This window comes from Oncorhynchus mykiss, chromosome 11 (assembly GCF_057628025.1).
Source record: "Oncorhynchus mykiss isolate SJ-2025 chromosome 11, ASM5762802v1, whole genome shotgun sequence".
NCBI lineage: Eukaryota > Metazoa > Chordata > Actinopteri > Salmoniformes > Salmonidae > Oncorhynchus > Oncorhynchus mykiss.
The window spans coordinates 9,162,373-9,233,243 of record NC_143032.1 but is presented as its reverse complement, the minus strand read 5'-3'; the positions used below and the strand labels follow the sequence as shown (position 1 = coordinate 9,233,243).

The 70,871-nt window shown below is 40.4% G+C and overlaps 6 protein-coding genes, 1 long non-coding RNA gene and 1 pseudogene across 8 annotated transcripts in view; 3 read left to right on the top strand and 5 right to left on the bottom strand.

The window, feature by feature from the left end:
• The window catches only part of LOC118937301 (myelin-associated glycoprotein), a 4,832-nt gene extending 2,943 nt beyond the window's left edge, over positions 1 to 1,889 (top strand). The window contains exons 4-6 of the mRNA XM_036934779.2: positions 484 to 595; positions 709 to 766; positions 1,111 to 1,889. Coding sequence (XP_036790674.2) covers positions 484 to 595; positions 709 to 766; positions 1,111 to 1,383 — 443 coding nt within the window. The 3' untranslated portion in view covers positions 1,384 to 1,889. The remainder of the gene's footprint in view (positions 1 to 483; positions 596 to 708; positions 767 to 1,110) is intronic.
• A 6,773-nt stretch (positions 1,890 to 8,662) lies between these two features.
• LOC149979478 (sialic acid-binding Ig-like lectin 13) lies at positions 8,663 to 13,217 on the top strand (annotated as a pseudogene). The gene is made up of 6 exons (XR_016484344.1): positions 8,663 to 9,111; positions 9,239 to 9,525; positions 9,662 to 9,925; positions 10,627 to 10,720; positions 10,833 to 10,890; positions 11,234 to 13,217. The product of XR_016484344.1 is annotated as a sialic acid-binding Ig-like lectin 13 (transcript).
• An 18,799-nt stretch (positions 13,218 to 32,016) lies between these two features.
• Positions 32,017 to 35,360, top strand: LOC149979477 (myelin-associated glycoprotein-like). The gene is made up of 6 exons (XM_090189321.1): positions 32,017 to 32,413; positions 32,542 to 32,847; positions 32,983 to 33,249; positions 33,976 to 34,087; positions 34,201 to 34,258; positions 34,579 to 35,360. Exons 1-6 carry the CDS (start codon positions 32,071 to 32,073, stop codon positions 34,849 to 34,851), a joined length of 1,359 nt encoding a protein of 452 aa, XP_090045447.1. The 5' UTR covers positions 32,017 to 32,070; the 3' UTR covers positions 34,852 to 35,360.
• Positions 35,361 to 43,441: 8,081 nt separating this feature from the next.
• Positions 43,442 to 43,790, bottom strand: LOC149979476 (uncharacterized). Its single transcript, XR_016484343.1, has 2 exons — positions 43,713 to 43,790; positions 43,442 to 43,561 (listed from the first exon to the last, which is right to left on the bottom strand). It is a non-coding gene; the product is annotated as an uncharacterized LOC149979476 (long non-coding RNA).
• A 96-nt stretch (positions 43,791 to 43,886) lies between these two features.
• LOC118937300 (myelin-associated glycoprotein-like) lies at positions 43,887 to 46,081 on the bottom strand. Its single transcript, XM_090189186.1, has 4 exons — positions 45,698 to 46,081; positions 45,264 to 45,536; positions 44,859 to 45,125; positions 43,887 to 43,984 (listed from the first exon to the last, which is right to left on the bottom strand). The coding sequence occupies exons 1-4, from the start codon at positions 46,041 to 46,043 to the stop codon at positions 43,887 to 43,889; spliced, it is 984 nt and encodes a 327-aa protein (XP_090045312.1). The 5' UTR covers positions 46,044 to 46,081.
• Positions 46,082 to 51,051: 4,970 nt separating this feature from the next.
• LOC149979475 (B-cell receptor CD22-like) lies at positions 51,052 to 53,534 on the bottom strand. The gene is made up of 4 exons (XM_090189185.1): positions 53,252 to 53,534; positions 52,413 to 52,524; positions 52,242 to 52,299; positions 51,052 to 51,921 (listed from the first exon to the last, which is right to left on the bottom strand). The coding sequence occupies exons 1-4, from the start codon at positions 53,532 to 53,534 to the stop codon at positions 51,691 to 51,693; spliced, it is 684 nt and encodes a 227-aa protein (XP_090045311.1). The 3' UTR covers positions 51,052 to 51,690.
• A 105-nt stretch (positions 53,535 to 53,639) lies between these two features.
• On the bottom strand, positions 53,640 to 54,485 carry LOC149979474 (myelin-associated glycoprotein-like). Its single transcript, XM_090189308.1, has 2 exons — positions 54,085 to 54,485; positions 53,640 to 53,956 (listed from the first exon to the last, which is right to left on the bottom strand). Exons 1-2 carry the CDS (start codon positions 54,425 to 54,427, stop codon positions 53,640 to 53,642), a joined length of 660 nt encoding a protein of 219 aa, XP_090045434.1. The 5' UTR covers positions 54,428 to 54,485.
• Positions 54,486 to 64,165: 9,680 nt separating this feature from the next.
• LOC149979473 (sialic acid-binding Ig-like lectin 13) lies at positions 64,166 to 67,950 on the bottom strand. The gene is made up of 6 exons (XM_090189303.1): positions 67,019 to 67,950; positions 66,589 to 66,894; positions 66,190 to 66,456; positions 65,213 to 65,306; positions 65,035 to 65,104; positions 64,166 to 64,883 (listed from the first exon to the last, which is right to left on the bottom strand). Exons 1-6 carry the CDS (start codon positions 67,521 to 67,523, stop codon positions 64,824 to 64,826), a joined length of 1,302 nt encoding a protein of 433 aa, XP_090045429.1. The 5' UTR covers positions 67,524 to 67,950; the 3' UTR covers positions 64,166 to 64,823.
• Between the last annotated feature and the right edge of the window lie 2,921 nt (positions 67,951 to 70,871).

The window sequence follows — 70,871 nt, the reverse complement described above, 5'->3', positions numbered from 1 at the left end:
GGGCTTCATGAAATGGGTTTCCATGGCAGAACAGCCGCACACAAGCCTAAGATCACTATGTGCAGTGCCAAGAATCAGCTGCAGTGGTGTAAAGCTCACTGCCATTGGACTCTGGAGAAGTGGAAATCCGTTCTCTGGCGTGTTGAATGTACGATTCAACATCTGGCAGTCCGGCGGACGAATCTGGGTTTTGACGGATTCCAGGTGAACACTACCTGCCCCAAAGCATAGTGCCAACTGTAAAGTTTGGTGGATAAGGAATAATGGTCTGGGGCTGTTTTTCATGGTTTGGGCTGGGACCCTTAGTTCCAGTGAATGGAATTCTTAACGCTACAGCATACAATGACATTCTATATTCCATATTAATGCCCATGATTTTGGAATGAGATGTTCGACGAGCAGGTGTCCACATACTTTTGGTCATGTAGTGTACTTGAGAGATCTTTTTTTGAGAATTGACCATAATATGTGCTGTATTTTCAGGGCAAGAAGAGTCAAAAACATCAGGGGTTGGTTTCTGGTTTCTGGTTTCTGGGGTTGCAGCAGGAACTCTGGGGGCCATTTTGCTTATCAGCCTGATCAGTCTTTTTGTATGGTAAGAACTATTCCTGGCATCAACGCAAAGCAATTTTATTTCTGCTGTGTTTGTGTTTTTGCATATGGAAACCCTCTCAGTGCATTCAGAATACCTTTCTAAATGTCTTCCAGGAGGAGAAACTCGAGGCTCCACGATGGACTTGAAAGGACAGACAGTCCACAGGGACAGGTGGGAATAAGGCTCAACTTTAAAAACCATCTACAAAGTGAATCTAAGGAAGTAATGAATTAATGCTGAAACTATTTAAAGCCATGAGGTTAACATCATTTCAGTGCAAGTTTAGGGGGAGATGACCACATCGAAAGCAATGCCACATCCTGTAATGACATGGAATGATAACAGAATGGCTGTTGGACTTTGACAGTGTTCACTGTCTTTACACCTGTCAGTTGAATTGACATTTTCATTGACATCCCCTCAGTATGTGTTGTGTAACCTGCTGACCTTAGAGTTTTACACATTACTGAGCTTAGAGCTTTACACCTGTTCCTCTCTCTGTGTTCTCTCCACAGAACTCCCCGGTTGGGACAGTGTGTACTAACCAGGCCACAGCCGGAGAGGAACCAGAGGAACCTGCAGAAGACCAGCCTGAAGAGATCCAATACGGTGACATAGACTTCTCCAAACTACAGACCAAAGAGACCCCAGCTGCAGCCCAGGACAGGGTCCAGGGACAGGAGAGTGAGTACGCTGAAGTCAATGTGACTGGGAGAGGGGCTCAGGAACCACCTCTTAACAACCTAGATGGGCTATATGCACAAGTGAATAAAATAAGTGCTTGTTAATTATTTTTCCAATGGGTATTAAGTGTTTTTATGTACACTATTGTCATTGTGTATTAGTTTCTATTGGTACTTTTGTTACATTTATAATTGTGTGCTCTTTGATTATCTGCATATTTGTAGAATTTGCTGGGATGAAAAGTGTTTAACTGTTACTAGATTGTTGATACGATGATGCAGGCTACTCTTTATTTTAGACCATTTATTTTGAGTGTTGAGTTCACAGAGCATCTGTTTAATTGGTTACAGTATAGAGGAACTGCTGAGTTCAACTAGCTCACTGAAGGCTGTTTAAGACCATAATGGTGCACAATGGTGTTAACATCTACTAGTCACTGTTTATCTTCATCTTTTGTGCAGTTGCCAGAATAACAATTTTATCTATTTTCAGTTTATATCTATTTAGAATTTATAGTTTCAGTTTTTATGTTGAGTGTTAAACAACAGAATCAATTGAGGCTGAATTTCAGGTTGTTGATTAATTGCACTGCAATAAAAACCTTTACATTTAATTTCCATGACATCTTTTGGTGTTATTGGTTCCTCTGCAACTGGATCCTGGACTTCTTGATGGGCCGCACCCCAGGTGTTAAGGGTAGGAAACAACACATCTGCCTCTCTGATACTCAACACGGGGGTCCTTCAAGGGTGTGTGCTTAGTCCGCAGGCCCAAACCATGATGCTGCCACCACCATGTTTGACAGTGGGGATGGTGTGTTCAGGGTGTTGCTTTTACGCCAAACATAACGTTTTGCATTGTTGCCAAAAAGTTCAATTTTGGTTTCATCTGACCAGAGCACCTTCTTCCACATGTTTGGTGTGTCTCCCAGGTGGCTTGTGGCAAACTTTAAACAACACTTTTTATGGATATCTTTAAGAAATGGCTTTCTTCTTGCCACTCTTCCATAAAGGCCAGATTTGTGCAATATACGACTGATTGTTGTCCTATGGACAGAGTCTCCCACCACCCAGTTCATCCAGAGTGATCATGGGCCCCTTGGCTGCATCTCTGATCAGTCTTCTCCTTGTATGAGCTGAAAGTTCAGAGGGACGGCCAGGTCTTGGTAGATTTACAGTGGTCTGATACTCCTTCCATTTCAATATTATCGCTTGCACAGTGCTCCTTGGGATGTTTAAAGCTTGGGAAATCTTTTTGTATCCAAATCCGGCTTTAAACTTCTTCAAAACAGTATCTCGGACCTGCCTGGTGTGTTCCTTGTTCTTCATGAAGCTCTGTGCGCTTTTAACGGACCTCTGAGACTATCACAGTGCAGGTGCATTTATATGGAGACTTGATTACACACAGGTGGATTGTATTTATCATCATTAGTCATTTGGGTCAACATTGGATCATTCAGAGATCCTCACTGAACTTCTGGAGAGAGTTTGCTGCACTGAAAGTAAAGGGGCTGAATAATTTTGCACGCCCAATTTTTCAGTTTTTGATTTGTTAAAAAAGTTTGAAATATCCAATAAATGTCGTTCCACTTCATGATTGTGTCCCACTTGTTGTTGATTCTTCACAAAAAAATACAGTTTTATATCTTTATGTTTGAAGCCTGAAATGTGGCAAATGGTCGCATAGTTCAAGGGGGCAGAATACTTTCGCAAGGCACTGTATTGTCTCAAGGCTTAAACATCCATGTTTAACCTGTCTCCTCCCCTTCATCTACAAAGATTGAAGTGGATATAACAAGTGAGCTCTGAGAGGCTTTCCCAAAAAGACTCAAAGCTATAATCACTGCCAAAGGTGATTCTAACATGTATTGATTCAGGGGTTTGACTACTTATATGAATCAGATATTTTTGTATTTAATTTTCCATAAATCTGTGAAAATTTCTAAAAACATATTTTCACTTTGTTATAATGGAGTATGAATACCTTCTGATGGCAATGTATACTTGTATACAAGATGTTGTTAAGATACCGCTAGACATTGGTTCTGCTCTATTGGGGTGGCAGGTAGCCTAGTGGTTAGAGCGTTGGGCCAGTAATCGTAAAGGTTGCTAGATCAAATTCCCAAGTTGTCAAGGTAAAAATCTATAGTTCCTCCTCCGAACAAGGCAGGTAACCCACTGTTCCTAGGCCGTCATTAAAAATAAGAATTTGTTCATAACTGACTTGCCGAGTTAAATAAAAAAAATATGGCCTAATACCAACTCACATATCCATTGATACTGAGTGTCAGCCTAAACTGCATCATTCCATTGTAATTTCATACATTTTATCCACATATAGGCAAAGCAGTTTCCACATAACTGAAAAGAGCTTGTTCGTCCCTTTTTTGTCAGTCCCCCCATATCCCCATTCCCACCATATAGCAGCATCAGCGTAGTATAATGTCCAATAGTCAATACTTTCTCTCTTCTCTCTCTGAACCATCTGGTCCCTCCACCTCTCAATTCCTGACCTTGTCCTCTAGAGCCTTCAGCTCTCCCTCCACCTGTTGGGGGAGGTTGGCTCCCACCTGCTCGGTAAAGTACGCCCTCAGCTCCTGGGTCTCCTTCTCCCAGAAGACCTTGGGAAGGTCGAAGAGTGATTTGTCCAAATTTAGTTTTCTCGCAAGATTAGGAGTATTAGGCTGCAGGTTAGGAGAATTACATTAAGGAACGGAAAAGTGTTAGGATTAGCTCAAATGCTAAAAGAATTTGACGTCAACTTTACAAAAGCTTTATCCCAAATAGACTTGACCGTTGTAGAGTGAGCCCATGTCCAACTTGCCTCCCAGTACCTGTTGGTCGTGGTCTCGGGTCATTATTTTCACGCCACTTCAATAAGAAGTGATTTTGGTAGCAGGTTAGGGGCAGGGCTGGATTACCGAACGGTCCCAGATAGCATATGATAGCAAAATATGTTGAATAGTGGGAAATTAGCTCGAAAACAAAAAAAAAAAATGAAATATGTAAATATGCATCTCTGCACCATGGGTTGAAATGCTCTCCACATCATGGCAAAATGGGTTGAAATGCTCTCTGCACCATGGCAAAATGGGTTGAAATGATCTCCACACCATGGCAAAATGGGTTGAAATGCTCTCTGCACCATGGCAAAATGGGTTGAAATGCTCTCCACACCATGGCAAAATGGGTTGAAATGCTCTCCACACCATGGCAAAATGGGTTGAAATGCTCTCTGCACCATGGCAAAATGGGTTGAAATGCTCTCTGCACCATGGCAAAATTGGTTGAAATGCTCTCTGCACCATGGCAAAATTGGTTGAAATGCTCTCCACACCATGGCAAAATTGGTTGAAATGATCTCCACACCATGGCAAAATGGGTTGAAATGCTCTCTGCACCATGGCAAAATGGGTTGAAATGCTCTCCACACCATGGCAAAATTGGTTGAAATGATCTCCACACCATGGCAAAATGGGTTGAAATGCTCTCCACACCATGGCAAAATGGGTTGGAATTCTCTCCACACCATGGCAAAATGGGTTGAAATTCTCTCCACACCATGGCAAAATGGGTTGAAATGCTCTCTGCACCATGGCAAAATGGGTTGAAATGCTCTCTGCACCATGGCAAAATTGGTTGAAATGCTCTCCACACCATGGCAAAATTGGTTGAAATGATCTCCACACCATGGCAAAATGGGTTGAAATGCTCTCTGCACCATGGCAAAATGGGTTGAAATGCTCTCCACACCATGGCAAAATTGGTTGAAATGATCTCCACACCATGGCAAAATGGGTTGAAATGCTCTCTGCACCATGGCAAAATGGGTTGAAATGCTCTCCACACCATGGCAAAATTGGTTGAAATGATCTCCACACCATGGCAAAATGGGTTGAAATGCTCTCCACACCATGGCAAAATGGGTTGGAATTCTCTCCACACCATGGCAAAATGGGTTGAAATTCTCTCCACACCATGGCAAAATGGGTTGAAATGCTCTCTGCACCATGGCAAAATGGGTTGAAATGCTCTCTGCACCATGGCGGAACGTGTTGAAATGAAGGAAAGTAAGCTCAGGGTCCCAAATGCCCTCATCCAACCCTGGTTAGGAGAGCATTTTCCCTAAACCTAACTATTTTACCTGACCTTAACCTCAGGCTCTTAACATGCTAAGATAATTCTCCTAACCTGCTACATAAATTCTCATAAACTGCTATGAAAAAGCCGATTCCGTATCAAAGTGGAGTGAAAAGAGTGTCTCTGTGGCATCCAGCCCACCAGGCTCCTCTTTGCAAATAGACTTCAAAGAGGAAGTTGGTGTCGGAGAAGTTGAGTGGTGTGTGAGAATCACTCAGATACAATTACAGTTACTCTGTTTCATACCAAGTCTGTTTTTCATGTTGAAACATAATGTGACAACCATATGTTTTGTATCAAACTCAAATTTAACACATTGAACTCTTGAATAAATGAATAGTGGATTTTGGTTCATGATTAAACTATATGTTTAAATCCCACACACATTCCCATTCAGGCCTGGGAGATAGAGGATAGGAGATGGTTATAATGATGAAAGTTTAATTTGTTCTATTTAACAATGTGTCGGGGGCGGACTTAGTGATTTGGGGGCCAGTTTCAAAATACTGCTGACCTGTCCTACCCCGAGAAAGGGACAATAAATACTAAAGAATTGTTTGAAAATAATTTCTCATACACATATTAGGAAGTACGTCACAGTTGAGATGAGAGATATGCCACATGAATTTCAGCACTTTCGTTAGGCAGACCTCACTATGTGTGTGACAGTTTCTGCTGTAGACAGTTTACGTTACCGTCTAAGGCAAGTATCAACTTCTTCACTATATTTTCTGTTCATTTTAATGTTCAAAATAAATGAAAGGAGATTAATTCTGAGTAATGAGATTCAATATGTTCTAATGTACTGCTGTTTGTTCATGTATTAGCTTTACAACTGAAGGACATCGTGTATTTGATATGGGGATGGTTTAATGTGTTGTGTGAGTTAAGTTACTCCACCAGTAAGTGTATGTTTGTACTGTTTCAGGTAATCAGTGGTGTGTGAGTTTTCACATGGCTTGTCCTGAGAACATGTTTTTTCTCATTGGTCTCTTTATATCAGGTGAGTCTTCCACACAACAACAACTAGTTATGAATCCGACATAAAGGAATAACCAGAAATCATGATATGTTATGGGATGCGCTATATTCCAGCTTTTTAATTGTGTAGAAAAGTGTAAAGTTAATTCCTGATTAGTATATTTTAATAGTCTGGATTTAAACTGCTGTGTATCTCATGTATACTTGATTGTGTGTTTTGAAATGGTGGCACAACCAGTCATTGAAATTACTTTTTCACACAGAGGAATTGGGTGATGTATAATTTTGTTAATGAAATACATTAATAACTATAACAAAATGTGTTATTTGGTAACTCAAGTTCCCTTTATCTAATATTAGGTTTTTGGTTGAAGATCAGATAACATTCAGTGTTAAAAAAAGAGCAAAAATAGAGAACCAGAAAGGGGGTAAATTCTGTTTAGTTTCACTGTATGTTCATGTGAAACCGAGGTCAGTATTCGGCTAACAGAATAGCTTCCACCACTGTCCCTGTCACCATACCGGGCTAAAACCAGATTAGCATCAACATACATTATTCTTTCATTTAATTTCACATATATTTAATTGTTTCCAATTTCATTAAATGTTATAAAATTGTAATATGTTGGTTCATCCATAATGCATAATAAGCATCATCAACAGGGGGAACATATTGGTTTTACCATGATAAGATGTAGAAAGAATAGATTCATTTATAAGACTTCTTAATAAAAATAATTGTTCATAAGAAGGGCCTGAGATGAAAGTCAATATTCTGACCACTAGGGGTCAATGTTTTAAATAGGAACTCCAGTAGGCCTCCCTCTGTAGTAGTAGGATCTCCATGTTACCTCCTCTCCTTGGTAGAGCAACATGCTCAATACCTGTGTATTTGAGGGAGGAGATGGGATGGTTAGCTTCAACAAAGTGAGCTGCTACTAGATAATCAGTGTTCTTACAGCTATGCATTGTTTTAAATGTTTTTTTGTTTGTAATGAGTTGGCTTCCACATGAACATGTGATGAGATAGATTACTCCCTTTATCTTGCAAGAGATGATACCCCTAACAGGGATGTTTCCACCTGTATGTGTGTGTCTGAAGAAGGATGTTTTTGTAGTGCTATTGCACTGTGAGCATGAGCCACATTTGTAGATCCCATTTGGAATGGGTGTCAAGACTGTCTGAGTGGGCTCAGGGGGCAGGTCAGATCTCACTAAGCTATCCACAATATTGCGACCACGCTTATAGACCACCAGTGAGGGTTCCTTGAAGATGTGTACAATTTTCTTGTCTGATTGCAAAATATGCCAGTGCTTTTCAGGATTGCTTTCATTTTCTCTGAACACTTGGTTTACTTATTGCAAAAGACTATTGCGTTGTTTTCCTTCTTTGGTTTACTTTTTAGCAATTCCTCTCGTGTTTTTTGAGATATTTTCAGCATCGCAGGATCAAGAATTTCTTCCTTCTAGCCTCTGATTTTGAAATGATTTGTCATTTTCTTGGCTTTGCTGTCAAAATCTGACTGTTGGCAACAGATTAATTTAACCCTGCTTAACTGGCTATATGGTAGACCATTCCTGAGGGGAAGGGGATGCATAATATCCCCACGTAGCAGGTTATTGAGGTTTGTTGGCCTTGTGTACAAGTCTATATGTAATGCATCATTCTCTTTGATGATCCATAAGTCCAGGTAGTTAATTTTTCTCTCAACAGTGAACAGTGAATTTGAGATATTCAGAGCTCTCGTTTAGCAGAGTTTGGAATTAATTTAGTTCCTGCTGACTTCCTTCCCAGAGCACAAAGACAGCATCTATGTATCTCTTCCATGAGATGATTTTAGAAAGTAGGGGGTGTGTTTCTATGTTTTGTAAATGAGTGCCTCCTCAAATTGTACCACACACAGGTTTGCATAGTTGGGGGAAAAGGGGGAGCCCATGGCTACACCCCGAATTTGAATGATAAAGTCTGACTCAAAGATGAATTAGTTATTGGATAATACCAGTTCAGTGAGATACAAGATGCAATCATTAGCTGGAACAAGGGTAGGGTCTCTCTACTGAAGGAAGTGTTGCAGGTCACAAAATATAATTTAAAATTCTGCATTAAGGTGTCTGTAATAGAATATACTTATCAAAAACGAATATAGACATTAATAAATGCATTTCTATAGCTTCCAACATCTGTTTTACACTGGAGGAGGAGTAACAAGATGGCTGTGCAGTTGCCTCCAAACAGAGGCCCCTGTCAGTCATCTAGGGTTAATACACATCATTGGACTGAACTGAAAATACATCAGAACCTCCCTGATGTTGTCCTTTATGTTGCAGGTGTTCTAGCCTGTTTTGGTCAACGAAATTTGATCGTCACAATGCCAGATGGACTGGATGTACTGACTGGCTCCTGTGTGCAAATCCAATGTTCATTTCATATTCATGACCCAAAGAATACATTTAACAGCACAATACTACCCTCTGGAGTGTGGATGAAAGAAAACTCAAACTTTGGTAATCATCCGGACAGGGTGATATTTAACAGTAGTAAGACAGTCAACAGATATCAAGGGAAGATAACTGGAAACATGTCCCAGAAGAACTGCACCACAGTCTTCTTCAATGTAACCACCAGTTACTCTGATATATACTTCTTCAGGATTGAGAGTCGACCATTCCTTGCAACAGATCCTGATAAGTCTGTTAAAATAGTTGTCAGTGGTAAGAGACAATTTATCTTTAAAACCATTTTTTTCCCAGTTTAGATTCCTTGCATCAAAGATAAGAGTAGAACAAGTGGACAGTTTAACTGTTAGTGTGAAATATATTTATCTACAATGTATTACAGATTTGCCTTCCAGTCCCATCATTACTGTCTCAGGTCTGTCATTTTGAACTGCTCTGCTGTCGCTCCCTGTCCAGAACACCCCCCCGAGCTGACATGGACTCTCCCAACACAGTTTACATCTGACAACCAACTGCAGGAGAATCCAGACCAAACCAAATCAGTTCTCTCCACGGTGACCTTCACTCCATCATATCTTCATCATGAGAAGAACATCACTTGTACTGCAGTCTACCCAGTAGGGACACGCAACAAGACAGCTGAACATAACATGATGCTTAACGTTTCATGTAAGATTTAGTCACCGGTTCCTGAAGAATATATCATTCTATCATGTTTTCACTGATGATTGTAATAGAGTGGGTTTGATTAGACTATTCAATATACCATATCCATATCCATTGTAAATGAACCCCTCTCCCTCAGTCTCTCCTAAGGACACCTCGGCCTCCATCAGTCCGGCTGATCCAGTATCTGTGGGCAGCTGTGTTAATCTGACCTGCAGCAGTACAGCCAACCCTCCTGTGACAAACTTCACCTGGTTCCAGATCAGTGGAGATAAACCAACACAGGTAGCATCTGGACAGAGTTACACCCTCAATGTGACTGTAGATGGAGGACTGTACTTCTGTGAAGCAAGAAATAGTCACGGCTGTGGGAAGTCAAAGGAAGTGCAGCTGGCTATTAAAGGTAAAACGGGCATGTGGTACACAATCTTAGGTTAGATATATAATATATACACAAATGTCTGTGGACACCACTTTAAATTAATAGATTCAGCTATTTAAGCCTCACCCATTGCTGACAGGTGTATAAAATCGAGGACAAAGCCGTGCAATCTCCATAGACAAAAACAGGCAGTATGGCAGTAGATTGGCAACATTCACTACAGAGTTCTAAACAGCCTCTGGAAGCAACGGCAGCACAATAAGTTGTCATAAGTCATTGGGAGCATCATGAAATGGGTTTCTATGGCTGTGCATCCGCACACAAGCCTAAAATCACCATGCACAATAGCAAGAATCGTACTCTGGAGATGTGGAAACCCGTTCTCTGGAGTGATGAATCACGCTTCACCATCTGGCAGTCCAACGGATGATTCTGGGTTTGGCGGTTGCCAATAGAACGCTACCTGCCCCAATGCATATTGCCAACTGTAAAGTTTGGTGGATGAGGAATGGTCTGGAGCTGTTTTTCATGGTTCGGCCTAGGCACCTTTTGTTCCAGTGAAGGGAATGCTACAACATACAATGACATTCTGTATTCCATATTAATACACACGATTTTAGAATGAGATGTTCGACGAGCAGGTGTCCACATACTTTTGGTCAAGTAGTGTTCTTCAGAGATATTTATGTGAGAAATGACCATAATATGTTCTGTGTTTTCAGGGTCAGGAGAGCATGTTAACCCAACGGTTTTTGGGGTTGCAGCAGGAACTCTGGGGGCATTTTTGCTTATCAGCCTGATCAGTCTTTTTGTATGGTAAAAACTTTTCCTGGCATCAATGTAAAAACAAAAATGTATGTTGTGTTTGTGCTGTTGCATATGAAAACCCTCTCCGTGCATTCAGAATACCTTTCTAAATGTCTTCCAGGAGGAGAAACTCGAGGCTCCACGATGGACTTGAAAGGACAGACAGTCCACAGGGACAGGTGGGAATAAGGCTCAACTTTAAAAACCATCTACAAAGTGTATCTTAGGAAGTACTGAATTAATGCTGAAACTATTCAAAACCATGAGGTTAACATCACTTTAGAGGAAGTTTAGGGGAGATGACCACATCGAAAGCAATGCCACATCCTGTAAGAACATGGAATGATAACAGAATAGCTGTTGGACTTTGACAGTGTTTACTGTCTTTACACCTGTCAGTTGAATTGACATTTTCATTGACATCCCCTCAGTATGTGTTGTGTAACCTGCTGACCTTAGAGTTTTACACATTACTGAGCTTAGAGCTTTACACCAGTTCCTCTCTCTGTGTTCTCTCCACAGAACTCCCCGGTTGGGACAGTGTGTACTAACCAGGCCACAGCCGGGGAGGAACCAGAGGAACCTGCAGAAGACCAGCCTGAAGAGATCCACTACGGTGACATAGACTTCTCCAAACTACAGACCAAAGAGACCCCAGCTGCAGCCCAGGACAGGGTCCAGGGACAGGAGAGTGAGTACGCTGAAGTCAATGTGACCGGGAGAGGGGCTCAGGAACCACCACTTAACAACCTAGATGGGCTTTATGCACAAGTCAATAAAAGAGGTGCTTGTTAATTATTTTTCCAATGTGCATTAAGTGTTTTTATGTAGAGTATTGTCATTGTGTATTAGTTTCTAATGGTACTTTTGTTACATTTATAATTGTGTGCTCTTTGATTATCTGCATATTTGTAGAATTTGCTGGGATGAAAAGTGTTTAACTGTTACTATAGTGTTGATATGATGATGCAGGCTACTGTTTATTTTGGACCATTTATTTTGAGTGTTGAGTTCACAGAGCATCTGTTTAATGGGTTCCAGTATAGAGGAACTGCTGAGTTCAACTAGCTCACTGAAGGCAGTTTAAGACCATATAAAGTCAATGATGACTGAGGAGAGAAGACAGTTAGTTGGAGAGACAGTGTTCTGATACAAGACAGGAAGTTGGTGCAGTAAGTCGACAAGATGGCAGAATGGTGTTAACATCTACTAGTCACTGTTTATCTTCATCTTTTGTGCAGTTACCAGAATAATAATATGATCTATTTTCAGTGTATATCTATTTAGAATTTATAGTTTCAGTTTTTATGTTGAGTGTTAAACAACATAATCAATTGAGGCTGAATTTAAGGTTGTTTATTTATTAGAGATGATCGTGGGCTACAGGAAATGGAGGGCCGAGCACGCCCCCATTCTCATTGATGAGGCTGTAGTGGAGCAGGTTGAGAGCTTCAACCTCCTTGGTGTCCACATCACCAGCAAACTATCATTGTCCAAACACACCAAGACAGTCGTGAAGAGGGCACAACAACACCTATACCCCCTTAGGAGACTGAAAAGATTTGGACTGGGTCCTCAGATCCTCAAAAGGTTATACAGATGTATTGTGTCATTTTATTGTAATTAAGAATATAATATGTTTCTAAACACATTCATGTGGATGCTACCATGATTACGTATAGTCCTGGATGAATAGTGAATAATTATGAGTGAGAAACATTATACCCCCCAACCCCCCCAAATTGCTAACCTCCCCGTCATTGCAGAGGTGAGAGGTTAGCATGTCTTGGGGGTATGATATTTGTGCGTCTGTGAACAAAAGAGAAGAGATATCATTGATAAAGTCAATCATGAATCAATCAGGTTTAATACAAATTGCAACAGGTAGTCAACATCCATCATAGAAGCAGAGACAATGTCTTACTGGCCTCTTGGAGACAGTCCCTTTATTTCCTAACCAGACCAAAAAATGGTCTGTAAACACCAGCCTCTTGGAGACAGTCCCTTTATTTCCTAATCAGACCAACAAATGTTCTGTAAACACCAGCCTCTTGGAGACAGTCCCTTTATTTCCTAACCAGACCAACACATGTTCTGTAAACACCAGCCTCTTGGAGACAGTCCCTTTATTTCCTAATCAGACCAACAAATGTTCTGTAAACACCAGCCTCTTGGAGACAGTCCCTTTATTTCCTAATCAGACCAACACATGTTCTGTAAACACCAGCCTCTTGGAGACAGTCCCTTTATTTCCTAATCAGACCAACAAATGTTCTGTAAACACCAGCCTCTTGGAGACAGTCCCTTTATTTCCTAATCAGACCAACAAATGTTCTGTAAACACCAGCCTCTTGGAGACAGTCCCTTTATTTCCAAATCAGACCAACACATGTTCTGTAAACACCATCCTGAGAGGCTTGTAGGAAGTCAAAACAAAAGGCAGGGGCTTTGTTAACTATTACAGAATCAGTGTTTAACAGAATACAACAATAATCAGTATATCCTTCCTCCAGTCTGGCATCAATCACTATAATCAGTTATGAGTTGAATCCACAACATACAGCATTGAGTCTAGTGACCATCAACCCAAGTGTTACAAACAGCACACTGGAAATCATGTAACAGAAAGGTCAAATATATGAATATGTTGAACATTATATGAATCACTCTAAACTGAATCTGAACTTTATTCATCTTAAATATCCCCAGTACATGTCTATTTTCATGTGTGTATTGTTGGGAGTACCCAGGAACCCACCTGCTGGGTAAAGTACGTCCTCAGCTCCTGGGTCTCCTTCTCCCAGAAGGCCTTGGGCAGGTCCAAGAGGGTTTTGTGTAGAAGGGATACAGCTTTTTGTCAAAATGAACTTTTCCTAGCAAATGTAGGAGAACTTTTGCAGCAGGTTGGGAGAATTAACGTAGCAGGTTAGGATAATTAGATTACGGTAAGAAAAAGGGTTAGGGTTAGCTAAACTAAAACATAAAATCAACTTAAGAACCTCAATTTGACAAAAGCTGTATCCCATCTAGACATGACCGTCGGGGAGGTACACCTTGCCCTGAAGGTTGATGGCTCCCTCCTGTGGCTCCCAGCCCACCATGCAGATAGAAGTGATGTAATGAAAGAGGAAGTGGGTGCAGGAGAAATGTGGAAGTGTGTGATAATCCATCAGCTACAATTACAGTTACTCTGTTTCTGGCAAAATCTGTTTTCCATGTTGAAAGATAATGTCAGAACCGGGATTCTTTTACTAAACTCACATTTAACTAAGCAAGTTGGATGGATTTTGGTTTCTGATTTACCTATATTTAAAAAAAATCAAGCCTGTGAGATAGAGGAGAGGGAGATGGTTATATTGCAGCACGTTTCCGTTGTTGTATCAAGGGCAGACTTGACTACGTGGGGGCCTGTAACAAAATGCTGTAAAGGGGTCCCCTTCCCCTAAAAGGGTTATTTACCCACCACACATACATTAACTGCAATGAATGGTTATTATATCACAATGAAAAATATATTGTGTATAAGTGTTTCATTTTGGGCAGTAATGAAATGTATAGGCCATATAATGCCGTTGAGTCAGTGGCTAACACACACTTTGTGTTTAGAATCAGTCAGTGGGCAGCTGGGGTCCATTTCATTCTAAATGCTTAAATTAACATACCATGTTTTCACAACTGATGTTGACACCCAGCACATAGACTATTCAACATCCTGTCATATAAATGCACTTATTAGAAAGTATGTCACTGATGAGATGTGAGATGTGCCACATGAATTTCAGCACTTTAGTTTGTCAGAACACACTATTTGTGTGTGACAGTCTCTCCTGTGGACCGTTTACATCAGTGTAAGGCAAGTGTCAAGTACTACTATCTTATCTTTATATTTTAATGTTCAAACTAAATTAAGGAAATTAATTACAAGTAATGACATTCAAAATGTTCAATATGCGGCTGTTAGTTCATGAAGAACTGAAGAACCTATGTGACTATGGACTAAAGCTTCAATGTGATACAGTGTGTCATGTGAGCTACTCCACCAGGAAGTGAATGTTTGTACTGTTTCAGGTGATCAGTGGTGTGTGAGTTCTCACATGGCTTGTCCTGAGAACATGTTTTTTCTCATTGGCCTCTTTATATCAGGTGAGTCTTCCACACAACAACAACTAGTTATGAATCAGACATAAAGGAATAACCAGAAATCATGATATGTTATGGGATGCGCTATATTCCAGCTTTTTAATTCTGTAGTAAAGTGTAAAGTTAATTCCTGATTAGTGCAGTTTAATAGACTGATTCAAACTGTGCCGTGAAAAGGTTTTTCCCCCTTTCAAATGTTTCTACTTTTGCTTATTTTTGAAAGTAAATGTTTGATTTTATATCAGATATTCAATCTAAAGTTAATATTAGATAAATGGAACCTGAATGAACAAATAACACAACAATTACAAACTCATTTCATTTATTTCATTAACAATGTTATTTAACACCCAATGTCCCTGTGTGAAAAAGTGATTGTCCCCTAACACTCAATAACTCGTTGTGCCAACTTTAGCTACAATGACTCCATTCACTTCCCATACACTTCCCATACACAACCATACACTTCCCATACACAACCATACACTTCCCATACACTTCCCATACACAACCATACACTTCCCATACACAACCATACACTTCCCATACACAACCATACACTTCCCATACATAACCATACACTTCCCATACACTTCCCATTAACAACCATACACTTCCCATACACAACCATACACTTCCCATACACAACCATACACAACCATACACTTCCCATACACTTCCCATACACAACCATACCCTTCCCATACACAACCATACACTTCCCATGCACTTCCCATACACTTCCCATACACAACCATACACTTCCCATACACAACCATACACAACCATACACTTCCCATATACAACCATACACTTCCCATACACTTCCCATACACTTCCTGTAGTTGTTGACCAGTATTTCACATCGCTGTGGAGTAGTTTTGGACCACTCTCCCATGCAGAACTGCTTTTTAACTCAGCGACATTTGTGGGTTTTCAAGCATGAACTGTCACAATGTCTCACTTGGGATTAGGTCTGGACTTTGACTAGGCCATTACAAAACTTTACATTTGTTGCTTTTTATACATTTTCTTGTAGATTGTGTGTTTTGGAATGGTGGCACAACCAGTTAGTGAGTGTAAGGGGGCAATTACTTTTTCACACAGGGGTATTGGGTGTTGCATAACTTTGTTAGTTAAATAAATAAAATAAATTACAATAAAAAACATGTAAACTCATGTTCCCTTGATCTAATATTAGGTTTTGGTTGAACATCTGATAACATTTAGTATTTAAAAAACTCTAAAATAGAGAACATCAGAAACGGGGGAAATACTGTTTAATGTCACTGACTTTAATATCTTCACATGTTTATTTATTTATTTGTTATGTTCAGGTGATATAAAAAGCATTATCTGGAGCACACCCAGAGAAAATGACTTAGTGTAGAGGTGCTGACTAACGGTGAATACACTGTAAGCTATAAAAACAAAGAGAGTTGAACACTCTATATATATATATATAAACTCCCAGTCATTTATTGGGTAAAACTCCAACGTTTAATGATAGTTTACAGCATATTGACTATATTAGCCTATTGTTATCATTAACATTAGTATAAGAATAGCATCAACATACATTATTGTTTAATTTAATTTCACATATATTTAATATATATAAAATGTTGCTAAATGTAATCTTTTGGTTCATCCATAATGCATAATAAGCATCATCAACAGGGGGAACATATTGGTTCTACGCTGATAAGATGTAGAAAGAATAGATCCATTTATAAGACTTGTTCATAAAAATAATTGTTCATAAAAAGGGCCAGAGATCAAAGTCATTATTCAGACCACTAGGGGTCAATGTTTTAAATAGGAAATCCAGTAGGCCTCCCTCTGTAGTAGTAGGATCTCCATGTTACCTCCTCTCCTTGGTAGAGCAACATGCTCAATACCTGTGTATTTGAGGGAGGAGATGGGATGGTTAGCTTCAACAAAGTGAGCTGCTACTAGATAATCAGTGTTCTTACAGCTATGCATTGTTTTAATTATTTGCTTGTTTGTAATGAGTTGGTTTCCCACATGAACATGTGATGAGATAGATTACTCCCTTTATCTTGCAAGAGATGATCCCCCTCAAGCTGTAAAACAACAGAATGTGGAATAAGTCAAGGGGTCCTTTCTGAAGACACGGAGGATACCAAACATTAGGAACACCTTCCTAACTTACATTTGTTGTCTTGCCCAAACACCCTCTAAATGGCGCCCACACACAATACACTTCTCAATTATCTCAAGGCTTAAAAATCCTTCTTTAACCTGTCTCCTCTTTAACCTGTCACCTCCCCTTCATCAACACTGATTGAAGTGGATTTAACAAGTGACTTCAATAAGGGATCATAGCTTTCACTTGGATTCACCTGGTCAGTCTATGTCATGGAAAGAGCAGTAAGATACAGCTGAACTGATTCTGATCTGTCACCTAATACCTACTCATATATCCATTGATAGTGAGTGGAAGCCTGATCTACATGCAGAAACATCATTTAATTGTAATTTCATACATTTTATCCACATATAGGCAAAGCAGTTTCCACATAACTGCAATGAGCTTATTAGTCCCTTTTTTGTCAGTCCCCCCATATCCCCATTCCCACCATATAGCAGCATCAGCGTAGTATAATGTCCAATAGTCAATACTTTCTCTCTTCTCTCTCTGAACCATCTGGTCCCTTCACCTCTCAATTCCTGACCTTGTCCTCCAGAGCCTTCAGCTCTCCCTCTACCTGTTGAGGGAAGTGGCTCTCACCTAACAGGTAAAGTACACCCTTAGCTCCTGGGTCTCCTTCTCCCAGAAGACCTTGTGCAGGTCAAAGAGGGTTTTGTCTAGAAGGTTACAGCTTTAAAAATAAATAAATAATAAAAAACGTTTTCTAGCAAGTTTAGGATAATTTATGCAGCAGATTAGGATAATTAACATAGCAGGTTATGATAATTAGATTCAAGTACAGAAAAGGGTTGAGATTAGATAAAATGCTAAAATAATTCAACTTTTGACGTAAATTTGACAAAAGCTTTATCCCACCTAGACTTGACCGTCGAAGATGGCGCCAATTTACACCTTGCCTCTCAGCTGCAGGTCGCTGGCTCTCTCCTGTGGTACCCGTGGACTCTCTTTTCACGTCACTTCAATAAGAAGTTATTTTGGTAGCAGGTAAGGTGCAGGGCCGAACTACTGAACGGTCCCATAAAGCATATGATAGCAAAATGTGTTGAATAGTAGGAAATGAGTTTTAACACTGCAACACTTTGTCTCTGCCTCATGGCAAAATGTGAACACAAGCATGATGAGCTATAAAACACCAAAATCAATATCTGCTTTATGGCAAAAAGTGTAGAATTTCAGGAAGTTAGCTTTAAAACTGACAAAATGTGTAGAATAGTGTTATAAAAATGTTTCTCTCTGCACCGAGGCAAAATGTGTTGCAGAAAGTACAATGGCAAGAAAAAGTATGGGAACCCTTTGGAATTACATGGATTTCTGCAGAAATTGGTCATAAAATGAGATCTTCATCTGAGTCACAACAATAGACACACACAGTGTGCTTAAATTAGTAACACACAAATTATTATATTTTCCTTGTCTTTATTGAATACATCATTTAAAAATGCATAGTGTAGGTTGGAAAAGGTAAGGCTAATGACTTATCCAAAAGCTAATTGGAGTCAGGAGTCAGCTAACCTGGAGTCCAATCAATGAGATTGGTGGTGTTGGTGAGAGTTGCCCTGCCCTATACAGAACACTCACAACATTTGAGATTGATAATCACAAGAAGCATTGCCTGATTTGAACCATACTTTGAACAAAAGAGATCTCAGAAGACCTAAGATTAAGAATTGTTGACTTGCATAAATCTGGGAATGGTTACAAAAGTAGCTCTAAAAGCCTGGATGTTCATTAGTCCAAGGTAAGACAAATTGTCTATAAATGGAGAAAGTTCAGCACTGTTGCTACTCTCCCTAGGACTGGCCTTCCTGCAAAGATGACTGTAAGAGCACAGCGCAGAATGCTCAATGAGGTTAAGAAGAATCCTAGAGTGTATGCCAAAGCACACAGCACACCAACATCAAAACCTCATCCCAACTGTTGTCACGCCCTGGTCTAAGTATTTTGTGTTTTCTTTATTAATTTGGTCAGGCCAGGGTGTGACATTGGTTTATTATGTGGTGTGTTTTGTCTTGGGGTTTTTGTAGGTATTGGGATTGTGGTTTAGTGGGGTTATCTAGTATAGTCTATGGCTGTCTGGAATGGTTCTCAATCAGAGGCAGGTGTTTATCGTTGTCTCTGATTGGGAACCATATTTAGGCAGCCATATTCTTTGAGTGTTTCGTGGGTGATTGTTCCTGTGTTAGTTTGCACCAGTATAGGCTGTGTTGGTTTTTGTGTTACGTTTCTTGTTTTTGTATTGTTCGTGTTTATTCGTTATTAAACATGTATGAAAATTACCATGCTGCATTTTGGTCCGATCCTTGCTACACCTCCTCTTCAGAGGAGGAGATAACAACTGTAAATTATGGTGGAGGGAGCATCATGGTTTGAGTCTGCTTTGCTTCCACAGGGACTGGACAGCTTGCTATCATTGACGGAAAAATGAATTCCCAAGTTTATCAATACATAATGCAGCAGATTGTAAGGCTATTTGTCTGCCAATTGAAGGTCAACAGAAGTTGGGTGATGCAACAGGACAACATCCCAAAACACAGAAGTAAATCAACAACAGAATGGCTTCAACAGAAGAAAATAAGCCTTCTGGAGTGACCCAGTCAGAGTCCTGACCTCAACCCGATTGCGATGCAGTGGCATGACCTCAAGAGAGCAGTTCACACCAGACATCATAAGAATATTGCTGAACTGCAACAGTTCAGTAGTACAGAAAACGTTTGGTTGAGGTTATTGCTTCCAAAGGAGGGTAAACCAGTTATACAATCCAAAGGTTCACTAACTTTTCCCAACCTGCACTGTGAATATTTACTTGTGTGTTCAATAAAGACGTGAAAATGTATAATTGTTTGTGTGTTAGTTTAAGCAGACTGTTTGTCTATTGTTGTGGCTTAGATGAAGATCAGATTAAATTGTATGACCAATTTAAGCAGGTAATTCCAAAGGGTTCACATACTTTTTCTTGCCACTGTAAACTCAGGGTACCAAACGCTGTCTTCCAATCCTAGATAGGAGAGCATTTTCTTAACCATATCCCTTTTACCCAACCTATTTTTATTTATTTTTTAACCTTTATATAATCAAAGTGGAGTGAAAAGAGTGTCTCTGTGGCATCCAGCCCACCAGGCACCTCTTTGCAAATAGACCTCAAAGAGGAAGTTGGTGTCGTGTGAGAATCACTCAGATACAATTACAGTTACTCTGTTTCATACCAAGTCTGTTTTTCATGTTGAAACATAATGTGACAACCATATGTTTTGCATCGAACTTAAATGTAACTTTTCCTTTTTTGTCTTGAGTCAAATGAATAGTGGAGTTTGGTTCATGATTGAAATGTATTTTTAAGTCCCACACACATTCCTATTCAAGCCTGGCAAGAATCGACGTCTTCACAGTATCGTCTGTTATGTTGAACATTCAAAATAAATTAAAGAAAATGAATTATGAGTAATGAGATTCAATATGTTCAAAGTACTGCTGTTTGTTCATGTATTACCTTCACAACGGAAAGACATTGTGTATTTGATGTGGGGATGGTTCAATGCAATGTGTTGTGAGTTCAGCTACACTACCAGTAAGTATATAGAAAAGTGTACAGATAATTCCTGATAAATTGAGTTTAATAGTCTGGATTCAAACATTCTGTGCTCCAGATATGTGCATGATCCAGTTTAGGGCATGCAGTTGTGACATCAGGACTCCCCCTTCCGGCGCCGACAGAGATGGCCGCCTCGCTTCGCGTTCCTAGGAAACTATGCAGTATTTTGTTTTTTTACGTGTTATTTCTTACATTGGTACCCCAGGTAATCTTAGGTTTCATTACATACAGTCGGGAGGAACTACTGAATATAAGAGCAATGTCAACTCACCATCATTATGACCAGGAATATGACTTTCCTGAAGCGGATCCTGTGTTCTGCCTTCCACCCAGGACAATGGATCGGATCCCAGCTGGCGACCCAAAACAACGACGCTGTAAAAGAGGCAAACAAAGCGGTCTTCTGGTCAGGCTCCGGAGACGGGCACATCGCACACCTCTCCCTAGCATACTCCCAGTCTCTTGACAACAAGGTTGATGAAATCCAAGCAAGGGTAGCAAGGGTAGCATTCCAGAGAGACATCAGAGACTGTAACGTTATTTGATTCACTTAAACATGGCTCAATCGAGAGACGCTATCAGAGTCGGTGCAGCCAGCTGGTTTCTTCACGCATCGCACCGACAGAAACAAGCATCTTTCTGGTAAGAAGGGCGGGGGTGTATGCCTTATGATTAACGAGACGTGGTGTGATCATAACAACATACAGGAACTCAAGTCATTCTGTTCACTTGACTTAGAATTCCTCACAATCAAATGTCGACCGCATTATCTACCAAGGGAATTCTCTTAGATTATAATCACAGCCGTATATATTCCCCTCCAAGCAGACACATCGATGGCCCTGAACAAACTTTATTTGACTCTATGCAAACTGGAAACCACATATCCTGAGGCTGCATTCATTGTAGCTGGGGATTTTAACAAGGCTAATCTGAAAGCAAGACTCCTTAAATTGTATCAGCATATTGATTGCGTAACCAGGGCTGGTAAAACCCTGGATCATTGTTATTCTAACTTCTGCGATGCATATAAGGCCCTCCCCCGCCCTCCTTTCGGAAAAGCTGACCACGACTCCATTTTGTTGTTCCCAGCCTACAGACAGAAACTAAAACAAAAAGCTCAGGCCTGTTCAACACTGGTCCGACCATTCTGATTCCACGCTTCAAGACTGCTTCGATCATGTGGATTGGGATATGTTCCGCATTGGTCCAACAAGAACATTGACGAATACGCTGATTCGGTGAGCGAGTTCATAAGAAAATGTATTGACGATGTCGTACCCATAGCAACGATTAAAACATTCCCAAACCAGAAACCGTGGATTGATGGCAGCATTCGGTGAAACTGAAAGCGCGAACCACTGCTTTTAACCAGGGAAAGATGACCGGAAACATGACCGAATACAAACAGTGTAGCTATTACCTCCGCAAGGCAATCAAACAAGCTAAGCTTCAGTATAGAGACAAAGTAGAGTCGCAATTCAACGGCTCAGACACAAGAGGTATGTGGCAGGGTCTACAGTCAATCACGGATTACAAAAAGAAAACCAGCCCCGTCGCGGACCAGGATGTCTTGCTCCCAGACAGAATAAATAACTTTTTTTGCCCGCTTTGAGGACAATACAGTGCAACTGACACTGCCCGCAACCAAAACCTGCAGGCTCTCCTTCACTGCAGCCGACGTGAGTAAAACATTTAAACGTGTTAACCCTCGCAAGGCTGCAGGCCCAGACGGCATCCCCAGCCGCGTCCTCAGAGCATGCGCAGACCCGCTGGCTGGTGTGTTTACGGACATATTCAATCAATCCTTATCCCAGTCTGCTGTTCCCACATGCTTCAAGAGGGCCACCATTGTTCCTGTTCCCAAGAAAGCTAAGGTAACTGAGCTAAACGTCTACCGCCCCGTAGCACTCACTTCCGTCATCATGAAGTGCTTTGAGAGACTTGTCAAGGACCATATAACCTCCACCCTACCTGACACCCTAGACCCACTCCAACTTGCTTACCGCCCAAATAGGTCCACAGACGACGCAATCGCAACCACAATGCACACTGCCCTAACCCATCTGGACAAGAGGAATACCTATGTGAGAATGCTGTTCATCGACTACAGCTCAGAATTTAACACCATAGTACCCTCCAAACTCATCATCAAGCTCGAGACCCTGGGTCTCGACCCCACCCTGTGCAACTGGGTACTGGACTTCCTGACGGGCCGCCCCCCAGGTGGCGAGGGTAGGTAACAACAGGGACCCCTGTCAGCTTGAACTGCTCTGCTTTCACTCCCTGTCCTGAACACCCCCCTGAGCTGACATGGACTCTCCCAACACAGTTCACACCTGAGAACCAAATGCAGGAGAATCCAGACCAGACCAAATCAGTTCTTTCTATGGTGACCTTCGCTCCATCATACCTTCATCATGAAAAGAACATCAGTTCTACTGCAGTCCACCCAATAGGGGCAAGCAAAAAGAGAGCTGAACAAAACATGATAATTAACAGGTTCCTGTAGAATAGATCATTCTATCATGTTTTCACTGATGATTGTAATAGAGTGGTTTTGATGAGACTATTCAATATACCATATCCAGATACATTCTAAATGAACCCCTCTCCCTCACCCTCAGTCTCTCCTATGGACACCTCAGCCTCCATCAGTTTGGATGGTTTATCAATACACCCAGTCACTACAAACCCACTCAGGGATTTCACCCACAAGCGGTTGGTGGCACCTTAATTGGGGAGAACGTACTCGTGGTAATGGCTGGAGCAGAACAGCAGTATTGCAGTTCCTGAAACCAGTGCGTGCGCCTGGCACCAACAACCGCACCTCATTCAAAGGCACTTACATTTTTTGTCTTGCCCAAACACCCTCTAAATGGCGCCCATACACAACACACTTCTCAATTGTCTCAAGATTTAAAAATCCTTCTTTAACCTGTCTCCTCCCCTTTGTCTACACTGAAGTGGATTTAACAAGTGACTTCAATAAGGGCTTTAACTTGGATTCACCTGGTCAATCTATGTCATGGAAAGAGCAGTAAGACTGGTTCTGTTTTATCACCTAGTACCTACTCATATATCCATTGATATTGAGTGGTAGCCTGATCTGCATGCAGGCACATCGTTTCATTATATTTTCATACATTTTATCCACATATAGGCAAAGCAGCTTCCACAAAATTGAAATGACCCTGTTAGTAATTTTTTGTCCGTACCACCATATTGCAGTATCAGCGTATTATAATGTCCAATAGTCAATACTTTATCTTCTCTCTCTGAATCATCTGGTCCCTCCACCTCTCAATTCCTGATCCTGTCCTCCAGAGCCTTCAGCTCTCCCTCCACCTGTTGGGGGAGGTCGGCTCCCACCTGCTGGGTAAAGTACGCCCTCAGCTCCTGGGTCTCCTTCTCCCAGAAGGCCTTGGGAAGGTCAAAGAGTGATTTGTCCAAATGTAGTGTTCTCGCAAGATTAGGAGAATTAGGCTGCAGGTTAGGATAATTAATGTAGCAGGTTATGATAATTAGATCAAGGAATGGAAAAGTGTTAGGATTAGCTCAAATGCTAAAAGAGTTTGATGTCAATTTTATAAAAGCTTTATCCCAACTAGACTTGACCGTTGTAGAGTGAGCCCATGTCCAACTTGCCTCCCAGTACCTGTTGGTCGTGGTCTCCGGTCATTATTTTCACGCCACTTCAATAAGAAGTGATTTTGGTAGCAGGTTAGGAGCAGGGCAGGACTACAGAACGGCCCCAGATAGCATATGATATCAAAATGTGTTGAATAGAGGGAAATTAGCTCGAAAACAACAAAAAAAATTGTCAGCTTCATGACAACATAGCATTCTAAAACTGTAAATATGCATCTCTGCACCATGGCAAAATGGGTTGAAATGCTCTCCCCACCATGGCAAAATGGGTTGAAATTCTCTCCACACCATGGCAAAATGGGTTGAAATTCTCTCCACACCATGGCAAAATGGGTTGAAATGCAGTAAGTAAGAGGGGGGTGTGGGGTCGTCCAACCCTGGTAGGAGAGCATTTTCACTAACCGTAACCCATAGCCGTAATTCTCCTAACCTGCTGCATAAATTCTTCTAGCCTGATACGAAAAAGTCAAATCTGTATAGAAGTGGAGTGAAAATGTGTCATCCAGCCCACCAGGGTTTTCTTGGCAAATAGACTTTAAAGAGGAAGTTAAGCAAGAAAAAGAGGAAGTTGGTGTATTACAAGTTGAGTGGTGTGTGTGAGAATCAGTCAGATACAATTACACTTACTCTGTTTCATACCAAGTCTGTTTTTCATGTTGAAAAAATTATGTGACAACCCTATGATTTTGCATGGGTCCCAAGATCCTCAAAAGGTTCTACAGCTGCACCATCGAGAGCATCTTGACCGGTTGCATCACCGACTGGTATGCAACTGCTCGGCATCTGACCCTAAGGCGCTACAGAGGGTAGTGTGTATGGCCCAGTACATCACTGGGGCCAAGCTTCCTACCATCAAGGACCTATATACTAGGCGGTGTCAGAGGAAAGTCCATAAAATTGTCAGAGACTCCAGTCACCCAAGTCATAGACTGTTCTCTCTGCTTCCGCACAGCAAGCGGTACCGGAGCGCCAAGTATAGTACCAAAATGCTCGTTAACAGCTTCTATCCCCAAGCCATAAGACTGCTGAACAATTAATCAAATGGCCAACGGACTATTTACATTTACCCCCCACCTTCATTTGTTTTGTACACTGCTGCTTCTCGCTGTTTATTATCTATGCATGGTCACTTCACACCTACCTCCATGTACAAATTACCTCGACTAAACTGTACCCCCACATTGACTCTGTACCGGTACTCCCACATTGACTCTGTACCTGTACTCCCACATTGACTCTGTACCGGTACTCCCACATTGACTCTGTACCGGTACTCCCACATTGACTCTGTACCTGTACTCCCACATTGACTCTGTACCGGTACTCCCACATTGACTCTGTACCGGTACTCCCACATTGACTCTGTACCTGTACTCCCACATTGACTCTGTACCGGTACTCCCACATTGACTCTGTACCGGTACTCCCACATTGACTCTGTACCGGTACTCCCACATTGACTCTGTACCGGTACTCCCACATTGACTCTGTACCGGTACTCCCACATTGACTCTGTACCGGTACTCCCACATTGACTCTGTACCGGTACTCCCACATTGACTCTGTACCGGTACTCCCACATTGACTCTGTACCGGTACTCCCACATTGACTCTGTACCGGTACCCCCACATTGACTCTGTACCGGTACTCCCACATTGACTCTGTACCGGTACTCCCACATTGACTCTGTACCGGTACTCCCACATTGACTCTGTACCGGTACTCCCACATTGACTCTGTACCGGTACTCCCACATTGACTCTGTACCGGTACTCCCACATTGACTCTGTACCGGTACCCCCACATTGACTCTGTACCGGTACTCCCACATTGACTCTGTACCGGTACTCCCACATTGACTCTGTACCGGTACTCCCACATTGACTCTGTACCGATACTCCCACATGGACTCTGTACCGGTACTCCCACATTGACTCTGTACCGGTACCCCCACATTGACTCTGTACCGGTACTCCCACATTGACTCTGTACCGGTACTCCCACATTGACTCTGTACCGGTACTCCCACATTGACTCTGTACCGATACTCCCACATGGACTCTGTACCGGTACTCCCACATTGACTCTGTACCGGTACTCCCACATTGACTCTGTACCGGTACTCCCACATTGACTCTGTACCGGTACTCCCACATGGACTCTGTACCGGTACTCCCACATTGACTCTGTACCGGTACTCCCACATTGACTCTGTACCGGTACTCCCACATTGACTCTGTACCGGTACCCCCGCATGGACTCTGTACCGGTACTCCCACATTGACTCTGTACCGGTACTCCATGAATATAGCCGCGTTATTGCACATTTCTTGCGTTTCTTTTAATAATGTTTTACCTTAGTTAATTTAGTAAACATTTTCTTAACTCTTTCTTGAGTTGCACTGTTGGTTAAGGGCTTGTAAGTAATCATTTCACGGTAAGGTCTACACTTGTTCTATTCAACGATTATGATTTAACTTGTTTAAAAAAACATCACACACACGTTCCCATTGAAGCCTGGGAGACCACCTGTTGGGGGAGGTCGGCTCCCACCTGCTGGGTAAAGTACGCCCTCAGTCCTGGGTCTCCTTCTCCCAGAAGGCCTTTGGGAAGGTTCAGGGTTTGGTCTAGAAGGGATACAGCTTTTGTCAAAATTGAGTTTTCTAGCAAGTTTGGGAGAATTTTTACAACAGGTTAGGAGAATTAACATAGCAGGTTATGAAAATTAAATTAAAGTACGAAAAAGTGTTAGGATTAGCTAAAATGCTGTAATAATTATACTTTTCACATCATTTTGACCAAAGCTTATCCCATCTAGACTTGACCACCGAAGAGGGCACCCATGTCCTCCTTGCCGTCCAGGACCTGCAGGTGGCTGGCTCCCTCCTGTGTCTCCCGCGACATTCTTTTCACGGCACTTCAATAAGAAGCGACTTTGGAAGCAGGTCAGCGGCAGGGATTACTGAACTGCCCCAGATAGCATATGATAGCAAAATGTGTAGAACTGATTGTAGCGTTACAAACTGCAACCTTTTATATCAGCCTCATGGAAAAATGTGAACACAAGCATGAGGTGCTATAAAACAGCAACAATATAAATAATAATTTTCTCTGCACCATGGCAGAACGTGTTGAAATGAAGGAAAGTAAGCTCAGGGTCCCAAATGCCCTCATCCAACCCTGGTTAGGAGAGCATTTTCCCTAAACCTGACCTTAACCTCAGGCTCTTAACATGCTAAGATTATTCTCCTAACCTGCTACATAAATTCTCATAAACTGCTGTGAAAAAGTCAATTCTGTATCAAAGTGGAGTGAAAAGAGTGTCTCTGTGGCATCCAGCCCACCAGGCTCCTCTTTGCAAATAGACTTCAAAGAGGAAGTTGGTGTAGGAGAAGTTGAGTGGTGTGTGAGAATCACTCAGATACAATTACAGTTACTCTGTTTCATACCAAGTCTGTTTTTCATGTTGAAACATAATGTGACAACCATATGTTTTGTATCAAACTCGAATTTAACAAATTTAACTCTTGAATAAATGAATAGTGGATTTTGGTTCATGATTTAACTATATGTTTAAATCCCACACACATTCCCATTCAGGCCTGGGAGATAGAGGAGAGGAGATGGTTATAATGCTGAAAGTTTCATTTGTTCTATTTAACAATGTGTTGGGGGCGGACATAGTGATTTGGGGGCCCGTTTCAAAATACTGCTGACCTGTCCTACCCCGAGAAAGGGACAATAAATACTAAAGAATTGTTTGAAAATCATTTCTCATACAGTTATTAGGAAGTACGTCACAGTTGAGATGTGAGATATGCCACATGAATTTCTTCACTTTAGTTAGGCAGACCTCACTATGTGTGTGACAGTTTCTGCTGTAGACAGTTTACGTTACCGTCTAAGGCAAGTATCAACTTCTTCACTATATTTTCTGTTCATTTTAATGTTCAAAATAAATTAAAGGAGATTAATTCTGAGTAATGAGATTCAATATGTTATAATGTACTGCTGTTTGTTCATGTATTAGCTTCACAACTGAAGGACATTGTGTATTTGATATGGGGATGGTTTAATGTGTTGTGTGAGTTACGTTACTCCACCAGTAAGTGTATGTTTGTACTGTTTCAGGTGATCAGTAGTGTGTGAGTTTTCACATGGCTTGTTCTGAGAACATGTTTTTTCTCATTGGCCTCTTTATGTCAGGTGAGTCTTCCACACAACAACAACTAGTTATGAATCAGAGATAAAGGAATAACCACAAGTCATTATATTTTATGGGATGTGCTATATTCCAGCTTTTTAATTGTGTAGAAAAGTGTACAGTTAATTCCTGATTAGTGTATTTAATAGTCTGGATTTAAAAGTTTTTGCATATTTTCAGATATTCAATCAAAAGATGATATTAGATAAATGGAACCTGAGTGAACAAATAACACAACATTTACATACTTATTTCATTTATTTCTTAAACAAAGTTATGCTCCACTAAACTAAATAACTGGCTGTGCCTCCTTCAGCTGAAATTACATTCCCTGTTATTGTTGATCAGTCTCTCACATTGTTTTGGAGGAATTTTGGCAAACTGTCCCATGCAGATCTGCTTTAACTCAGTGACATTCATGGTTTTTCAAGCATGAACTGCTCGTTTCAAGTCCTGCCACAATATCTCAATTGGGATTAGGTCTGGACATTGAGTAGGCCATTCCAAAACTTTAAATTTGTTGCTTTTAATCCCTTTTCATGTAAACTTGATTGTGTGTTTTGGAATGGTGGCACAACCAGTTATTGAGAGTAAGGGGGCAGATACTTATTCACACAGGGGTATTGGGTGTTGCATAACTTTGTTAATGAAAGAAAATAAATAACTATAAAAGAAGTTTATAAACTCAAGTTCCCTTTATCTAATATTAGGTTTTGGTTGAAGATCTGATAACAGTAAAAAAAATAAGTAAAAATAGAGAACCATAAAGGGGGAAATACTTATTCATGTCTCTGTATGTTCATGTTAAACCGACATCAGTGTGCAGTTAACAGTATATCTTCCACCACTGTCCCTGTATGTTCATGTTAAACCGACATCAGTGTGCAGTTAACAGTATAGCTTCCACCACTGTCCCTGTATGTTCATGTTAAACCGACATCAGTGTGCAGTTAACAGTATAGCTTCCACCACTGTCCCTGTATGTTCATGTTAAACCGACATCAGTGTGCAGTTAACAGTATAACTTTCACCAATGTCCCTATCACCACTCCTTGACAACATACCGACCAATTGAAAAATCACCTGTACATAGAAATAAGTTAGTATTATGTGAGCGGACCAAGTCATTTGGTGTCACTCTAAAACAGAAAGGTGGAATAAACAAGTCAGGAGTAGGTTTTCTTGGTTGAACGCAGTTCTCTATTGAGAGATTTCTGACAATACCAACACTTCAACACAATCAATGAGAATCTCCCAAGGAACAACATACATCTTCTTCTTTAGATGAAACAGGAACACAAGACGATTATCTTTAAACTTTAACAACAATCACAGATCTGTCACTGTCTTAATGGATCTTCTTTGGCTAGCTCCCTTCTCTTGGTAGCCATTCTGCAGAGAGGGTTAATCTCTCCTCTCCCTGCTGGTTCCATCCTCTCTCTTATAGGGGAAAGAGAATATGTCATTATGACCGTCAGCTGTGCTTAATTACCTCTGGTTACCTTGACTCAACATGCCTTGTTGGGCTACTATCCGTAAGCCCAGCCTGCCCTCTGGTGGTCCTTCCACAACTATTATTATTGGGAGAGACTGTAACAGTGATGGGTATAAACTCTGGATCGCTGATTCTATGTAATGGCCAATGAGAGACTATGAAACCACAGGTCTCTATATATGGTACTCCCCAGAAGAAGCAGTCCTCTATGATAATTAATGGAATTATACAGTATTTAAATCAAATGTTTCATGGACTATATTACATGTATTTCAGTATTTTGTTGTAGAAGGGACAGTAAAGTTAGTACTCTATAAATAAAATACTTTAATATCTTCACATGTTTATTATTTAATTTGTTATGTTCAGGTGATATAAAAAGCATTATCTGGAGCACACCCAGAGAAAATGACTTAGTGTAGAGGTGCTGACTAACGGTGAATACACTGTAAGCTATAAAAACAAAGAGAGTTGCAAACTCTATATATATATATATATATATAGAAATCTCAATCAGGGACAGCTGACTATCATTGTCTCTGATTGGGAACCATACTTAGGTAGCTTTTTCCCACCTATGTTTTGTTGGTAGTTGTTTTCTGTTTAGTGTTTTTTTGCACCTGACAGGACTGTGTCAGTTTGCACTTTGGTCTTTTTGTTTCAGTGTTCAGTTAAATAAAGGTCATGAACTCTTACCACGCTGCTCTTTGGTCCGATTCCTCCTCATCAGACGACGACACACGTTACAGTGGTCTGCTATGCATTGTTTTAATTGTCTTTTCGGTTGTCCTACGTAGGCTTTTCCACATGAACATGTGATGAGACAGATTACTCCCTTTTCCTTGCAAGAGATGATACCCCTAACAGGGATGTTTCCACCTGTATGTGGGTGTCTGAAGAAGGATGTTTGTGTTGTGCTATTGCACTGTGCGCATGAGTCACATTGGTATTTCCAATTTGGATTGTGTGTCAAGAGTGTCTGAGTGGGCTCAGGGGGCAGGTCAGATCTCACTAAGCTATCCACAATATTGTGATCACACTTATAGACCACCAGTGGGTTGGTCCTTGACGAGGTGTGCAATTGTTGTGTCTAATTGCAGAATATGCCAGTGCTTCTTCAGGATTGCTTTAATTTTCTCTGAACACTTGGTGTACTTGGTGCAAAAGATTTGTTTATCTTCTTTGGTTTACTTTTTAGCAATTCTTCTCGTGGTTTTTGAGATATTTTCATCGTTGCATCATAAGGGATTTTTTCCATGTAGCCTCTGAATTTAAATGTATTTTTCATTTTCTAAGCATTGCTGTCAAAGTCTGACTATTGGACACAGATTAATTTAACCTTGCATAACTGGCTGTATGGTAGACCATTCCTGAGGGGAAAGGGATGCATACTATCCCCACGTAGCAGGGTATTGAGGTCTGTTGGCTTTGTGTACAAATCTGTATGTAATGCATCATTCTCTTTGATGATCCATACGTCCAGGTAGTTTATTTTTCTCTCAAGTCTGCATGGTGAATTTGAGATATTCAGAGCTCTCGCTTAGCAGAGTTTGGAATTAATTTAGTTCCTGCTGACTTCCTTCCCAGAGCACAAAGACATCATCTATGTATCTCTTCCATGAGAGGATTTTAGAAAGTAGGGAGTGTGTCTCTGTTTTGTAAGTGGTTCCTCAAATTGTTCCACATTTTCTCAAAGACTCAAAGACTCAAAGATGAAGCAGCTATTGGATAATACCAATTTAGTGAGTTTCAAGATGCAATCATTGTCTGGAGAAACACTAGGGTCACTCTACTGAAGGAAGTGTTGCAGGTCACAAAATATAATTTAAAAGTCTGCATTAAGGTGTCTGTAATAGAATATACTTGTCTAAAACAAATGTAGACATTAATAAATGCATTTCTATATCTTCCAACATCTGTTTTACACTGAAGGAGGAGTAACAAGATGGTTGTGCAGTTGCCTCCAAACAGAGGCCCCTGTCAGTCATCTAGGGTTAATACATATCATTGGACTGAACTGAAATACATCAGAACCTCCCTGATGTTGTTCTTCATGTTGCAGGTGTTTTGGCCTGTTTTGGCAAACGAGATTTGATCGCCACAATGCCAGATGGACTGGATGTACTGACTGGCTCCTGTGTGCAAATCCCATGTTCATTTGATATTCCTGACATACATTACTATACATTTAACAGCACCATACTAACCTCTGGAGTGTGGATTAAAGGAAACCCATACTTTGGTGAGCGTCCGGACAGTGTGATATTTAACAGTAGTGAGACGGTCAACAGATATCAAGGGAAGATAACTGGAAACATGTCCCAGAAGAACTGCACCACAGTCTTCAATGTAACCACCAATTACACTAATAAATACTACTTCAGGATTGAGAGTCAACCATTCCGTGCAACAGACACTGAAAAGTCTGTTAATATAGTTGTCAGTGGTAAGAGACAATTTAATTGTTTAGCAACTATTTTTCCCAGTTTAGATTCCTTGCATCAATGATAAGATAAGAACAAGTGGACAGTTTAACTATTAGAGTAAAATATATTTATCTACAATGTATTACAGATTTTCCTTCCAGTCCCATCCTTACTGTCTCAGGTGAGGTGAAGGAAGGGACCCCTGTCAGTTTGAACTGCTCAGCTGTCGCTCCCTGTCCCGAACACCCCCCTGAGCTGACATGGACTCTCCCAACACAGTTCACAACTGAGAACCAACTGCAGGAGAATCCAGACCAAACCAAATCAGTTATCTCCACAGTGACCTTCACTCCGTCATACCTTCATCATGAGAAGAACATCACTTGTACTGCAGTCTACCCAGTAGGGACAAGCAACAAGAGAGCTGAACATAACATGATGCTTAACGTTTCATGTAAGATTTAGTAACCGGTTCCTGAAGAATAGATCATTCTATCATGTTTCACTGATGATTGTAATAGAGTGGGTTTGATGAGACTATTCAATATACCATATGCAGATACATTGTAAATTAACCCCTCTCCCTCAGTCTCTCCTAAGGACACCTCGGCCTCCATCAGTTCAGCTGATCCAGTATTAGTGGGCAGCTGTGTTAATCTGACCTGCAGCAGTACAGCCAACCCTCCTGTGACAAACTTCACCTGGTTCCAGATCAGTGGGGGTAAAACAACACAGGTAGCATCTGGACAGAGTTACTTCCTCAATGTGACTGCTGGTGATGGAGGACAGTACTTCTGTGAAGCAAGAAATAGTCACGGCTGTGGGAAGTCGAATGAAGTGCAGCTGGCTATAAAAGGTAAAATGGGAACGTAGGGCACAATCGTAGGTTAGATATATAATATATATTCAAAGTATGTGGACACCCCTTCAAATGTGTGGATTCAGCTATTAAAGCCTCACATGTTGCTGACAGGTGTTTAAAATCGAGCACACAGCTATGCAATCTCTGTAGACAAACATTGGCAGTAGGATGGCAACATTCACTACCGAGTTCTAAACTGCCTTTGGAAGCAATGGCAGCACCAGAACTGTTTGATGAGGGCTTCATGAAACGTGTTTCCATGGCAGAACAGCCGCACACAAGCCAAAGATCACTATGTGCAGTGCCAAGAATCAGCTGCAGTGGTGTAAAGCTCACTGCCATTGGACTCTGGAGAAGTGGAAATCCGTTCTCTGGCGTGTTGAAAATACAATTCAACATCTGGCAGTCCGGCGGACGAATCTGGGTTTTGACAGATTCCAGGTGAACACTACCTGCCCCAAAGCATAGTGCCAACTGTAAAGTTTGGTGGATAAGGAATAATGGTCTGGGGCTGTTTTTCATGGTTTGGGCTGGGCCTCTTAGTTCCAGTGAAGGGAATTCTTAAGGCTACAGCATACAATGACATTCTATATTCCATATTAATGCCCATGATTTTGGAATGAGATGTTCGACGAGCAGGTGTCCACATACTTTTGGTCATGTAGTGTACTTGAGAGATCTTTTTTTGAGACTTGACCATAATATGTGCTGTATTTTCAGGGCAAGAAGAGTCAAAAACATCAGGGGTTGGTTTCTGGTTTCTGGTTTCTGGGGTTGCAGCAGGAACTCTGGGGGCCATTTTGCTTATCAGCCTGATCAGTCTTTTTGTATGGTAAGAACCATTCCTGGCATCAACGCAAAGCAATTTTATTTCTGCTGTGTTTGTGTTTTTGCATATGGAAACCCTCTCAGTGCATTCAGAATACCTTTCTAAATGTCTTCCAGGAGGAGAAACTCGAGGCTCCACGATGGACTTGAAAGGACAGACAGTCCACAGGGACAGGTGGGAATAAGGCTCAACTTTAAAAACCATCTACAAAGTGAATCTAAGGAAGTAATGAATTAATGCTGAAACTATTTAAAGCCATGAGGTTAACATAATTTCAGAGCAAGTTTAGGGGGAGATGACCACATCGAAAGCAATGCCACATCCTGTAAGAACATGGAATAACATGGACTTTGACAGTGTTTACTGTCTTTATGTGTTTACATTTTCATTGACATCCCCTCAGTATGTGTTGTGTAACCTGCTGACCTTAGAGTTTTACACATTACTGAGCTTAGAGCTTTACACCTGTTCCTCTCTCTGTGTTCTCTCCACAGAACTCCCCGGTTGGGACAGTGTGTACTAACCAGGCCACAGCCAGAGAGGAACCAGAGGAACCTGCAGAAGACCAGCCTGAAGAGATCCACTACGGTGACATAGACTTCTCCAAACTACAGACCAAAGAGACCCCAGCTGCAGCCCAGGACAGGGTCCAGGGACAGGAGAGTGAGTACGCTGAAGTCAATGTGACTGGGAGAGGGGCTCAGGAACCACCTCTTAACAACCTAGATGGGCTATATGCACAAGTGAATAAAATAAGTGCTTGTTAATTATTTTTCCAATGGGTATTAAGTGTTTTTATGTACAGTATTGTCATTGTGTATCTGTTTCTATTGGTACTTTTGTTACATTTATAATTGTGTGCTCTTTGATTATCTGCATATTTGTAAAATTTGCTGGGATGAAAAGTGTTTAACTGTTACTAGATTGTTGATACGATGATGTAGGCTACTCTTTATTTTAGACCATTTATTTTGAGTGTTGAGTTCACAGAGCATCTGTTTAATGGGTTCCAGTATAGAGGAACTGCTGAGTTCAACTAGCTCACTGAAGGCAGTTTAAGACCATAATGGTGCACAATGGTGTTAACATCTACTAGTCACTGTTCATCTTCATCTGTTGTGCAGTTGCCAGAATAACAATATTATCTATTTTCAGTTTATATCTATTTAGAAGTTATCGCGTCAGCTTTTATGTTGAGTGTTAAACAACAGAATCAATTGAGGCTGAATTTAAGGTTGTTGATTAATTGCACTGTAATAAAAACCTTTACATTCAATTTCCATGACATCTTTTGGTGTTATTGGTCCCTCTGCAACTGGATCCTGGACTTCTTGATGGCCACACCCCAGGTGGTAAGGGTAGGAAACAACACATCTGCCTCTCTGATACTCAACACGGGGGTCCTTCAAGGATGTGTGCTTAGTCCGCAGGCCCAAACCATGATGCTGCCACCACCATGTTTGACAGTGGGGATGGTGTGTTCAGGGTGTTGCTTTTACGCCAAACATAACGTTTTGCATTGTTGCCAAAAAGTTCAATTTTGGTTTCATCTGACCAGAGCACCTTCTTCCACATGTTTGGTGTGTCTCCCAGGTGGCTTGTGGCAAACTTTAAACAACACTTTTTATGGATATCTTTAAGAAATGGCTTTCTTCTTGCCACTCTTCCATAAAGGCCAGATTTGTGCAATATACGACTGATTGTTGTCCTATGGACAGAGTCTCCCACCTCAGCTGTAGATCTCTGCAGTTCATCCAGAGTGATCATGGGCCTCTTGGCTGCATCTCTGATCAGTCTTCTCCTTGTATGAGCTGAAAGTTTAGAGGGACGGCCAGGTCTTGGTAGATTTGCAGGGGTCTGATACTCCTTCCATTTCAATATTATCGCTTGCACAGTGCTCCTTGGGATGTTTAAAGCTTGGGAAATCTTTTTGTATCCAAATCCGGCTTTAAACTTCTTCACAACAGTATCTCGGATCTGCCTGGTGTGTTCCTTGTTCTTCATGATGCTCTCAGCGCTTTTAACGGACCTCTGAGACTATCACAGTGCAGGTGCATTTATACGGAGACTTGATTACACACAGGTGGATTGTATTTATCATCATTAGTCATTTAGGTCAACATTGGATCATTCAGAGATGCTCACTGAACTTCTGGAGAGAGTTTGCTGCACTGAAAGTAAAGGGGCTGAATAATTTTGCACGCCCAATTTTTCAGTTTTTGATTTGTTAAAAAAGTTTGAAATATCCAATAAATGTCGTTCCACTTCATGATTGTGTCCCACTTGTTGTTGATTCTTCACAAAAAAATACAGTTTTATATCTTTATGTTTGAAGCCTGAAATGTGGCAAAAGGTCGCAAAGTTCAAGGGGGCCGAATACTTTTGCAAGGCACTGTATTGTCTCAAGGCTTAAACATCCATGTTTAACCTGTCTCCTCCCCTTCATCTACAAAGATGGAAGTGGATATAACAAGTGAGCTCTGAGAGGCTTTCCCAAAAAGACTCAAAGCTATAATCACTGCCAAAGGTGATTCTAACATGTATTGATTCAGGGGTTTGACTACTTATATGAATCAGATATTTTTGTATTTAATTTTCCATAAATCTGTGAAAATTTCTAAAAACATATTTTCACTTTGTTATAATGGAGTATGAATACCTTCTGATGGCAATGTATACTTGTATACAAGATGTTGTTAAGATACCGCTAGACATTGGTTCTGCTCTATTGGGGTGGCAGGTAGCCTAGTGGTTAGAGCGTTGGGCCAGTAATCGTAAAGGTTGCTAGATCAAATTCTAAAAGTTGTCAAGGTAAAAATGTATAGTTCCTCCTCCGAACAAGGCAGGTAACCCACTGTTCCTAGGCCGTCATTATAAATAAGAATTTGTTCATAACTGACTTGCCGAGTTAAATAAAAAAAATATGGCCTAATACCAACTCACATATCCATTGATACTGAGTGTCAGCCTAAACTGCATCATTTCATTGTAATTTCATACATTTTATCCACATATAGGCAAAGCAGTTTCCACATAACTGCAAAGAGCTTGTTAGTCCCTTTTTTGTCAGTCCCACCATATCCCCATTCCCACCATATAGCAGCATCAGCGTAGTATAATGTCCAATAGTCAATACTTTCTCTTCTCTCTCTGAATCATCTGGTCCCTCCACCTCTTAATTCCTGACCTTGTCCTCCAGAGCCTTCAGCTCTCCCCCACCTGCTGGGTAAAGTACGCCCTCAGCTCCTGGGTCTCCTTCTCCCAGAAGGCCTTGGGCAGGTCGAAGCTGGATTTGTCTCGAAGGGATACAGCTTTTGTGAAAATGTAGTTTTCTAGCAAGTTTAGCAGAATTTATGCAGCAGGTAAGGATAATTAACATATCAGGTTATGATGATTAGATGAAAGTACGGAAAAGGGTTAGGATTAGCTAAAATGCTAAAACTTCAACTTGACAAAAGCTTCATCTCATCTAGACTTGACTGTCGAAGAGAGGGCCTATGTCTGCCCTGCCGCCCATGCCCTGCAGGTCGCTGGCTCTCTCCTGTTGCACATGGGACACACTCTTTTCACAACACTTCAATAAGAAATTATTTTGGTAGCAGATTAGGAGCAGGGACAGATTACCGAACGGCCCCAGATAGCATATGATAGCACGTGTAGAATTACAGGAAATTAGCTTTAAAACTGAAACCTTTCCTATCGACCTCATGGCAAAATGTGTTGAATATCAGGGAATTAGCTTTAAAATGGCAAATTTTGTCTCAGCCTCATTGCAAAATGTGTAGAATAGCATTATCAAATTGCAAATGTCTCAACATGCCTTGTTGGGCTACTATCCATGAGCCCAGCCTGCCCTCTGGTGGTCCTTCCACAACTATTATTATTGGGAGAGACTGTAACAGTGATGGGTATAAACCCTGGATTGCTGATTCTATGTAATGGCCAATGAGAGACTATGAAACCACCGGTCTCTATATATGGTACTCCCCAGAAGAAGCAGTCCTCCATGATAATTAATGGAATTCTACAGTATTTAAATCAAATGTTTCAAGGACTATATTACAAGTATTTTGTTGTAGAAGGAACAGTAAAGTTAGTACTCTATAAATAAAACACTTTAATATCTGTACATGTTTATTTATTGTATTTGTTATGTTCAGGTGATATAAAAAGCATTATCTGGAGCACACCCAGAGAAAATGACTTAGTGTAGAGGTGCTGACTGACGGTGAATAAGCTATAAAAACAAAGAGAGTTGAACACTCTATATATATATATATAAACTCCCAGTAATTTATTGGGTAAAACACCAACGTTTCGGCATCACTGTTCCTTCTTCAGGGTAAAGTCATGAATGCTTGAACCAGGTTATGTAGAAATACAGTGCAATTAGTGCAACCAATGACAGTTTTGAGGGGTCTGTCATAATTATGAGGTTAATTAGAATGAATTGAGTGAAACTGTTAATAGAAAATAGTTTACAGCATATTGAATATATTAGGCTATTGTTTTCATTAACATTAGCATGAGATTTGCATCAACATACCTTAATTTAATTTCACATTTATTTAATTGTTTCTAATTTCATTAAATGTTAATAAGATGTCATCTTTTGGTTCATCCCTAATGCATAATAAGCATCATCAACAGGGGGAACATATTGGTTGTACGCTGATAAACTGTAGAAAGAATAGATCCATTTATAAGACTTCTTCATGAAATGAATAGTTCATAAGAAGGGCCTGAGAGGAAAGTCAATATTCTGACAACTAGAGGTCAATGTTTTATATAGGAAATCCAGTAGGCCTCTCTCTGCAGTAGTAGGATGTCCATGTTACCTCCTCTCCTTGGTAGAGCAACATGCTCAATACCTGTGTATTTGAGGGAGGAGATGGGATGGTTAGCTTCAACAAAGTGAGCTGCTACTAGATAATCAATGTTCTTACAGCTATGCATTGTTTTAAATGTTTTTTTTGTTTGTAACGCAATGGCTTCCCCACATGAACATGTGATGAGCCACATTTGTAGTTCCCATTTGGAATGTGTGTCAAGAGTGTCTGAGTGGGCTCAGGGGGCAGGTCAGATCTCACTAAGTTATCCAAAATATTGTGACAACACTTATAGACCAACAGTAGGGGTTCCTTGAAGAGGTTTGCAATCTTTTTGTCTGGTTGTAGAATATTCCAGTGCTTTTTCAGGATTGCTTTCATTTTCTCTGAACACTTGGTTTACTTAGTGCAAAAGACTATTGCATTGTTTTTCTTCTTTGGTCAACTTTTTAGAAAATCCTCTCTTGGTTTTTGAATATTTTTTTTTCATTTTCTTTGCATTGCTGTCAAAATCTGACTTTGGGCAACAGATTAATTTAACCCTGAATAACTGGCTATATGGTAGACCATTCTTGAGGGGAAGGGTAGGAGGTTTTTGCGGTCTGATGGCTGTGTTTACAAGTCTGTATGTAATGCATCATTCTCGTTGATGATCCATAAATCCAGGTAGTTTATTTTTCCCTCATCGGTCTGCATGGTGAATTTGAGATATTCAGAGTTCTCGTTTAGCAGAGTTTGGAATTAATCTAATTCCTGCTGACTTCCTTCCCAGAGCACAAAGACATCATCTATGTATCTCTTCCATGGGAGGATTTTAGAAAGAAGGGAGTGTGTCTTTGTTTTGTAGATGAGTGCTTCCTCAAATTGTTCTACATACAGGTTCACATACAATACAATACCTTTTTCCATGTAGTCTCTGATTTTTGAATTTAGTTTTCATTTTCTTAGCAATGCAGTCAAAGTCTGACTATTGGCCACAGATTTGTTTAAACCTGCATAACTGGCTATATGGTAGACCATTCCTGATAGGAAGGGGATGCATACTATCCCCACGTAGCAGGGTTTTGAGGTCTATTGGCTGTTTGTACAAGTCTGTATGTAATGCATCATTCTCTTTGATGATCCATAAGTCCAGGTAGTTTATATTTCTCTCAACAGTCTGCATGGTGAATTTGAGATATTCAGAGCTCTCGTTTAGCAGAGTTTGAAATTAATTTAGTTCCTGCTGACTTCCTTCCCACAGCACAAAGACGTCATCTATGTATCTCTTCCATGGGAGGATTTTAGAAATAAGGGAGTGTGTCTTTGTTTTGTAGATGAGTGCTTCCTCAAATTGTTCCACATACAGTTTTGCATCGTTGGGGGCAAAGGGGGAGCCCATGGCTACACCCCGAATTTGAAGTAAAAACTCTGACTCAAAGATGAAATAGTTATTGGAAAATACCAGTTCAGTGAGATACAAGATGCGACCATTGGCTGTAACACGGGTAGGGTCTCTCTACTGAAGGAAGTATTGTAGGTCACCGAATATAATTTAAAAGTTTGCAATGTCCTTAGGAGAGACTGAGGGAGAGGGGTTCAATTACAATGTATCTGGATATGGTATGTTGAATAGTCTCATCAAAACAGGGTTCAATTCTCGGGCCGACTATTTTCTCTGTATGTATCAATGATGTCGCTCTTGCTGCGGGTAATTTTTTGATTCACCTCTACGCAGACGACAGAATTCTGTGTACATCTGGCCCTTCTTTGGACAATGTGTTAACACCTGCCCGCCCGACTAGCATCAATATCTTGGACGGTTCTGACTTATAATATTTGGACAACTATAAATACCTAGGTGTCTGGCTAGACTGTAAACTCTCCTTCCAGACTCACCTTAAGCATCTCCAATCCAAAGTTAAATCTAGAATCGGCTTCCCATTTCGCAACAAAGCCTCCTTCACTCGTCCTGCCAAACATACCCTCATAAAACTGACGATCCTACCGATCCTTGACTTCGGAGATGTAATTTACAAAATAGCCTCCAACACTCTACTCAGCAAATTGGATGTAGTCTATCACAGTGCCAGCTTTTATGTCACCAAAGCCCCATATACAACCCACCACTGCGACCTGAATTCTCTCGTTGGCTGGTCCTCGCTACATATCCATCTCTAAACCCTCTGGCTCCAGGTCATCTATAAGTCTTTGCTAGGTAAAGCTCCACATTGTCTCAGCTCACTGGTCACCATAGCACGCGCTCCAGCAGGTATATTTCACTGGTCATCCCCAAAGTCAACACCTCCTTCGGCCACCTTTCCTTCCAGTTTTCTGCTGCCAATGACTGGAACGAATTGCAAAAATCACTGAAGTTGGAGACTTATATTTCCCTCACTAACTTTAAGCGTCAGCTATCAGAGCAGCTTACCAATCACTGCAGCTGTACACAGCCCATCTGTAAATAGCCCATCCAAACAACTACCTACCTCATCCCCATATATGTTTTTGTTTTTCTGCTCTTTTGCACACCAGTATTTCTACTTGCACATCCTCATCTGCACATACAGTTGAAGTCGGAAGTTTACATACACTTAGGTTGGAGTCATTAAAACTCGTTTTTCAACTACTCCACAAATTTCTTGTTAGCAAACTATAGTTTTGGCAAGTCCGTTAGGACATCTACTTTGTGCATGACACAACAAATCTTTCCAACAATTGTTTACAGACATATTATTTCACTTATAATTCACTGTATTACAATTCCAGCGGGTCAGAAGTTTACATGCACTAAGTTGACTGTGCCGTTAAACAGCTTGGAAAATTCCAGAAAATGATGTCATGGCTTTAGAACTTCTGATAGGCTAATTGACATCAAATGAGTGAATTGGAGGTGTACCTGCGGATGTTTCAAGGCCTACCTTCAAACTCAGTGCCACTTTGCTTGACCTCATGGGAAAATCTAAATAAATCAGCCAAGACCTCCTGGTTCAAGCCTGGTTCATCCTTGGGAGCAATTCCAAACGTCTGAAGTTACCTCGTTCATCTGTACAAACAATAGTATGCAAGTATAAACATGGGACCACGCAGCTGTCATACCGCTCAGGAAGGTGAAGAGTTCTGTCTCCTAGCGATGAACATACTTTGGTGCTAAAAGTGTAAATCAATCCCAGAACAACAGCAAATGACCTTGTGAAGATGCTGGTGGAAACAGGTACAAATGTATCTATATCCACAATAAAACAAGTCCTATATTGACAGCAAGGAAGAAGTTACTGCACCAAAACCGCCATAAAAAGACTGCACTGCACATGTGGACAACGATCAATCTTTTTGGAGAGATGTCCTCTGGTCTGATGAATCAAAAATAGAACTGTTTAGTCATAATGACCATCGTTATGTTTGGAGGAAAAAGGGGAGGCTTGCAAGCCGAAGAACACCATCCCAACCGTGAAGCACGGGGGTGGCAGCATCATGTTGTGGGGGTGCTTTGCTGCATGAGGGACTGGTGCACTTCACAAAATAGATGGCATCATGAGGCAGGAAAATTATGTGGATATAGTGAAGCTACATCTCAAGACATCAGTCAGGAAGTTAAAGCTTGGTCGCAAATGGTCTTTCAAATGGACAATGACCCCAAGCATACTTCCAAAGTTGTGGCAAAATGGCTTAAGGACAACATAGTCAAGGTATTGGAGTGGCCATCACAAAGCCCTGACCTCAATCCCATAGAAAATGTGAGGACAGAACTGAAAAAGCGTGTGAGAGCAAGGAGGCCAACAAACTTGACTCAGTTACACCAGCTCTGTCAGGAGGAATGGGCCAAAATTCCACCAACTTATTGTGGTAAGCTTATGGAAGGCTACCCGAAATATTTGACCCAAGTTAAACAATTTAAAGGTAATGCTTCCAAATACTAATTGAGTGTATGTAAACTTCAGACCCACTAGGAATGTGATGAAAGAAAAAAAGCTGAAATAAATAAATTCTCTCTAGTATTAATCTGACATTTTACATTCTTAAAATAAAGTGGTGATCCTAACTCACCTAAGACAGGGCATTTTTACTAGGATTAAATGTCAGGAATTGTGAAAAACTGAGTTCAAATGTATTTGGCAAAGGTGTATGTAAACTTCCGAGTTCAACTGTATATCACTCCAGTGTAAATTGCTTCGCCACAATTGGCCTATTTATTGCCTTACCTCCTTACTTTATTTGCACACACTGTATACAGATTGTTCTATTGTTATTGAATGTACGTTGGTTTATCCCATGTGTGTAACTCTGTGTTGTTTTTGTCGCACTGCTTTGATTTATCTTGGCCAGGTCGCAGTTGTAAATGAGAACCTGTTCTCAACTGGCCTACCTGGTTAACTAAAGGTGAAAAAAATATATATATACAAAAGTTTAACACTTTTCATCCCAGCAAATTCCACAAATACGTAGATAAAGAGCACACGATTATAGCTGTAACAAAAGTGTCAAAATAAAGTTAATACACAATGACAATACTATACGTAAACAAATGTAACACCCATTGGCAAAATACATGAAATGTACCTCTTTTATTGACTTGTGCATGAAGCCCATCTAGGTTGTTAAGTGGTGGTTCTTGGTTCCCTCTACTGACCCTGGCCTGGTTAGAGCACACTGTCCCAACCGGGGAGTTCTGTGGAGAGAACACAGAGAAAGGATCAGTTGTCAGGACCGACACTTCAGAAGAATAATGACTTCATAGTTACAGTTGGTTACACAACACAGTATTCATTCAATTCTTCCTGAAACACACATTCTAGATGGGTTTTAAAGGTTTATTCTACCATTCCCACCAGTCCCTGTGAACGGTCTGTCATGTCAAACCCACTGGGGAGTCTAGATGTTCTCCTCCTCCTGGAAGACAAGAATAAAGGTATATTGACATTCATTTAGGTTTTCATATACAAAAGCACAATCAGCATGATAAATATGTTAAAACTGAGGCTGGGAATAACTTTTTACCATGCAAAGAATACGATCAGGCTGAAAAGGAAAATCAACCCCAAGGTTTTTCCTACAATCTCAAAAACCTTTGGGTTAACAGGCTCTTCATGCCCTGTAAATAAAACACACATTATAGCCATCTGTTCCAAAAAGAGGAAACATTTTGCACATTGTCTAATATTACAAATTATACACATACTGTAGATGTACAGATGTAAGATCTTAATTTAGCCAGTATTGTTGCAGTGAAATAATCCTGCAGTAAAAGGATTTGAACGTTTCCTCTGTAATGTTGATCCATTGGTGGTGAGTCTATTAGCTGGACAAAATAAGGCTGCATGATAAGTGTAATACTATTAATATAACCATGTTTTAGTGCAGGATTCTGTTGAATATATGCAAATCACAAAGCTTATCTCTGTTTCCCACAATGCAATATACTTCTAAGCAACAATACAGTGATCAAATTAAGATCCTAAAACCGTATCATACCTAGATACATACAGCAGGTGTCACGTTCTGACCATAGTTCTTGTGTGTTTTCCTTGTTTTAGTGTTGGTCAGGACGTGAGCTGGGTGGGCATTCTATGTTGTGTCTAGTTTGTCTATTTCTACGTTTGGCCTGATATGGTTCTCAATCAGAGGCAGGTGTTAGTCATTGTCTCTGATTGGGAGCCATATTTAGGTAGCCTGTTTTGTGTTGGGATTTGTGGATGATTGTCTCCTGTCTCTGTAACAGATAGGACTGTTTTTGGGTTTTGCCACGTTTATTGTTTTGTAGTGTGTTCATGTTGAGTTTCTGTCATTAAATAACCATGGACACTAATCACACTGCACTTTGGTCCTCTCCTTTCCAAGAAGAAAGACGTTACAACAGGTGTGTAGAAGTACCTCTTCTACATCCACGCATTTGAAGGGGTGTCCACATACTTTTGAATATATATTGTATATCTAACCTACGATTGTGCCCTACGTGCCCATTTTACCTTTTATAGCCAGCTGCACTTCATTCGACTTCCCACAGCCGTGACTATTTCTTGCTTCACAGTAGTACAGTCCTCCATCACCAGCAGTCACATTGAGGGTGTAGCTCTGTCCAGATGCTACCTGTATTTGTTTATCTCCACAGATCTGGAACAAGGTGAAGGTTGTCACAGGAGGGTTGGCTGTACTGCTGCAGGTCAGATTAACACAGCTGCCCACTAATACTGGATCAGCTGGACTGATGGAGGCCAAGGTGTCCTTAGGAGAGACTGAGGGAGAGGGGTTCATTTACAATGGATATGGATATGGTATATTGAATAGTCTCATCAAAACCACTATTACAATCAATCATCAGTGAAAACATGATAGAATGATCTATTCTACAGGAACCGGTGACTAAATCTTACATGAAACGTTAAGCACCATGTTATGTTCAGCTCTCTTGTTGATTATCCCTACTGGGTATACTGAGGTACAAGTGATGTTCTTCTCATGATGAAGGTATGACGGAGTGAAGGTCACCGTGGAGAGAACTGATTTGGTTTGGTCTGAATTCTCCTGCAGTTGGTTCTCAGGTGTGAACTGTGTTGGGAGAGTCCATGTCAGCTCAGGGGGGTGTTCAGGACAGGGAGCAACAGCTGAGCAGTTCAAGCTGACAGGGGTCCCTTCCTTCACCTCACCTGAGACAGTAATGATGGGACTGGAAGGAAAATCTGTAAAACATTGCAGATAAATATATTTTACACTAACAGTTAAACTGTCCACTTGTTCTACTCTTATCTTTGATGAAAGGAATCTAAACTGGAAAAAATAGTTGGTTAAAAGTTGAATTGTCTCTTACCCCTGACAACGATATTAACAGACTTTCTAATGTCTGTTGCAAGGAATGGTTGACTCTCAATCCTGAGGTAGTATTTATCAGAGTAACTGGTGGTTATATTGAAGAAGACTGTGGTGCAGTTCTTCTGGGACATGTTTCCAGTTATCTTCCCTTGATATCTGTTGACCATCTTACTACTGTTAAATATCACTCTGTCCGGATGTAGATCAAAGTACGGGATTTCTTTTATCCACACTCCAGAGGTTAGTATTGTGCTGTTAAATGTATACTTATTTTGGTCAGGAATATCAAATGAACATGGGATTTGCACACAGGAGCCAGTCAGTACATCCAGTCTATCTGGCATTGTGGCATTCAAATCTCGTCGACCAAAACAGGCCAGAACACCTGCAACATGAAAGTCAACATCAGGGAGGTTCTGATATATTTTCAGTTCAGTCCAATGATATGTATTAACCCTAGATGACTAACAGGGGCCTCTGTTTGGAGGCAACTGCACAGCCATCTTGTTACTCCTCCTCCAGTGTAAAACAGATGTAGGAAGCTATAGAAATGCATTTATTAATGTCTATATTCGTTTTAGACAAGTATATTCTATTACAGACACTTTAATGCAAACTTTTAAATAATATTTTGTGACCTACAACACTTCCTTCAGTAGAGAGACCCTACCGTTTCTCCAGCCAATGGTTGCATCTTGAAACTCACTAAATTGGTATTATCCAATAGCTGCTTCATCTTTGAGTCAGAGTTTTTTATTTTTCCTATTTTCCTTTGCCCCCAACTATGAGAAACTATATGTGGAACAATTTGAGGAAACACTCACAAAACAGAGACACTCCCTACTTTCTAAAATCCTCTCATGGAAGAGATACATAGATGATGTCTGTGCTCTGGGAAGGAAGTCAGCAGGAACTAAATGAATTCCAAACTCTGCTAAGCGAGAGCTCTGAATATCTCAAATTCACTGTTCACTGTTGAGAGAAATATAAACTACCTGGACTTATGGATCATCAAAGAGTGGTGCATTACATACAGACTTGTACACAAAGCACAACAGACCTCAATACCCTGCTACGTGGAGATATTATGCATCCCCTTCCCCTCAGGAATGGTCTACCATACAGCCAGTTATGCAGGGTTAAACTAATCTGTGGCCAACATTCAGATTTTGACAGCAATGCTAAGAAAATGACAAATAATTTCAAAATCAGAGGCTACATGGAAAAAACTATTGATGATGCAACGATGGAAATATCTCAAAAACCACGAGAAGAATTGCTAAAAACTAAACCAAAGAAGAAAAACAAATATTTTGCACTAAGTACACCAAGTGTTCAGAGAAAATGAAAGCAATCCTGAAGAAGCACTGGCATATTCTGCAATCAGACACAACAATTGCACACCTCAAGGACCAACCCAGGATGGCTTAGTGAGATCTGACCTGCCCCATGAGCCCACTCAGACACTCTTGACACACAATACAAGTTGGAAATACCAATGTGACTCATGCTCACAGTTCAATAGCACTACAAAAACATCCTTCAGACACCCACATACAGGTGGAAACATCCCTGTTAGGGGTATCATCTCTTGCAAGGAAAAGGGAGTAATCTATCTCATCACATGTTCATGTGGAAAAGCCTACGTAGGACAACCGAAAAGACAATTAAAACAATGCATAGCTGACCACTGTCACGTGTGTCGTCGAAGATATTAAAGTATTTTATTTATAGAGTACTAACTTTACTGTCCCTTCTACAACAAAATACTTAAATACATGTAATATAGTCCATGAAACATTTTATTTAAATACTGTATAATTCCATGAATTATTATGGAGGACTGCTTCTTCTGGGGACTACCATATATAGAGACCGGTGGATTTAAAGTCTCTCATTGGCCGTTACATAGAATCAGCGATCCAGGGTTTATACACATCATTGGTACAGTTTCTCCCAATAACATTAATATGAATTTATTTCTATGTACAGGTGATTTTTCAATTGGTTGGTGTGTTGTCAAGGAGGGAGGTGACGTGTGGTTGTGAGCAGATGACCACTAGTTTGAGCCCGGTATGGGGACAGGGACAGTGGTGGAAGATATACTGTTAACCAAACACTGACGTCGGATTCACATGAACATACAATGACATGAAAAGGTTTTCCCCCTTTCTGGTTCTCTATTTTGCTTCTTTTATTTACTGAATGTTATCAGATCTTCATCCAAAACCTAATATTAGATAAAGGGAACTTGAGTTTACAAATAACAAAAAAAATAGTTATAGTTATTTAATTGATTTCATTAACAAAGTTATGCAACACCCACGCCCCTGTGTGGAAAAGTAATTCCCACCTTATACTCAATAACTGGTTATGTCACCATTCCAAAACACACAATCAGGAATACATTAAAATGTATTTAATGTACCAAATTTAAAGTTTTGGAATGGCCTAGTCAAAGTCCAGACCTAATCCCAAATGAGATACTGTGACAGGACTTGAAACGATGCTTGAAAACCCACAAATGTCACTGAGTTAAATCAGTTCTGCAGGGGAAAGTGGGCCAAAATTCCTCCACAGCAACGTGAGAGACTGATCAACAACTACAGGAAGCATTTGGTTGGAGTCATTTCAGCTGAAGGAGGCACAACCAGTTATTGAGTGTAAAGGGGCAATTACTTTTTTAAACAGGGACATTGGGTGTTGCATAACGTTGTTTAAGAAATGAATGAAATAAGTATGTAAATGTTGTGTTATTTGTTCACTCAGTTTCCATTTATCTAATATCAGCTTTTGATTGAATAACTGATAATGTTCAGTATCAAAAATATGCTAAATACATTTTCACAGGACAGTTTGAATCCAGACTATTAAAATACACTAATCAGGAAGGAACTGTACACTTTTCTACACAATTAAAAAGCCAGTATATCACACATCCCATAAAATATCATGACTTGTGTTTTTTCCTTTATGTCTGATTCATAACTAATTGTTGTTGAGTGGAAGACTCACCTGACAGAAAGAGGCCAATGAGAAAAAAACATGTTCTCAGGACAAGCCATGTGAGAACGCATTCACTACTGATCACCTGAAACAGGTCAAACATTCACTTCCTGGTAGAGTAGGTCACGTGACACATACTGTATCACATTGAAACTTTAGTCCATAATCACATAGGTTCTTCAGTTGTGAAGCTAATGCATGAACTAACAGCTGTACATTGAACATTTTGAATCTCATTACTAAAATACAAAGATAAGATGTGAAGTTGTTGACACTTGCCTTACAACAGTAAGAAGAAATTCATGTGGCACATCTCACATCTCATCAGTGACATACTTCCTAATAAGTGCATTTATATGACAGGATGTTGAATAGTCTATATGTGATGGGTGTCAACATCAGTTGTGAAAACATGGTATGCTAATTTAAGCATTTAGAACATTGTAATTTTCTATTGAACCTTCTACTCCAGAACAATTAGTCTCAGTTACTTGAAACATTGCAGAGTTGGCCTGATCCATGTTTCACCAGTTTCAAATGAAATGGGCCCCAGCTGCCCACTGACTGATTCTACACACAAAGTGTGTGTCAGCCACTGACTCAACAGCTTGATATGGCCTATATACATTTCATTACTGCCCAAAATGAAACACTTATACACAATATATTTTTCATTGTGGGATAATAATATTCATTGCAGTTAATGTATGTGTGGTGGGTAAATAACCCTTTTAGGGGAAGGGGACCCCTTTACAGCATTTTGTTACAGGCCCCCAAGTAGTCAAGTCCGCCCTTGATTCAACAATGGAAACGTGCTGCAATATAACCTTCTCCCTCTCCTCTATCTCACAGGCTTGATTTTTTTTAAATGTAGGTAAATCATAAACCAAAATCCATCCAACTTGATTAGTTAAATTTGAGTTCAGTAAAAGATAACCGGATCTCACATTATCTTTCAGCATGAAAAACAGACTTTGCCAGAAACAGAGTAACTGTAATTGTAGCTGATGGATTATCACACCCTTCCACAATTCTCCTGCACCCACTTCCTCTTTCATTAAATCACTTCTATCTGCCAGGAAGAGCATGGTGGGCTGGGAGCCACAGGAGGGAGCCATCAACCTTCAGGGCAAGGTGTACCTCCCCGACGGTCGTGTCTAGATGGGATACAGCTTTTGTCAAATTGAGGTTCTTAAGTTGATTTTATGTTTTAGTTTAGCTAACCCTAACCCTTTTTCTTACCTTAATCTAACTATCCTAACCTGCTACGTTAATTCTCCCAACCTGCTGCACAAGTTCTCCTACATTTGCTAGGAAAAGTTCATTTTGACAAAAAGCTGTATCCCTTCTACACAAAACCCTCTTGGACCTGCCCAAGGCCTTCTGGGAGAAGGAGACCCAGGAGCTGAGGACGTACTTTACCCAGCAGGTGGGTTTTTATTACAGTGCAATTAATGAACAACCTCAAATGCAGCCTCATTTGTGTCTCTTGAACAACACTCAAAATAAAACAACATAATAACTTCCAACAATACACACATGAACATAGACATGTACTGGGGATATTTAAGATGAATAAAGTTCAGATTCAGTTTAGAGTGATTCATATCATGTTCAACATATTCATATATTTGACCTTTCTGTTACATGATTTCCAGTGTGCTGTTTGTAACACTTGGGTTGATGGACACTAGACTCAATGCTGTATGTTGTGGATTAAACTCATAACTGATTATAGTGATTGATGCCAGACTGGAGGAAGGATATACTGATTATTGTTGTATTCTGTTAAACACTGATTCTGTAGTAGCTGACAAAGCCCCTGCCTTTTGTTTTGACTTCCTACAAGCCTCTCAGGCTGGTGTTTACAGAACATTTGTTGGTCTGATTAGGAAATAAAGGGACTGTCTGAAGCTCTCAACCTGCTCCACTACAGCCTCATCAATGAGAATGGGGGCATGCTCGGCCCTCCATTTCCTGTAGTCCACGATCATCTCTTCCTTTGTCTTGATCACTTTGAGTGAAAGGCTGTTATACTGGCACCACCCTGCCAGGTCTCTGACCTCCTCCCTATAGGCTGTCTCATTTTTGTTGGTGATCAGGCCTACCACTGTTGTCTCGTCTGCAAAGCTAATGATGGTGTTGGAGTCGTGCTTGGCCACACGGTTATGGGTGAACAGGAAGTACAGGAGCGGACTAAGCACACACCCTTGAAGGACCCCCGTGTTGAGTATCAGAGAGGCAGATGTGTTGTTTCCTACCCTTACCACCTGGGGTGTAGCCCATCAGGAAGTCCAGGATCCAGTTGCAGAGGGACCAATAACACCAAAAGATGTCATGGAAATGTAATGTAAAGGTTTTTATTGCAGTGCAATTAATAAACAACCTTAAATTCAGCCTCAATTGATTATGTTGTTTAACACTCAACATAAAAACTGAAACTATAAATTCTAAATTGATATAAACTGAAAATAGATAAAATTGGTATTCTGGGAACTGCACAAAAGATGAAGATAAACAGTGACTAGTAGATGTTAACACCATTCTGCCATTTTGTCGACTTACTGCACCAACTTCCTGTCTTGTATCAGACCACTGTCTCTCCAACTAACTGTCTCTTCTCTCCTCAGTCATCATTGACTTTATATGGTCTTAAACTGCCTTCAGTGAGCTAGTTGAACTCAGCAGTTCCTCTATACTGGAACCCATTAAACAGATGCTCTGTGAACTCAACACTCAAAATAAATGGTCTAAAATAAAGAGTAGCCTGCATCATCATATCAACACTATAGTAACAGTTAAACACTTTTCATCCCAGCAAATTCTACAAATATGCAGATAATCAAAGAGTACACAATTATAAATGTAACAAAAGTACCAATAGAAACTGATACACAATGATAATACTGTACATAAAAACACTTAATACACATTGGAAAAATAATTAACAAGCACTTATTTTATTCACTTGTGCATATAGCCCATCTAGGTTTTAAGTGGTGGTAACTGGGCCCTACTCCCGGTCACATTGACTTCAGCGTACTCACTCTCCTGTCCCTGGACCCTGTCCTGGGCTGCAGCTGGGGTCTCTTTGGTCTGTAGTTTGGAGAAGTCTATGTCACCGTAGTGGATCTCTTCAGGCTGGTCTTCTGCAGGTTCCTCTGGTTCCTCTCCGGCTGTGGCCTGGTTAGTACACACTGTCCCAACCGGGGAGTTCTGTGGAGAGAACACAGAGAGAGGAACAGGTGTAAAGCTCTAAGCTCAGTAATGTGTAAAACTCTAAGGTCAGCAGGTTACACAACACATACTGAGGGGATGTCAATGAAAATGTAAACACATAAAGACAGTAAACACTGTCAAAGTCCATGTTATTCCATGTCATTACAGGATGTGGCATTGCTTTCGATGTGGTCATCTCCCCCTAAACTTGCTCTGAAATTATGTTAACCTCATGGCTTTAAATAGTTTCAGCATTAATTCATTACTTCCTTAGATTCACTTTGTAGATGGTTTTTAAAGTTGAGCCTTATTCCCACCTGTCCCTGTGGACTGTCTGTCCTTTCAAGTCCATCGTGGAGCCTCGAGTTTCTCCTCCTGGAAGACATTTAGAAAGGTATTCTGAATGCACTGAGAGGGTTTCCATATGCAAAAACACAAACACAGCAGAAATAAAATTGCTTTGCATTGATGCCAGGAATGGTTCTTACCATACAAAAAGACTGATCAGGCTGATAAGCAAAATGGCCCCCAGAGTTCCTGCTGCAACCCCAGAAACCAGAAACCAGAAACCAACCCCTGAGGTTTTTGACTCTTCTTGCCCTGAAAATACAGCACATATTATGGTCAATTCTCACAAAAAGATCTCTCAAGTACACTACCTGACCAAAAGTATGTGGACACCTGCTCGTCGAACATCTCATTCCAAAATCATGGGCATTAATATGGAATATAGAATGTCATTGTATGCTGTAGCCTTAAGAATTCCCTTCACTGGAACTAAGAGGCCCAGCCCAAACCATGAAAAACAGCCCCAGACCATTATTCCTTGTCCACCAAACTTTACAGTTGGCACTATGCTTTGGGGCAGGTAGTGTTCACCTGGAATCTGTCAAAACCCAGATTCGTCCGCCGGACTGCCAGATGGTGAATCGTATATTCAACATGCCAGAGAACGGATTTCCACTTCTCCAGAGTCCAATGGCAGTGAGCTTTACACCACTGCAGCTGATTCTTGGCACTGCACATAGTGATCTTTGGCTTGTGTGCGGCTGTTCTGCCATGGAAACACGTTTCATGAAGCCCTCATCAAACAGTTCTGGTGCTGCCGTTGCTTCCAAAGGCAGTTTGGAACTCGGTAGTGAATGCTGCCATCCTACTGCCAATGTTTGTCTACGGAGATTGCATAGCTGTGTGCTTGATTTTAAACACCTGTCAGCAACATGTGAGGCTTTAATAGCTGAATCCACACATTTGAAGGGGTGTCCACATACTTTTGAATATATATTGTATATCTAACCTACGATTGTGCCCTACGTGCCCATTTTACCTTTTATAGCCAGCTGCACTTCATTCGACTTCCCACAGCCGTGACTATTTCTTGCTTCACAGTAGTACAGTCCTCCATCACCAGTCACATTGAGGAAGTAACTCTGTCCAGATGCTACCTGTGTTGTTTTACCCCCACTGATCTGGAACCAGGTGAAGTTTGTCACAGGAGGGTTGGCTGTACTGCTGCAGGTCAGATTAACACAGCTGCCCACTAATACTGGATCAGCTGAACTGATGGAGGCCGAGGTGTCCTTAGGAGAGACTGAGGGAGAGGGGTTCATTTACAATGTATCTGCATATGGTATATTGAATAGTCTCATCAAACCCACTCTATTACAATCATCAGTGAAACATGATAGAATGATCTATTCTTCAGGAACCGGTTACTAAATCTTACATGAAACGTTAAGCATCATGTTATGTTCAGCTCTCTTGTTGCTTGTCCCTACTGGGTAGACTGCAGTACAAGTGATGTTCTTCTCATGATGAAGGTATGACGGAGTGAAGGTCACTGTGGAGATAACTGATTTGGTTTGGTCTGGATTCTCCTGCAGTTGGTTCTCAGTTGTGAACTGTGTTGGGAGAGTCCATGTCAGCTCAGGGGGGTGTTCGGGACAGGGAGCGACAGCTGAGCAGTTCAAACTGACAGGGGTCCCTTCCTTCACCTCACCTGAGACAGTAAGGATGGGACTGGAAGGAAAATCTGTAATACATTGTAGATAAATATATTTTACTCTAATAGTTAAACTGTCCACTTGTTCTTATCTTATCATTGATGCAAGGAATCTAAACTGGGAAAAATAGTTGCTAAACAATTAAATTGTCTCTTACCACTGACAACTATATTAACAGACTTTTCAGTGTCTGTTGCACGGAATGGTTGACTCTCAATCCTGAAGTAGTATTTATTAGTGTAATTGGTGGTTACATTGAAGACTGTGGTGCAGTTCTTCTGGGACATGTTTCCAGTTATCTTCCCTTGATATCTGTTGACCGTCTCACTACTGTTAAATATCACACTGTCCGGACGCTCACCAAAGTATGGGTTTCCTTTAATCCACACTCCAGAGGTTAGTATGGTGCTGTTAAATGTATAGTAATGTATGTCAGGAATATCAAATGAACATGGGATTTGCACACAGGAGCCAGTCAGTACATCCAGTCCATCTGGCATTGTGGCGATCAAATCTCGTTTGCCAAAACAGGCCAAAACACCTGCAACATGAAGGACAACATCAGGGAGGTTCTGATGTATTTCAGTTCAGTCCAATGATATGTATTAACCCTAGATGACTGACAGGGGCCTCTGTTTGGAGGCAACTGCACAACCATCTTGTTACTCCTCCTTCAGTGTAAAACAGATGTTGGAAGATATAGAAATGCATTTATTAATGTCTATATTCGTTTTAGACAAGTATATTCTATTACAGACACCTTAATGCAGACTTTTAAATTATATTTTGTGACCTGCAACACTTCCTTCAGTAGAGAGATCCTAGTGTTTCTCCAGACAATGATTGCATCTTGAAACTCACTAAATTGGTATTATCCAATAGCTGCTTCATCTTTGAGTCTTTGAGTCTTTGAGAAAATGTGGAACAATTTGAGGAACCACTTACAAAACAGAGACACACTCCCTACTTTCTAAAATCCTCTCATGGAAGAGATACATAGATGATGTCTTTGTGCTCTGGGAAGGAAGTCAGCAGGAACTAAATTAATTCCAAACTCTGCTAAGCGAGAGCTCTGAATATCTCAAATTCACCATGCAGACTTGAGAGAAAAATAAACTACCTGGACGTATGGATCATCAAAGAGAATGATGCATTACATACAGATTTGTACACAAAGCCAACAGACCTCAAAACCCTGCTACGTGCGGATATTATGCATCCCCTTCCCCTCAGGAATGGTCTACCATACAGCCAGTTATGCAGGGTTAAACAAATCTGTGGCCAACATTCAGATTTTGACAGCAATGCTAAGAAAATGACAAATAATTTCAAAATCAGAGGCTACATGTAAAAAAATCCCTGATGATGCAACGATGAAAATATCTCAAAAACCACGAGAAGAATTGCTAAAAACTAAACCAAAGAAGAAAAACAAATCTTTTGCACTAAGTACACCAAGTGTTCAGAGAAAATTAAAGCAATCCTGAAGAAGCACTGGCATATTCTGCAGTCAGACTATAGAATGGCACACCTCGTCAAGGACCAACCCACTGGTGGTCTATAAGTGTGGTCACAATATTGAGGATAGTTTAGTGAATCTGACCTGCCCCCTGAACCCACTTAGACACTCTTGACACACAATCCAAATTGGAAATACCAATGTGGCTCAGGCTCACAGTGCAATAGCACTACAAAAACATCCTTCTTCAGACACCCACATACAGGTGGAAACATCCCTGTTAGGGGTATCATCTCTTGCAAGACAAAGGGAGTAATCTATCTCATCACATGTTCATGTGGAAAAGCCTACGTAGGACAACCGAAAAGACAATTAAAACAATGCATAGCTGACCACTGTAACGTGTGTCGTCGTCTGATGATGAGGAATCGGACCAAAGAGCAGCGTGGTAAGAGTTCATGACCTTTATTTAACTGAACACTGACACAAAAAGACCAAAGTGCAAACTGAAACAGTCCTGTCAGGTGCAGAAAACACTAAACAGAAAACAACTACCCACAAAACATAGGTGGGAAAAAGCTACCTAAGTATGGTTCCCAATCAGAGACAACGATAGTCAGCTGTCCCTGATTGAGAACCATACCCGGCCAAAACAAAGAAATACAAAACATAGAGAAAGGAACATAGAATGCCCACCCAAATCACACCCTGACAAAACCAAAATAGAGACATAAAAAGCTCTCTAAGGTCAGTGTGTGACAACCACCGCAGCTCAATCAGGTGTAATAACACTGACTATCCAGTAGCAGCTCACTTTGTTGAAGCTAACCATCCCATCTCCTCACTCAAAAACACACGCATATACACACGCATTGAGCATGTTGGCCTACCAAGGAGAGGAGGTATTTAAAACATTGACCCCTACTGTCTTAATATTGACTTTGATCTCAGGCCCTTCTTATGAACAATTAGTTTGATGTCAGTTTAACATGAACATACAGGGACATGAATAAGTATTTCCCCCTTTATGGTTCTCTACTTTTGCTTCTTTTTTACTGTTATCAGATCTTCAACCAAAACCTAATATTAGATAAAGGGAACTTGAGTTTATAAACTTTTTTTATAGTTATTTATTTTCTTTCATTAACAAAGTTATGCAACACCCAATACCCCTGTGTGAAAAAGTAATTGCCCCCTTACTCTCAATAACTGGTTGTGCCACCATTCCAAAACACACAATCAAGTATACATGAAAAGGGATTAAAAGCAACTAATTTAAAGTTTTGGAAGGGCCTACTCAATGTCCAGACCTAATCCCAAATGAGACATTGTGACAGTTCATGCTTGAAAACCCACAAATGTCACTGAGTTAAATCAGTTCTGCATGGGAGAGTGGGACAACATTCCTCCACAGCAACATGAGAGACTGATCAACAACTACAGGAAATGGATAGTTGGTTTTCATTTCAGCTGAAGGAGGCACAACCAGTTATTTAGTATAAGGGAGCAATTACTTTTCACACAGGGGCATTGGGTGTTGCATAACTTTGTTTAAGAAATGAATTAAATAAGTATGTAAATGTTGTGTTATTTGTTCACTCAGTTTCCATTTATCTAATATCAGCTTTTGATTGAATATCTGATAATGTTCAGTATCAAAAATATGCAATAACTTTTTCACAGGACAGTTTAAATCCAGACTATTAAAATACACTAATCAGGAATTAACTGTACACTTTTCTACACAATTAAAAGGCTGGAATATAGCACATCCCATAAAATATCATGATTTCTGGTTATTCCTTTATGTCTGATTCATAACTAGTTGTTGTTGTGTGGAAGACTCACCTGACATAAAGAGACCAATGAGAAAAACCATGTTCTCAGAACAAGCCATGTGAGAACTCACACACTACTGATCACCTGAAACAGTACAAACATACACTTACTGGTGGAGTAACTTAACTCACACAACACATTAAACCATCCCCATATCAAATACACGATGTCCTTCAGTTGTAAAGCTAATACATGAACAAACAGCAGTACATTAGAACATATTGAATCTCATTACTCAGAATTAATCTCCTTTCATTTATTTTGAACATTAAAATTAACAGGAGATATAGTGAAGAAGTTGATACTTGCCTTAGACGGTAACGTAAACTGTCTACAGCAGAAACTGTCACACACATAGTGAGGTCTGACTAACTAAAGTGCTGAAATTCATGTGGCATATCTCACATCTCATCAGTGAAATACTTCCTAATATGTGTATGAGAAATCATTTTAAAGGAATACTACTGTATTTAATGTCCCTTTCTCGGGGTAGGACAGGTCAGCAGCATTTTGAAACGGGCCCCTGAATCACTAAGTCTGCCCCCAATAAATTGCTAAAATAAACTTTTGGCAGCAAAACCATCTCCCATATCTCCTGTATCTCCTGTATCTCCCGTATCTCCCTCTCCCGTATCTCCTGTATCTCCTGTATCTCCTGTATCTCCCGTATCTCCTGTATCTCCTGTATCTCCCATATCTCCCATATCTCCCAGGCTTGAATGGGAATATCTGTGGGATTTTTAAAAATATAGTAAAATTATGAACCCAAATCCACGATTAATTTATTAAAATATAAAAAAGAAAAGTTTAATTTGAGTTCGATACAAAACATATGGTTGTCACATTATGTTTCAATATGAAAAACTTTCAAATAAAAGAGAGCCGCACACTCTAGGAGCTCAGATGCAAAAATCTGTCCTCATCAGGGTATAATCACAAACACTCGTTTATATAGTGTCAAAAGACACAGGTGTCTGTAATCATGGCCAAGAGTGGCCTAATATCATTGGATAATTATCAAATATTAAAAGGTCATACAAAGAACAGCATACAAACAACAAACGGATAGCAAACGATCATAGATTAATTTGACTACACAAGCTTACAAACAATTATAATGGCAAAGTCACAATAATCACAAGAATGGCTTCAGATCAAAGTCTACGTTGAGACCGAAGGGCGCAGGGGTCTTTAAGTTAAAGATCCAGGCAGCCTCTCATTTTAACAATACATTATCAAGGTCACCCCCTCTCATAGGGAGGGTGACATGTTCGATGCCAATATAACACAGAGACGAAATCCAAGAAGTGGGCCGCAACTGGGTAAGTCAAGATTTACACCTAATGGTGCTACGATGCTCTGAGATACGTACTTTTAATTCGCGCTTTGTTTTACCCACATCATTTTTACCACAAGGACAAGTTATAAGATAAATAACTGCCTTAGTGGAGCACGTAATAACACCTTTGATTGGGATCGATTTCCATGTTTGTGGGTGTTTGAAGGATCTACGTTTATGCAAGTGCCATTGCATTGAGCACAGCCATTACATTTCTAATTTCAATCCAGTAGGGGCGCTAATAGACGTTGTTCTGCAATATCTTGGGGTGGTAAATCAGAGTGTACCAATTGGTCTCTGAGATTTCTGCCCCACGAGAATACGACCAAGGGAAGGTCCGAAAACACATTACCGAGACTATCATTGGATTTTAGGATGTGCCAATGTTTGTGAACAATTCCCTTCATTTGTTCAGAACACTTTGAATAGCAGATAGTTAGAACACAAGAATGCATCTTTTTGCGAGACTGACCTTGAAAAAGGTCATGTCTCGTTTTGTTTTGAATTTTCTCCATGGCAATATTAATCTGATCATTTTTGTAGCCCCTCTCCTTGAACTTTCTTTGCGTCTCAGCCATATTTCTGTCGAAATCTAATTGTTTTTTGCAAATTCTTTTGATTCGACAGAATTGGCTGTAGGGCAAACTATTTTTCAAGGGAAGTGGGTGACAACTATCAGCTCTCAACAAACTGTTACGATCAGTAGGCTTCCTGTAAAGATCAGTGTATAGAACATTATCTTCACACAAGAGCAGAAGATCAAGGAAACTGATTTGACGTGTATCAGATTGCATAGTAAATCTCAAATGATCAGAACAGGAGTTAAGAAAAGCATGGAATGCCTGGAGCTGTTTTGCATCACCCCTCCATAGAACAAAAATATCATCAATATACCGTTTCCAAATAATAATGTTAGGCAAGAAAACATTTTTGAAAAGATTGAAAATAGACTGTTTCTCCATGTAACCCACATACAAATTAGCATAGTTAGGAGCCATGGGGGATCTCATAGCAGTACCCTTCGTCTGAATAAAGAAATTATTTAGAAACATGAAATAGTTATGTGTGAGTACTATTTCAGCCAATGTTATAATGCATGCACTGGAAGGTAGTTCATTAGGGTCACGTTGCAGAAGAAAATGTTCCAGAGCTTCAATACCGCCCTCGTGTGGAATATTTGTGTATAATGACTCAACATCAAAAGTAACTAACAAGGTATTCTCATGGAGAGGATCAAGAGATTCAATGATAGAGATCATACTGCTGGTGTCCTTTACAAAGGAGGGGAGCTGTTCTGCGAGTGGTCTAATAAAAAAGTCAACAGAAGTAGATAGAGGGGCCGTTACTGCATCAATGCCCAGTACAATAGGGGACGTTACTGCATCAATGCCCGCTACAATAGGGCGCCCTGGAGGTTTTGTAACATTCTTGTGTAATTTCGGCAAAGTATAGAAAGTGGCAATTTTAGGGTGTTGAATAGCCAAAAAAGTAATGTTCTTTTTTGGTTATCTGACCAGACCTTAAATACCAATCTAAGACAGTAAAGATAGTATTCTGAAATTGGGAAGTAGGGTCACTTCTGAGTTTCTTGTAAAAGGTGTTGTCAAGCAGCTGTCTATGACATGTACATAAACTGTCCTATCCATGAGTACAACCGACCCGCCCTTATCAGCAGGACGAATAAGGACTGACTTGTCGGTTTGTAAGTCAAGCAAAGCTTGTTCTTCATCCTCAGGTAAATTATTGGGAAAGATTGGGACCCCTGTTTATTCTTAAGGAGATGTCCAACATCTTTTTGCACAAGTCTGCAATATGTCTCGATAGTGATTGCGATTGGCTGGAGGTATAAAATAACTCTTGCTTCTAAAAGGAGTTGGAATATGTGCAGGAGAGCAACCTGCTAGTTCAATAGAAGTGTCAGAATTAGGGGAGCTAAAGTATTCCCTAAAACGGATGTTTCTAAAAAACTTAAACAGGTCTACCTTAACATCAAAATTGTTGCACTGGGTTGTAGGCACAGAAGATAACCCTTTATTAAGCAAAGAGACATGGGCAGGGCTCAATATCTTGCTTGATAAATTAAAGACACTCAGTCTCGTGGGTTCTAGGACCGTGTGAACGGTCTCCTCTGCCTCTGATAGTCGTTTCTTCTTGCCCCGTTGGGTGCGACATCTCGTCGATGAGCGTGCCTGCGGCCTCCTCCGCCCTTCTGTCCGTCCAGTCTCTGGTTGAATAAAAAACTACCACTGGAAGCCAATGAGGCGCTGGTTGTAGAGCGTTGACCAGACGGGGGTGGATAGAAGTAAGCGGCATCCCTCCTGCGTCTGCCATGGAGAGAGGGAGCAGGACCTCCCTTGTCAGGGTTTCTCCAGAAGTAGACTTTATCCTCGGCCTTGTCTTTTTTGTATTGGTTGAATTTCTTGATTTTATGTTCCTTTATTTCTGAAGACAACTTGTCCTGGTGCGCTTGGTTAGTTTTCATGAATTCATTTGAATATGTCATCATCATTAACAGCTATTTGTAGAGCTGTGCGTTTGTCTTTAATCGTGTTATCCATTTCAATAAAATCCTTCTTCAACTGGTCAACAATTAATGACATTAAACATGAACAGGAAAAACAGACATGAAAAACAGACTTGGTATGAAACAGAGTAACTGTAATTGTATCTGAGTGATTCTCACACACCACTCAACTTCCCTGACACCAACTTCCTCTTTGAAGTCTATTTGCAAAGAGGAGCCTGGTGGGCTGGATGCCACAGAGACACTCTTTTCACTCCACTTTGATACGGAATTGACTTTTTCGTAGCAGTTTATGAGAATTTATGTAGCAGGTTAAGAAAATGATCTTAGCATGTTAAGAGCCTGAGGTTAAGGTCAGGTTAAATAGTCAGGTTTAGGGAAAATGCTCTCCTAACCAGGGTTGGATGAGGATATTTGGGACCCTGAGCTTACTTTCCTTCATTTTAACACGTTCTGCCATGGTGCAGAGAAAATTATTATTTATATTGTTGCTGTTTTATAGCACCTCATGCTTGTGTTCACATTTTGCCATGAGGCTGATATAAAAGGTTGCCGTTTTAACGCTACAATCAGATGACCGCATTTGGGACCCTGAGCTTACTTTTCTGATATTCAACACATTTTGCCATGAGGTCGATAGGAAAGGTTTCAGTTTTAAAGCTAATTTCCTGTAATTCTACATGTGCTATCATATGCTATCTGGGGCCGTTCGGTAATCTGTCCCTGCTCCTAATCTGCTACCAAAATAATTTCTTATTGAAGTGTTGTGAAAAGAGTGTGTCCCATGTGCAACAGGAGAGAGCCTGCAGGGCATGGGCGGCAGGGTAGACATGGGCCCTCTCTTCGACGGTCAAGTCTAGATGAGATGAAGCTTTTGTCTAGTTGAAGTTGTATTCTTTTAGCATTTTAGCTAATCCTAACCCTTTTCCGTACTTTCATCTAATCATCATAACCTGATACGTTAATTATCCTAACCTGCTGCATAAATTCTGCTAAACTTGCTAGAAAACTACATTTTCACAAAAGCTGTATCCCTTCGAGACAAATCCAGCTTCGACCTGCCCAAGGCCTTCTGGGAGAAGGAGACCCAGGAGCTGAGGGCGTACTTTACCCAGCAGGTGGAGGGAGAGCTGAAGGCTCTGGAGGACAAGGTCAGGAATTGAGAGGTGGAGGGACCAGCTGATTCAGAGAGAGAAGAGAGAAAGTATTGACTATTGGACATTATACATTATACTACGCTGATGCTGCTATATGGTAGTACTGACAATAAAGTACTAACAAGCTCATTTCAATTTTGTGGAAACTGCTTTGCCTATATGTGGATAAAATGTATGAAAATACAATGAAACGATGTGCCTGCATGCAGATCAGGCTACCACTCACTATCAATGGATATATGAGTAGGTATTAGGTGATAAAACAGAACCAATCGTACAGCTCTTTCCATGACATAGACTGACCAGGTGAATCCAAGTGAAAGCTATGATCCCTTATTGAAGTCACTTGTTAAATCCACTTCAGTGTAGACGAAGGGGAGGAGACAGGTTAAAGAAGGATTTTTAAGCCTTGAGACAATTGAGAAGTGTGTTGTGTATGTGTGCCATTTAGAGGGTGTTTAGGCAAGACAAAAAATGGAAGTGCCTTTGAATGAGGTGTGGTAGTAGGTGCCAGGCGCACTGGTTTCAGGAACTGCAATACTGCTGTTTTTTTTTTATCTCGCTCTAAACAGTTCCCGGTGTGTATCAAGAATGGTCCACCACCCAATAAACATCCATCCAACTTGACACAACTGTAGGAAGCATTGGAGTCATAATGGGCCAACATCCCTGTGGAACGCTTTCGCCTCCTGGTAGAGTCCATTCCCTGATGAACTGTGGCTGTTCTGAAGACAAAAGGGGTTTCAACTCAAAGTTAGGAAGGTGTTCCTAATGTTTGGTATCCTCAGTGTCTTCAGAAAGGACCCCTTGACTTATTCCACATTCTGTTGTTTTACAGCTTGAATTAAATAGAATGCCCATAACATGGTGCAGCCATCACCTTGAAAATATGAAGAGTGGAACTCAGTGATGTGTTGTGTTGGATTTGCCCCAAACATACACATTTTATTCAGGACATAGAATTAATTTCTTTGCTCATTTTTAAGCAGTTTTACTTTAGTGCCTTATTGCAAACAGAATGCATGTTTTAGAATATTTTAATTCTGTACATGTTTCCTTCTTTTCACTTTGTCATTTAGGTTAGTATTATGGAGTAAGTAACACGTTGTTGATCCATCCTCAGTTTTCTCCAATCACAGCCGTTAAACTATGTAACTGTTTTAAAGTCACCATTGACCTTATGGTGAAACCAGTGGAGGCTGCTGAGGGGAAGACAACTCATAATAATGTCTGGAACGGAGCAAATGGAATGGAATCAAACACATGGAAAACTTGTTGGATGAATTTGGTACCATTCCACCTGTTCTGCTCCAGTCATTACCACGAGTGCGTTCTCCCCAAATAATGTGCCACCAACCTCCAGTGGGTGAAATCCCTGTGCAGTGTTTTTCCTCTCCGGCGACTGAGTTATGAAGGACGCCTGTATCTTTGTAGTGATTGGGTGTATTGATAAACCATCCAAAGTGTAATTAATAAACTCACTATGCTCAAAGGGGTTTTCAATGTCAGATTTATTTTCTTTTTACCCATCTACCAACAGGTGCTCTTCGTTGTGAGGCAATGGAAAAGCTGGTTATATCTGTTTGAAAGTTGCTGCTTGACTGAGGGATCTAACAGATAATTGTATGTGTGGGGTACAGAGACGAGGTAGTCATTTAAAAATCATGTTAAACACTAGTATTGCACACAGAGTGAATCCATGCAACTCATGTGACTAGTTAAGGAAATCTTTACTCCTGAACTCATTTAGGCTTGACATGGAAATGGTGTTGAATGCATATTGACTTTCAGCTTTTCATTTTTATGTCTAAAAACATAATTCCACATTGTGTGTAGAACAGTGACACAAAATCTCAATAGAATCCATTTTAATGAGATATGTTAAATGTTGGACCAATAAGACCAAAAGATTTCATGGAAATTTAATGTAAAGGTTTATTGCAGGGCAATTAATAAACAACCTTAAATTCAGTCTCAATTGTTTCTTTGATTTAACACTCAACATAAAAACTGAAATAATTACTTCTAAATAGATATAAACTGAAAATAGATCATATTATTATTCTGGGAACTGCACAAAATAATAAGAGAAACAGTGACTAGTAGATGTTAACACCATTCTGCCATCATTTAGACTTCCTGCACCAACTTCCTGTCTTGTATCAGACCACTGTCTCTCCAACTAACTGTCTTCTCTCCTCAGTCATCATTGACTTTATATGGTCTTAAACTGCCTTCAGTGAGCTAGTTGAACTCAGCAGTTCCTCTATACTGAAACCCATTAAACAGATGCTCTGTGAACTCAACACTCAAAATCAATGGGCAAAAATAAAGAGTAGCCTGCATCATCATATCAACACTATAGTAACAGTTAAACTATTTTCATCCCAGAGAATTCTACAAATATGCAGATAATCAAAGAGTACACAATTATAAAGGTAACAAAAGTATCAATTTAAAACTAATACACAATGACAATATTGTACATAAAAACACTTAATACACATTGGAAAAATAATTAACATGCACCACTTTTATTGACTTGTGCTTAAAGACCATCTAAGTTGTTAAGTGGTGGTTACTGGTTCCCTCTACCGACCGTGGCCTGGTTAGAGCACACTGTCCCAACCGGGGAGTTCTGTGGAGAGAACACAGAGAAAGGAACAGTTGTCAGGACCGACACTTCAGAAGAATAATGACTTAATTGTTACAGTTGGTTACACAACACAGTATTCATTCAATTCTTCCTGAAACACACATTCTAGATGGGTTTTAAAGGTTTATTCTACCATTCCCACCAGTCCCTGTGAACGGTCTGTCATGTCAAACCCACTGGGGAGTCTAGATGTTCTCCTCCTCCTGGAAGACAAGAATAAAGGTATATTGACATTCATTTAGGTTTTCATATACAAAAGCACAATCAGCATGATAAATATGTTAAAACTGAGGCTGGGAATATCTTTTTACCATGCAGAGAATACGATCAGGCTGAAAAGGAAAATCAACCCCAAGGTTTTTCCTACAATCTCAAAAACCTTTGGGTTAACAGGCTCTTCATGCCCTGTAAATTAAACACACATTATAGCCATCTGTTCCAAAAAGAGGAAACATTTTGCACGTTGTCTAATATTACAAATTATACACATACTGTAGATGTACAGATGTAAGATCTTAATTTAGCCAGTATTGTTGCAGTGAAATAATCCTGCAGCAAAAGGACTTGAACGTTTCCTCTGTAATGTTGATCCATTGGTGGTGAGTCTATTAGCTGGACAAAATAAGGCTGCATGATAAGTGTAATACTATTAATATAACCATGTTTTAGTGCAGGATTCTGTTGAATATATGCAAATCACAAAGCTTATCTGTGTTTCCCACAATGCAATAAACTTCTAAGCAACAATATAGTGATCAAATTAAGATCCTAAAACCGTATCATACCTAGATACATACAGCAGGTGTCACGTTCTGACCATAGTTCTTGTGTGTTTTCCTTGTTTTAGTGTTGGTCAGGACGTGAGCTGGGTGGGCATTCTATGTTGTGTCTAGTTTGTCTATTTCTATGTTTGGCCTGATATGGTTCTCAATCAGAGGCAGGTGTTAGTCATTGTCTCTGATTGGGAGCCATATTTAGGTAGCCTGTTTTGTGTTGGGATTTGTGGATGATTGTCTCCTGTCTCTGTGTTCTCTGCAACAGATAGGACTGTTTTTGGGTTTTGCCACGTTTATTGTTTTGTAGTGTGTTCATGTTGAGTTTCTGTCATTAAATAACCATGGACACTAATCACACTGCACTTTGGTCCTCTCCTTTCCAAGAAGAAAGACGTTACAACAGGTGTGTAGAAGTACCTCTTCTACATCCACGCATTTGAAGGGGTGTCCACATACTTTTGAATATATATTGTATATCTAACCTACGATTGTGCCCTACGTGCCCATCTTACCTTTTATAGCCAGCTGCACTTCATTCGACTTCCCACAGCCGTGACTATTTCTTGCTTCACAGTAGTACAGTCCTCCATCACCAGCAGTCACATTGAGGGTGTAGCTCTGTCCAGATGCTACCTGTATTTGTTTTTCTCCACAGATCTGGAACCAGGTGAAGGTTGTCACAGGAGGGTTGGCTATACTGCTGCAGGTCAGATTAACACAGCTGCCCACTAATACTGGATCAGCTGGACTGATGGAGGCTGAGGTGTCCTTAGGAGAGACTGAGGGAGAGGGGTTCATTTAGAATGTATCTGGATATGGTATATTGAAAAGTCTCATCAAAACCACTCTTAATAATCAGTGAAAACATGATAGAATGATCTATTCTACAGGAACCGGTGACTAAATCTTACATGAAACGTTAAGCACCATGTTCTGTTCAGCTCTCTTGTTGCTTGTCCCTACTGGGTAGACTGAGGTACAAGTGATGTTCTTCTCATGATGAAGGTATGACGGAGTGAAGGTCACCGTGGAGAGAACGGATTTAGTTTGGTCTGGATTCTCCTGCAGTTGGTTCTCAGTTGTGAACTGTGTTGGGAGAGTCCATGTCAGCTCAGGGGGGTGTTCGGGACAGGGAGCAACAGCAGAGCAGTTCAAACTGACAGGGGTCCCTTCCTTCACCTCACCTGAGAAAGTAAGGACGGGACTGGAAGGCAAATCTGTAATACATTGTAGATAAATATATTTTACACTAACAGTTAAACTGTCCACTTGTTCTACTCTTATCTTTGATGCAAGGAATCTAAACTGTGAAATAGTTTAAACAGTTAAATTGTCTCTTACCACTGACAACTATATTAACAGACATATCAGGATCTGTTCCACGGAATGGTCGACTCTCAATCCTGAAGAAGTATATATCAGTGTAATTGGTGGTTACATTGAAGAAGACTGTGGTGCAGTTCTTCTGGAACATGTTTCCAGTTATCTTCCCTTGATATCTGTTGACCGTCTCACTACTGTTAAATATCACTCTGTCCGGACGCCCACCAAAGTATAGGGATTCTTTAATCCACACTCCAGAGGTTAGTATTGTGCTGTTAAATGTATAGTAATGTATGTCAGGAATATCAAATGAACATGGGATTTGCACACAGGAGCCAGTCAGTACATCCAGTCTATCTGGCATTGTGACGATCAAATTTCGTTGACCAAAGCAGGCCAAAACACCTGCAACATAAAATACAACATCAGGGAGGTTCTGATATATTTTCAGTTCAGTCCAATGATATGTATTAACCCTAGATGACTGACAGGGGCCTCTGTTTGGAGGCAACTGCACAACCATCTTGTTACTCCTCCTCCAGTGTAAAACAGATGTAGGAAGATATAGAAATGCATGTATTAATGTCTATATTCGTTTTAGACAAGTATATTCTATTACAGACACCTTAATGCAGACTTTTAAATTATATTTTGTGACCTGCAACACTTCCTTCAGTAGAGAGACCCTAGCGTTTCTCCATCCAATGATTGCATCTTGAAACTCACTAAATTGGTATTATCCAATAGCTGCTTCATCTTTGAGTCAGAGTTTTTCCTTTTTTCCTTTGCCCCCAACTATATGTGGAACAATTTGAGGAAACACTCACAAAACAGACACACACTCCCTACTTTCTAAAATCCTCTCATGGAAGAGATACATAGATGATGTCTTTGTGCTCTGGGAAGGAAGTCAGCAGGAACTAAATGAATTCCAAACTCTGCTAAGCGAGAGCTCTGAATATCTCAAATTCAACCCAGGATGGCTTAGTGAGATCTGACCTGCCCCATGAGCCCACTCAGACAGTCTTGACACACAATCCAAATTGGAAATACCAATGTGACTCATGCTCACAGTGCAATAGCACTACAAAAACATCATTCTTCAGACACCCACATACAGGTGGAAACATCCCTGTTAGGGGTATCATCTCTTGCAAGATAAAGGGAGTAATCTGTCTCATCACATGTTCATGTGGAAAAGCCTACGTAGGACAACCGAAAAGACAATTAAAACAATGCATAGCTGACCACTGTAACGTGTGTCGTCGTCTGATGAGGAGGAATTGGACCAAAGAGCAGCGTGGTAAGTGTTCATGACCTTTATTTAACTGAACACTGACACAAAAAGACCAAACTGAAACAGTCCTGTCAGGTGCAGAAAACACTAAACAGAAAACAACTACCCACAAAACATAGGTGGGAAAAAGCTACCTAAGTATGGTTCCCAATCAGAGACAACGATAGTCAGCTGTCCCTGATTGAGAACCATACCCGGCCAAAACAAAGAAATACAAAACATAGAGAAAGGAACATAGAATGCCCACCCAAATCACACCCTGACAAAACCAAAATAGAGACATAAAAAGCTCTCTAAGGTCAGGGTGTGACAACCACCGCAGCTCAATCAGGTGTAATAACACTGACTATCCAGTAGCAGCTCACTTTGTTGAAGCTAACCATCCCATCTCCTCACTCAAAAACACACGCATATACACACACATTGAGCATGTTGGCCAACCAAGGAGAGGAGGTATTTAAAAACATTGACCCCTACTGTCTTAATATTGACTTTGATCTCAGGACCTTCTTATGAACAATTAGTTTGATGAAGAAGTCTTATAAATCAATATATTCTTTCTACAGTTTATCAGCGTACAACCAATATGTTCCCCCTGTTGATGATGCTTATTGTGCATTATTGATGAACCAAAAGATTACATGTAACAACATTTTATGAAATTGGAAACAATTAAATACATTTGAAATTAAATTAAACAATAATGTATGTTGATGCTAATCTTATGCTAATTTTAAGGATAACAATAGGCTAATATTTTGTATTCTTTCTACAGTTTATCTTATTCTAATGTTAATGATAACAATAGGCTAATATATTCAATATGATGTAAACTATTGTCTTTTAACAGTTTCACTCAATTCACTCTAATTAACCTCATAATTGTGACACAACCCTTATGATTGTTATTGGTTGCACTAATTACACTGTTTATCTACATAACCTGGTTCAAGCATTAATGACTTTACCCTGAAGAAGGAACAGTGATGCCGAAACGTTGGTGTTTTCCTTAATAAATGACTGGGAGTTTATATATATATATATAGAGTGTTCAACTCTCTTTGTTTTTATAGCTTACAGTGTATTCACCGTTAGTCAGCACCTCTACACTAAGTCATTTTCTCTGGGTGTGCTCCAGATAATGCTTTTTATATCACCTGAACATAACAAATACAATAAATAAACATGTACAGATATTAAAGTATTTTATTTATAGAGTACTAACTTTACTGTCCCTTCTACAACAAAATACTGAAATACATGTAATATAGTCCTTGAAACATTTGATTTAAATACTGTAGAATTCTATTCATTATCATGGAGGACTGCTTATTCTGGGGAGTACCATATATAGAGACCGGTGGTTTCATAGTCTCTCATAGGCCGTTACATAGAATCAGCGATCCAGAGTTTATACCCATCACTGTTACAGTCTCTCCCAATAATAATAGTTGTGGAAGGACCACCAGAGGGCAGGCTGGGCTCACGGATAGTAGCCCAACAAGGCATGTTGAGACAAGGTAACCAGAGGTAATTAAGCACAGCTGATGGTACTAATGACATATCTCTTTCCCCTATAAGAGAGAGGATGGAACCAGCAGGGAGAGGAGAGACAAATCCTCTGTGTAGAATGGCTACCAAGAGAAGGGAGCTAGCCAAAGAAGAGCCATTAAGACAGTGACAAATCTGTGATTGTTGTTAAAGTTTAAAGATAATCGTCTTGTGTTCCTGTGTCATCTAAAGAAGAAGATGTATGTTGTTCCTTGGGAGATTCTCATTGATTGTGTTGAAGTGTTGGTATTGTCAGAAATCTCTCAATAGAGAACTGCGTTCAACCAAGAACCTACTCCTGACTTGTTTATTCCACCTTTCTGTTTTAGAATGACACCAAATGACTTGGTCCGCTCACATAATATTAACTTATTTCTATGTACAGGTGATTTTTCAATTGGTAGGTATGTTGTCAAGGAGTGGTGATAGGGACAGTGGTGGAAGTTATACTGTTAACTGCACACTGATGCCGGTTTAACATGAACATACAGGGACAGTGGTGGAAGTTATACTGTTAACTGCACACTGATGTCGGTTTCACATGAACATACAGGGACAGTGGTGGAAGCTATACTGTTAACTGCACACTGATGCCGGTTTAACATGAACATACAGGGACAGTGGTGGAAGCTATACTGTTAACTGCACACTGATGTTGGTTTCACATGAACATACAGGGACAGTGGTGGAAGCTATACTGTTAACTGCCCACTGATGTCGGTTTAACATGAACATACAGGGACAGTGGTGGAAGCTATACTGTTAACTGCACACTGATGTCGGTTTAACATGAACATACAGGGACAGTGGTGGAAGATATACTGTTAACTGCACACTGATGTCGGTTTCACATGAACATACAGGGACAGTGGTGGAAGCTATACTGTTAACTGCACACTGATGTCGGTTTAACATGAACATACAGGGACAGTGGTGGAAGCTATACTGTTAACTGCACACTGATGTTGGTTTCACATGAACATACAGAGACATGGAAAAGTATTTCCCCCTTTATGGTTCTCT

What these genes read in the sequence shown, in the direction of transcription:
- LOC149979477 (XM_090189321.1), top strand. Translation starts at nt 32,071, where the DNA reads ATGCCAGATGGACTGGATGTACTGACTGGCTCCTGTGTGCAAATCCCA. An exon ending in CATGATGCTTAACGTTTCAT is followed by an intron (nt 32,848 to 32,982) that starts GTAAGATTTAGT and finishes CCTCTCCCTCAG; the next exon opens with TCTCTCCTAAGGACACCTCG. An exon ending in CAGACAGTCCACAGGGACAG is followed by an intron (nt 34,259 to 34,578) that starts GTGGGAATAAGG and finishes TTCTCTCCACAG; the next exon opens with AACTCCCCGGTTGGGACAGT.
- LOC118937300 (XM_090189186.1), bottom strand. Translation starts at nt 46,043, where the DNA reads ATGCCAGATAGACTGGATGTACTGACTGGCTCCTGTGTGCAAATCCCA. An exon ending in TGTTAATATCGTTGTCAGGG is followed by an intron (nt 45,537 to 45,697) that starts GTAAGAGACAAT and finishes TTACTGTCTCAG; the next exon opens with GTGAGGTGAAGGAAGGGACC. An exon ending in AGTGCAGCTGGCTATAAAAG is followed by an intron (nt 43,985 to 44,858) that starts GTAAAATGGGCA and finishes TTTTATTTACAG; the next exon opens with GGCATGAAGAGCCTGTTAAC.
- LOC149979475 (XM_090189185.1), bottom strand. Translation starts at nt 53,534, where the DNA reads ATGAACCCCTCTCCCTCAGTCTCTCCTAAGGACACCTCGGCCTCCATC. An exon ending in CTGATCAGTCTTTTTGTATG is followed by an intron (nt 52,300 to 52,412) that starts GTAAGAACCATT and finishes AATGTCTTCCAG; the next exon opens with GAGGAGAAACTCGAGGCTCC. An exon ending in CAGACAGTCCACAGGGACAG is followed by an intron (nt 51,922 to 52,241) that starts GTGGGAATAAGG and finishes TTCTCTCCACAG; the next exon opens with AACTCCCCGGTTGGGACAGT.
- LOC149979474 (XM_090189308.1), bottom strand. Translation starts at nt 54,427, where the DNA reads ATGCCAGATGGACTGGATGTACTGACTGGCTCCTGTGTGCAAATCCCA. An exon ending in TGTTAATATAGTTGTCAGTG is followed by an intron (nt 53,957 to 54,084) that starts GTAAGAGACAAT and finishes AATGTATTACAG; the next exon opens with ATTTTCCTTCCAGTCCCATC.
- LOC149979473 (XM_090189303.1), bottom strand. Translation starts at nt 67,523, where the DNA reads ATGGTTGTGCAGTTGCCTCCAAACAGAGGCCCCTGTCAGTCATCTAGG. An exon ending in CATGGTGCTTAACGTTTCAT is followed by an intron (nt 66,457 to 66,588) that starts GTAAGATTTAGT and finishes CCTCTCCCTCAG; the next exon opens with TCTCTCCTAAGGACACCTCA. An exon ending in AGTGCAGCTGGCTATAAAAG is followed by an intron (nt 65,307 to 66,189) that starts GTAAGATGGGCA and finishes TTTAATTTACAG; the next exon opens with GGCATGAAGAGCCTGTTAAC.